The sequence below is a fragment of the Lepeophtheirus salmonis genome, chromosome 13 (assembly GCF_016086655.4).
Source record: "Lepeophtheirus salmonis chromosome 13, UVic_Lsal_1.4, whole genome shotgun sequence".
Lineage (NCBI taxonomy): Eukaryota > Metazoa > Arthropoda > Copepoda > Siphonostomatoida > Caligidae > Lepeophtheirus > Lepeophtheirus salmonis.
The window spans coordinates 43136374-43208462 of record NC_052143.2 but is presented as its reverse complement, the minus strand read 5'-3'; the positions used below and the strand labels follow the sequence as shown (position 1 = coordinate 43208462).

General features: G+C 32.8%; 7 protein-coding genes across 9 annotated transcripts in view; 5 read left to right on the top strand and 2 right to left on the bottom strand.

Annotated features, from left to right (window-relative positions):
• The window catches only part of LOC121128395 (beta,beta-carotene 15,15'-dioxygenase-like), a 972-nt gene extending 447 nt beyond the window's left edge, over nucleotides 1-525 (bottom strand). Inside the window, exon 1 of the mRNA XM_040723974.1 lies at nucleotides 1-525. This exon is cut by the window's left edge and continues 447 nt beyond it. Within this exon, the coding sequence (XP_040579908.1) occupies nucleotides 1-525 (525 nt within the window).
• A 3667-nt stretch (nucleotides 526-4192) lies between these two features.
• On the top strand, nucleotides 4193-5601 carry LOC121128394 (beta,beta-carotene 15,15'-dioxygenase-like). Its single transcript, XM_040723973.1, has 2 exons — nucleotides 4193-4532; nucleotides 4685-5601. The coding sequence occupies exons 1-2, from the start codon at nucleotides 4193-4195 to the stop codon at nucleotides 5599-5601; spliced, it is 1257 nt and encodes a 418-aa protein (XP_040579907.1).
• Nucleotides 5602-14302: 8701 nt separating this feature from the next.
• On the bottom strand, nucleotides 14303-15629 carry LOC121128393 (beta,beta-carotene 15,15'-dioxygenase-like). The gene is made up of 2 exons (XM_040723972.1): nucleotides 15401-15629; nucleotides 14303-15342 (listed from the first exon to the last, which is right to left on the bottom strand). Exons 1-2 carry the CDS (start codon nucleotides 15627-15629, stop codon nucleotides 14303-14305), a joined length of 1269 nt encoding a protein of 422 aa, XP_040579906.1.
• Nucleotides 15630-19417: 3788 nt separating this feature from the next.
• LOC139907099 (beta,beta-carotene 15,15'-dioxygenase-like) lies at nucleotides 19418-20827 on the top strand. Its single transcript, XM_071893119.1, has one exon. The coding sequence runs from the start codon at nucleotides 19418-19420 to the stop codon at nucleotides 20825-20827; it is 1410 nt and encodes a 469-aa protein (XP_071749220.1).
• A 10971-nt stretch (nucleotides 20828-31798) lies between these two features.
• On the top strand, nucleotides 31799-33205 carry LOC139907098 (beta,beta-carotene 15,15'-dioxygenase-like). The gene has a single exon (XM_071893117.1). It carries the CDS (start codon nucleotides 31799-31801, stop codon nucleotides 33203-33205), a length of 1407 nt encoding a protein of 468 aa, XP_071749218.1.
• Nucleotides 33206-55082: 21877 nt separating this feature from the next.
• Nucleotides 55083-63053, top strand: LOC121128674 (uncharacterized). The gene is made up of 9 exons (XM_071892961.1): nucleotides 55083-55323; nucleotides 56731-56767; nucleotides 56830-56995; nucleotides 57061-57130; nucleotides 57913-57967; nucleotides 59884-60167; nucleotides 60229-60354; nucleotides 61284-61474; nucleotides 62914-63053. The coding sequence occupies exons 1-9, from the start codon at nucleotides 55168-55170 to the stop codon at nucleotides 62924-62926; spliced, it is 1098 nt and encodes a 365-aa protein (XP_071749062.1). The 5' UTR covers nucleotides 55083-55167; the 3' UTR covers nucleotides 62927-63053.
• On the top strand, nucleotides 62974-67022 carry LOC139904749 (uncharacterized). Of its 3 annotated transcripts, XM_071892963.1 has the most exons (8): nucleotides 62980-63112; nucleotides 63183-63262; nucleotides 63594-63604; nucleotides 64476-64626; nucleotides 65360-65388; nucleotides 65452-65724; nucleotides 66730-66791; nucleotides 66864-67022. In XM_071892963.1, the coding sequence occupies exons 1-8, from the start codon at nucleotides 63060-63062 to the stop codon at nucleotides 66910-66912; spliced, it is 708 nt and encodes a 235-aa protein (XP_071749064.1). In that variant the 5' UTR covers nucleotides 62980-63059; the 3' UTR covers nucleotides 66913-67022. The 3 variants fall into 3 exon arrangements, with proteins under 3 accessions (XP_071749065.1, XP_071749064.1, XP_071749063.1); XM_071892964.1 differs by lacking the exon at nucleotides 63594-63604 and having other exon boundaries at nucleotides 62974-63112; XM_071892962.1 differs by lacking the exon at nucleotides 63594-63604 and having other exon boundaries at nucleotides 63183-63426.
• The last annotated feature ends 5067 nt before the right edge of the window (nucleotides 67023-72089 follow it).

Genomic DNA, 72089 nt, shown 5'->3' with positions numbered 1-72089 from the left:
TGTCAATTCCATTCCTCTGTAGGAGGTGCTTAGAGGAATACGGAATCTCATGATTTTGGATGAGGAGTATCTCTCCCGGAAGAATCGAGAGGGAGAAGATCTCATGGATGAAGAGAAATCAGTCCCCTCAAAGCCCATGACATCAATAACAACGTGGTTATCATACTCGTAGCAGTTAACAAAGTTGTAGAAGAAGTATGGTTTATCCGTCATGTAGCTCAGTTCCAGGCGTCTACCAGTTCTTTTGTCCATGATGTAGAAGTAATTGCTTTCTCCTTGCATATACTCCATGCCATAATCTCCTGATAATCTTTGGTTGTTACCAAAGTGTCTCACATCAAATCCACAGGGTTGTTCACAAAAGATCAAATAGTTTTCCGTCATTCCATAGGCATGAAAGAATCCAATATGATTGGGGAATCGTGATGGAATGGTTCCAATAACTTTAAGGTTGTTCATTTCAAAGGATCCTGGATATTTTAGGAAATGATAATTATTGTTTCCATCAGAAAAGGAAGCTCCCATGTTAAAAAAGTCTCCATTGAGGTCTCTCAAGGGAATCCTGTTTGAATTCGGATGAATTGGGATATGTCTCTGATGTTGAAGGATGGACTCTAGTTACCAAAGCGATAAAATGGGAAATGTCCATTACTTTGTTGATCATTGAAGGATTCGTATCTAGGTATAGAAGAGGTAGATTCTTCTTTTTTTTCACCGTAGGTATAGTTGTGACTTCCTTGAGTGGCTCTCAAGCCTCTTTCGGTTCTCATGAACTGAGTCATGAAATTACCTGGATCTTCCATTCTGATGGAGCTCATCATGGATTGAGTTTCAAAAGGTCTCATATCATAAGTTGAGGAACTTCTTCGTCCAGACATCATGTTTCTAAACCATTCAGGGAGTCTTTGACCTCTGAAAGAGTCTCTCATTTCCGTAAAATTGTTACTCCTTTCTCTATTCATGTTGAAGCTTTTGTTTTGTTTTGTTGCTCTTTTGGAGATGAACTGATGATCATTTCATGGAGTGAAGCTTCTTTATATACAATAGACTGGATCACACTTCATTTAATTAGTATGGTTGAATTATCGTACAGAGGGCGACAGACAACACTTCTGTATCGATAGCATTATCCTTTGAAGGTGCTTCCTTACTTTTGATTCAGTATTATTATTCAAATTGATTTTTCCTATGTGTGAAAAGTACCAAGTTGTCTGAATATATCTATAGATATGTAATAATTCCCACATTGAAAGTTAATCTTCATTCGGAGTAGCAATTTGTTATTTATTAGTTACATGACATATAATTGTACAAAAGTGCAAAAATCTGAGTAAATTTTTACACATTTGAATTATTTTTAGATTGTCAATTTATCAATAGAATAGCAATATCCATACTTTTTGGCTATAAATGAGTATTGATTTTATTTTTTTTCAAAATTCCATAAAGAAAATTAAACTTTATTTTACGTGTATAATTATCAGTTTTTGTACATATACTAGTTTTACATTAGACTTAAATTTTTTACATTTCTAGAATGAAAAATGGTGATAATTTCTAATACCTTATTTGTCATGACATCATTTTTTTTTTTTACTTCAAATTGAATTAAAATATGAAATCGCATATATAATTATATAAAATATCCTTTTCGGCCAAATGCCCATATGGATCTTAGTCAAAATAGTGTGTATTGGCAAATTATCATTGGCAAATAGACAATTGCAAATAAAATGTCTTTCGGCAATTGTTTTTTCTGGCAATAGTCAATAGAACAGATTAAAACATATAAAATTTGTTCAAACAAACATTAAAACTATTTTTCTGAAATTAAAACAAGTTTTAATTTGTATAATAATATCTATTGGAAAAACGATTTGGCAATCACTATGATTCTATCGTAAATGGACACAAATAACACCACTCACTTCACAAAATGATCATGGAATTAAAACAAGTTGATGAAAATTAGATTACTAATTAATGAATATTTAAAACTTTTCCAAAATATAATTAAACTTAAAAATATATTTTAATTAGATAATATTTTTTTAGAAAAAACACTACTTTGTAAAAATAAGTTATAATTATTATTTCATATAATTTATTTTATTTTTTTAAGCATGGTCAGCATAAAAGGATTAAAAATATCGTTACTAAAATATTATTATCTTATTTTTCCATAAAAAAAAATCCATCGACTTTTGGTCAAAACAAAATTAAAGAATAATTTTGATAAAAATTCACTGGACAGGCAAATTTTGTACAAAAATGAAATCTGTTTAAAACCACTGTTACGTGATACAATTTTCGGTGGGAGATGGTTCGGAATTTTATTAAGTTTTTATTAATTATCTACAACTAAACACGTTATTATATAGTATTGTTTTTTAAAGAAACGAAATTCAGTCGTGTTTTTTAAAACAATAATTTATTTCATCACTTATAAAAAATATGTAATTTTTGAAGAGGTGAAATTAAATTATTGTTGATTAAAAAAATAATATATATATAAAGATGAGATGAAGCAACAAGGACCACCAATAAGTTCTTAGGATTGAAACTGAACGGATGGAGTTGGTATTTAGTCAAGGTTGCCTTAGTTTACAATTGACCCAAAATTGGAATCTTCAGAGCTTCAACAAGAACAATTGTGGATGGATCGAGAAAGAAAATTGTCTATCTTAATAAGATTTCATTTATTGAAAATACAAAATTAAATAGCAATGCCTGTATCAAGTTACTACATTTTATCAAGCCTAAAACGGAATGACTCGTTTTAATAATTATTTAATTACAGTTTTTGGATTAGTTAATTTACCAAAACTATAATTATGAATTTTCCAATCTACATGTAAAATTTATTAAATCAATTTTTGTTTATCTGTCGTTTAAAGTACTTAACTTAATATTTTATATAAAAAATAAGTGTATAAATTATTTACTGGGGCGCTGCATTACTCAAGAGTCAAGCGTCTAGCTTGAGTCTAGGACTGTTGTTCATATGAAAATTATGAAAGGCATATATCTCGTAAAGGATAAGTACATATTGAAATTCCATTGGAAATTTTTTGTGATCATAATCAATTTTTAATATATTTTCATTTATTTTTTATATTTTTATTACATTTTGTAGGTGAGTGGTTAAAAAATTAGGGTCTCGCCAGTAGGATAAGCATAGTGATTTATAAGAATACATTGTTTTACATAAGGAAATATCTTACTTTTAGAAAATGTACTATCTTTGAAACTGTCTTTAAAATTTCAAAAATTCGAGTTTTGTGTCCGTTAGTTTATTCTTGAAAAATGTATTATAAACTATTATAAATTGATATTTTCCTATTTAAATATGCTATTCAATAATATTTTATTTTATTTGCATTCAAATATTTCAATGTTAATTTAAAAATTATAAATCTGACCTATTCAGAGGTGTATCAGATACTTCATAGAGAGTTAAAGTGGGTTTTTCAAGTTAGCAATATGAACCAAATTATTGATTTTCCAAAACTATTATATAACATTATTATTTTGTCCAGTCTTGAAGAAAAAAAATCCAAGTAAAAAGTAAAAACATTTTTGACAGAGAGTAACCCATTAGATCCTATCATTATTATTTCATTCTAGAAGACAGAACATTTAAGTCTAAAGTAATGCTAAGTATTGTACTCGTTAAAAAATTTATAATTATACACGTAAAATAAAGTTTTTATTCTTCTTTATGGAACTTGAATAAAAATAAAATCAATACTCATTTATAGCCAAAAAGTATGGATATTGCTATTCTATTGATAAATTGACAATCTAAAAATAATTCAAATGTGTAAAAATTTACTCAGATTTTTGCACTTTTGTACAATTATATGTCATGTAACTAATAAATAACAAATTGCTATTCCGAATGAAGATTAACTTTCAATGTGGGAATTATTACATATCTAAGTATATTCAGACAACTTCGTAATTTTCACACATAGGAAAAATCAATTTGAATAATAATATTGAATCAAAAAGTAAGGAAGCACCTTCAAAGGATAATGCTATCGATACAGAAGTGTTGTCTTTCACCCTCTGTACGATAATTCAACCATACTAATTAAATGAAGTGTGATCCAGTCTATTGTATATAAAGAAGCTTCACTCCATGAAATGATCATCAGTTCATCTCCAAAAGAGCAACAAAAGCTTCAACATGAATAGAGAAATGAGTAACAATTTCACGGAAATGAGAGACTCTTTCAGAGGTCAAAGACTCCCTGAATGGTTTAGAAACATGATGTCTGGACGAAGAAGTTCCTCAACTTATGATATGAGACCTTTTGAAACTCAATCCATGATGAGCTCCATCAGAATGGAGGATCCAGGTAATTTCATGACTCAGTTCATGAGAACCGAAAGAGGCTTGAGAGCCACTCAAGGAAGTCACAACTATACCTACGGTGAAAAAAAAGAAGAATCTACCTCTTCTATACCTAGATACGAATCCTTCAATGATCAACAAAGTAATGGACATTTCCCATTTTATCGCTTTGGTAACTGGAGTCCATCCTTCAACATCAGAGACATGTCCCAATTCATCCGAATTCAAACAGGATTCCCCTTGAGAGACCTCAATGGAGACTTTTTAACATGGGAGCTTCCTTTTTTGATGGAAACAATAATTATCATTTCCTAAAATATCCAGGATCCTTTGAAATGAACAACCTTAAAGTTATTGGAACCATTCCATCACGATTCCCCAATCATATTGGATTCTTTCATGCCTATGGAATGACGGAAAACTATTTGATCTTTTGTGAACAACCCTGTGGATTTGATGTGAGACACTTTGGTAACAACCAAAGATTATCAGGAGATTATGGCATGGAGTATATGCAAGGAGAAAGCAATTACTTCTACATCATGGACAAAAGAACTGGTAGACGCCTGGAACTGAGCTACATGACGGATAAACCATACTTCTTCTACAACTTTGTTAACTGCTACGAGTATGATAACCACGTTGTTATTGATGTCATGGGCTTTGAGGGGACTGATTTCTCTTCATCCATGAGATCTTCTCCCTCTCGATTCTTCCGGGAGAGATACTCCTCATCCAAAATCATGAGATTCCGTATTCCTCTAAGCACCTCCTACAGAGGAATGGAATTGACATATTCCTCCTCCTCCTGCAGAGATTCCTCCATTATGAGTCATGGAAGTAACAGAAACATTCTTCGTCCTCAGTACTTGTTCTGTGAGTCTGAACTGATGTATCCCTGTATCAACCCCAATTACAATTCCAGAAAGTATCAATATACCTATGGTCAGAGTGGAAATTCAATCATTAAATTTGATGTTGAGAAAGGACACACTCTAATATGGAGAGGAGAGAACGAGTTTTGGAGACCATTTAGAAGTATGTTTGTTCCTAATCCATCTGGGCGATATGAGGATGATGGTATTCTCATTACTTGTGTCTCTACTTCTAGAGGAGACTGTACCAAAAACTACATGATTTTCATCGATGCTCATAGTATGAAGGAGGTGTCTTGTGTTCATTTGGACTCCCCATTTCCAATGGGATCCTCTGACTCGTTCTACTCTCCCTATTGTATGTAATTTTTTTAATAATCTGAACGAACCTCAGGTATAAGCATTTTTGTACTTTTAATTATTGCATTGCTCAGATTTTTATTGTCTATAGATATAATTAGAATAAATGAAGCATTGGGTAAACACTTTCAAAAAAGTTATTATTAAACTCCAAACTACTTTATATCTGAAATAATTCAGGAAATTGGAGTGAGGCCTGAAAACATGTCTATCCTTGTTAAGGAGTAGTTTCAACTTAAAACTATTTATACCTAAATAATATGACGAGATGGTATAAATGACGTCATGAGTCAGAGGGGAAGACAAAATATTGAAAAAATACAAAAGTTTCAATCAAGAATAAACTTTTTGAGCCAAAAGTAGTTTGTCAAAAAATACCTCACTTGACGAATATAGTATCATGAAGGGGCCTGCATTTTATTTTATACATTTTTTTAAGCACATATAACCACATAAGTCCATAGAGGGGACTGTGAACGTAGATATACAAATCTATAATAAAAAAACCCGTGGTGTATGAATTGCAATTCCAAATGATTCTTCCGATAATATGTACATAACATATTATTATATCAAATCCTCTGTCAATGATAAATTCCGCGTGAATTTCGACGCTTAGGTGCTAAATCACGCAAAGAGTGGGGCTGTTAAATGAATATAAGATTAAAATAAGATTTTACGTATTTATTAATATATTATATATGATAAATATATTGCAATTATGAACTGATTATTAAACAAATCTAAACCGTAAATTAATAACTATGAGGATATACATAATAGTGCATGAGCAAACTAAAAAAATATATTTTCCGCAAGGAGGTATAAATAAATAAAAAATTATTTTCCTTTTTAATTTTCAATTAAAATAATAATTCATAACTAAATGTGTTATATAATATTAAAGTTTTTTTTGTCATATGGGGAGTTTTATTGTTTGGCCGCAAGATGGAGTCACTCTCGGTCACTTTGTTTATAAATGAATATACATAAGTAAACAAAGCTCACAGCATGCAAAGCATTCATTACCAATAAAGAAAAGGGTCTCTTCTTTCGAAAATCTCTCTTTTAAAATATTCTTTAGTCTACTTTTATTAAACATCTCTGGGTCATGAGCACTACGCGCATGCCTACATGAGAAATATCAGATTATTTTTTGTGTTCACAAATATTGACCAAATTCATTGAAAAATAATGTTTGCGGTTTGATGAACCACTCAGAAATAGGTGACTTTATCTGTGGTTTCTTTTTATCTGAATATGAGTGCCATCTACTATACCACAAGTTCCTGGCATACCTGTGTTGAAAAATAACTATTGGGAAATATTTTGGGGTCCTTCAATACTCGGAGATTTGACGAATTCAGATTTCCTTTCCGAGAGGACCCTTATTACTTCATTGAAAAACTGATTAACAACGGCACAATGATATCCACTTGTACGAAGATTTGAAGGAAAATTACCAGACAATGAATGGCGGGGATTACAACCAGATTATTTCCTTCCTGTTGTCTCTAAAGTTGAGCCAGTAGAATATCAAGGATCATGCGAAAATATTCCTTCCTAACCCGAACGTTACTCTGAAATAGACTTGTAGATGAATACTATGAATGTTCATACATAATGGATTTTCTATCAGTTTTCTGAAATTTAATGACACTCCTGGTGATTTGTCCAGGAGTTACCCCACTTAAAATTAAGTTGAGCTTAAATTTAAATGTAGTGATGTTATAAGTTTAAAAGAGAGCCGGGTTGGTGTAACCGAGGCTTAAACTTTTATGTGTTTTCTACATGAGTTCCTTTAATTATATTTGTTATATACAAATGACAGGAATATTAAATAAACATACCTAAATTCAGTTGGTCAAAGAAATTCAATTGGATTTAATAGATCCTTAAGTAATTGACAAGGTCATGATGCCTCTCCAAATGAAGCTCCAAGTTCATGTGTGTAACACATAAATTCTCTGAAGGCTTGAGCTTCTAGCTTTGAATTCGAAGTATTTTTTTTATTTGAATAAAAACTCATAATTAAACCTTTCCGTAATATTTTTGTTTTGAGTCGTCCACACCAAATTACAATCAAAGTTATCAGTAAAAAGTATAAAATATTTACTATTTTCGAAATGGAACTCTGAATTTTATACCATCTAACAGTAAGTATTCATTTTTTTAAATCTAATCATAAAATGTGATTCTATTTTAGCTAAAAATATCAAGAATTTTGATACACAACTCATTAAATGGCACGAACAAGTGCTTAAATGGTCACAACAACGTGGGTAGTAGCTTTGGATAGTTTACATTTAGTTTGTCTGACAATACTTTCTTCATGTATAGACTTGGGTATGATCTTTAGGATTTCCACTGTTACATAGTCAATAAATATAACTTTTTTATCACTTAAGGATTAGCAATATGGTTGATAAGCTCCAAGAAATGGTGTTCAGAAAACTCATAAAAGGCCTAAACAAATTTTTATGATGGATTTAATTCTAATATTTTTTTTATTAGTATATTTATTGTCTAATTTTATGATTTTGACATTTACTTTATTATTAATAATTATTTGGATCTCATCGGTAGAGATATACCTATCCTGTGTACAATTGTATATAGCAAATTCCATATGAAGAAAAAGGGGTGATGATCTTTTTCATTAATCTCCACGTCTGGCTTGTATTTTGCAAACTAAAGTGATGACATATTTAACTGGATTCCTATGTCAGAACAGGAAAATATTATTTGGATCAATCTATTATTTCAATATTCTGTATTTAAAATGTATTGTTATTACTAGTTATATTATTCTATTTGTTATATTTTGTATATTTAACATAAATGTATGATGGTTTATTTTTTAGTATGTATATTATTTTTAATTTAAACCTGCTTTTTTAAACTCGGAACTTTAAATATATTTCGAAATACTCTACTTTGTCGTTTCATTAGTTATTATTCTGAGAATATGGTTCATAATAAATTACAATTTTCATGGAGTGGGACGTTTTCAAATCTACTGTAATGGATAAAAAGCGTCTAAGTAAATTATACATAGAATATCTTCATTAAACATTATGCTAATAAATACATTCGTTATACCCTCAAAAATCATATGAAAGCAGGCAGCTGATAATCACATCAGTTTTTTAGACAATGATACCATAAGTATTTCCCCCTCCCCTTCTCCTAGCACTCGTTTTTCTCTACAGGATTATCAACTTTAGTTATGGTTATGGTTGTGGGAATCGTGTTTTGCGCAAGCCAAAGGATGAATAGATAACTTATGCACGAAATCTTAAGAATAGAAATGAGGCAATAAAGTAACAAATTATTTAAAAAATATTGTTAATATTTACGTATTGGCAATTAAATGATAACAAAACATTAATTTCATTTGGTGATCAATAATTCCCTCAATTCCTTAGTACTTAGTTTGGACCTCCTTTTCGTATTGATGATATTCATCATACTAAACAAATTGACAATTCGAGTATTTTTGTCAGGTTTTCACTTGTTGAGAGTTGCTTTAGTTTTGTGTAGCCAGGATTCTTTTGAATCACTTCTCTTAACTTGGTCTTGAATGGCTCTTCCATGAGTCAGATTTTCTACTATGGTTAGGCTGGTAAGAAGAGACAATCTTTCCTCACGCCATTATGAACCATATTCTCAGAATAATAGTTAATGAAACGACAAAGTAGAGTATTTCAAAATATATTTGAAGTTTCAAATTTAAAAAATATGCTTAAATTCAATATAATATACGTACTAAAAAATAAACCATCATACATTTATTTTAAATATACAAAACCAACAATTTTAATCATATAACTAATAATAACCATCAATTATAAATATAGAATATTGAAATAATAGAATGATCCAAATAATATTTTCTTGTTCTGATATGAATTCAGTTAGATATGTCATAACTTCAAGTTGCCAAACACAAACCAGACGTTGAGTTTAATCAAAAAGATAATCTCTTCATGTTGAAGTTGCTATATACAATTGTGCACAGGATATATATATCTATACCGATGAGATCTAAATAATTATTAATTATAAAGTAAATGTCAAAATCATTAAATTTAGACAATATACTAAATATGCTAATAAAAGCTAATTATGTAGTAATGTCTGGCGATATTACTCCTTTATTAAGGGCACCAAAAAGAGCCCCCCTTATTTATACTTGTATAACAGCACACTATTATCATGAAGGGTACGCACAATTGCTAATTATAATGCTACACCCAATGTAACTACCACCGCTGTTGTGACCATTTAAGCAGTTGTTTTTGTCTTTTATGAGTTTTCTGAACACCTTTTCTTGGATCTTATCAACCATAGCGAATCCTTGAGTGATAAAAAAGTAATATTTATTGACTATGTAATAGTGGAAAGCCTAATGATCATACCCAAGTCTTTAAGTGAAGAAACTAATGTCAGACAAATTAGTTGCGAACCATCCAAAGTTACTACCCCCGTTGTAGTGACCATTTAAGCACTTGTTCGTGCAATTTATTGAGTTGTGTATCAAAATTCTTGATATTTTTAGCTAAAATGGAATCATATTTTATGATTAGATTTTAAAACTTACTGTTAGATGGCACAAAATTCAGAGAGCCATTTCGTAATTTGGTGTGGTTGACTCTAAACATGCTGAAAATTATCTTAACTTCACAATTTAAAATGGGGTATTTCTATAAATGACATCATTACCAACATCCTCCATTTAATAATAATGGTTCTTCGGCGAGGGAAGAATTTACCCGTGTATTTTTCCATATTTTTTTTGAACGTAGGATGATTAGTAATGGATAAGGTTATATACATGCAATAAACATCTTTGTGATATCAAAGTTAAAGTCTGACTTGATGCATTCATAGTTAACTTGATTTTATAGATGAATATTCTTACTCTTGATATGAGATGAGGATAATGATTATAATTAATAATATAACGTTTTATAAGTTTATAGGCAAAAAAATTGTTGGACATTTAATATCTCTAATAAATTAACACAGAATTTATAAATTTGCATAATATATGATTTTATTAATTATCAAATTACTTAGAGTTCAGACAGCTGAATTAAAATATTTAAGGTCTAACAATAGATAATTATGACAAACATTAGAGAAAATAATGGATCATCTTGAAAGATTCAGAGTTTCCACAGAGATATAAATACATAGAGGCGACTAGGTTGAATGATTAAGCAAAGGTATCACTTGGCAAAAGGGGTATCTGATGACGTCACATTTGTTTGTTTTTCTTACATTCATAATCAGCAATTCCAACTAGAAAAATATGTTCAACTTTGATTGATTTATCTGATGCTGTAATAAAAAGTACAGGAATCAACTTATTTCCTTTAGCTGACGTTGAAATTATTGAACATCATTCTACCCCAGAGATAAAATAATGCCGTAATACCTTGAACTATAAGTTGCATTCCTTCCAGGACCGGAGTTCAAAAGTCAAAGTAATTTATTCCATAAGAAATTTAAAAAAAATCGCCAACTCTGGACTAGCACGTGTTTTAATAAAAATTGTATTCTATGACACTTGTATCTTTGTTCCTTCCCTTTGGTATAGATGAAGTTCATTGCTGCTAACTGAAGTTTATAATTTACTTCACCCTTACTATGCCAAACTCCCAAATCCCTTTGTCGTCAATTTGGGGTTTTCTTCCTTATCCAAGTTTAGATCGTTCAGAATTTGGTAGGGATTTCTCTGTGTTGCAGATTTAAAAAGATAGTTGATCCTCTGTGAAGCTATATTCACGAGTCTTTTGAAATATTTAGCGTTCATGGTATCTGTCTTGTACGACACGCTTCCTCAATCTGTTCAAACAACAGATGCAGCGTGGATATTTATAGGTAATTAATTGTTGTCTAACAACTCATTTTTTTCTATTTCAATCTTCTTTTCACCGAGGGAAATGGAAAACGGTGTTAAGTTATCTTTTAGCGTCTTTGAATTTTTTGTAACAACTGTAAATTGAGCATTTGAGTGTTGAAATCAATAACATGATTATACAGTAAAATTTCTAGTAAATTAATCACCTGCAAAATTCCTCTTGTGACATTTTATTCTCATTTTGAAGAGGAAGAGCAATGACTCAAAGACTTACGGGTAGACCAGTCTTTAATAAGTCTTAAATTTAAGAGCTGAAGATTTCATTTATTATATAGCATACTGTTTTCTTCAAATAATTCTCAAATTATTTGGGTAAAAAGGAGAAAAAAATGCGCCTTATATACGATACATAATTTTTTTTTCTTTTTAAACATCTGTCCATTATAACAGCATAATGAAATTTCAAGGGAAATACGTTTTGATATTTTTTTAAGTTTATTTTTTCAACTCAAAAAGTTAAATATATATATAAAAAATCTATTCCAATGTATTTGAGGATTACGAAAGAAGAAAACATTTTCCATAAAAAAAATTGTCAAATTATTGACGTTGAGTGACCTCTAAATATATATTCGTTTCTGTAATATATTGATTTACGTAATGAAATAAACAAATTTAAGGGGTAAGACTAACAAAAATTTAAATCATTTTGTTCAGTATAGATTTAAATTGTTACTTTATAGTACCTATCATTTTATAAGTAACAATCTGTAGTACATGACATTACTAGGAGTAATTAATCGTCATATAACACAGAGGTTCTCAGCCTGTTTTTAGTGCTGTACCCCTATTAAAATATTTATTTAAACCAAAAACCAGCACAAAGCATTTTTAGGTTCAGTGACAGGCGTATCCGCAAGATTATATTTTGGAGGAGGGGTGAATTTTTATTTGAAAAAGTCCATAAATTGAGATGCAACAACTAAATTTTGGAAAAAAATTTCAAAAATCCGCATCTATTCACAAAAATTTAATATTTTGCGAAAAAAATTCTATAAAATTCAAATATTCAATTTTATAAGAATAATTTAAAAATTCATAGCTATTCACAGAAAATTAAATTATTCCTTAATTAGGGGGGGGGCTACAGTCCGCCCAGCCCACACCCTGCACAAGCCCCTGAGTTATGTACCACTTGTAAAATTATCTTTCAAAATCTCAAGTACCCTCTGGAATGCCTCCAAGTATCCCAAGGGATATGCCTACCCCATTTGAGAACCACTTGACTAATAGACACACTTTGATTTAATATCAAAGATAACTCTTCAACAAAAATTCAGAATTTATATAGTGTATCCACAAGTGTGTGTGTTCATGAAATCCTAAGAGTAAAGCTGAGGATTTGTAGGCGAGTCCCTATTGGACTCAAGGTATAATTGAGGATCAAAAATGGAGTAATTAATCCCTTTTTCCATCCTTGAACAAAGTGTAACTTGCGTATAATTCTTCAATCTCAATGTTGCTTGTATTTAAATTATTGAAGCATCATGTCAGCTAAGAGTCTTTCTTCCTAAAAATTCTTCAAATTGTGAGATTACCATGTTAATTTTCGGTCTCTTTCATTTTATAAACCAAAAATGCTAACGAAATAAAACCTATGAATCATTATTTCTCAAGGAACGACCGAGAATCAAACATACACACATTGAATTCAAAATAAAAAGTAACCCTGATCTTGTTGCCTACTGAACTACGTCCTCCATTTTGTAATTTAAATTAATTGGGCATGAGCTTTGTTTACTTATGTATATTCGTTTTTAAACAAAGTGACAGAGAGTCTTGCGCCAAACAATAAAACTCCCTATAATGCAAAATGAAATTTAATGTTATATAATCTAGTGATGAAATATTATTATTATAGAAAATTATAAAAGAAAGCAATTTTTCATTTATTTATACCTCCTTGCAGAAAATATATATTTTTTTAGTTTGCTCCTGCACTATTATGTATATCCTCATAGTTATTAATTTATGGTTTAGATTTGTTTAATAATCAGTTCATATTTATAATACATAATATATTAATAAATACGTAAATTCTTATTTTAATCTTATATTCATTTAACAGCCCCACTCTCTGAGTGATTTAGCACCTAAGCGTCGAAATTCACGCGGAATTCATCAAATAGTTTCTCATTGACAGAGGATTTGATTTAACAATATGTTATGTACATATTATCGAAAGAATCATTTGGAATGTATTTGAGTATAAATATGGTTATACTGTATATTGAAATATCTTAACAACATATATTAAGACACTTTTGCAGTATATGAAAAGACACATTAAAATACCATATTCAAAGTCTATTTGTTTTTCCAAAGTCTTGATAGAGGCAATTCATACACCACGTGGTTCTTTTTTATTATAGATTTTTATATCTCCGTTTCTCAGTCACCAATTATGGAATTATGTGGTTTTTTTCGTTTAAACCATGTACTTAAAACAATGTCTAAAATAAAATGCAACCCCCTTCATGATACTATATTCGTCAAAAGTAGCATTATTTGATGAAGCTACTTTTGGCTCAGAAAAGTTCATTCTTGATTGAGCCTTTTTTCTATTTTTTCAAATTTATGTCTTAGACTACTTAGAGTGCTTATCTGAATTATTTCAGATATAAAGTAGTTTGGAGTTTAATAATAACTTTTTTGAAAGTGTTACCAATTGCTTCATTTATTCTAATTATATCTATAGACAATAAAAATCTGAGCAATGCAATAATTAAAAGTACAAAAAATGCTTATACCTGAGGTTCGTTCAGATTATTAAAAAAATTACATACAATAGGGAGAGTAGAAAGAGTCAGAGGATCCCATTGGAAATGGGGAGTCCAAATGAACACAAGACACCTCCTTCATACTATGAGCATCGATGAAAATCATGTAGCTTTTGGTACAGTCTCCTCTAGAAGTAGAGACACAAGTAATGAGAATACCATCATCCTCATATCGCCCAGATGGATTAGGAACAAACATACTTCTAAATGGTCTCCAAAACTCGTTCTCTCCTCTCCATATTAGAGTGTGTCCTTTCTCAACATCAAATTTAATGATTGAATTTCCACTCTGACCATAGGTATATTGATACTTTCTGGAATTGTAATTGGGGTTGATACAGGGATACATCAGTTCAGACTCACAGAACAAGTACTGAGGACGAAGAATGTTTCTGTTACTTCCATGACTCATAATGGAGGAATCTCTGCAGGAGGAGGAGGAATATGTCAATTCCATTCCTCTGTAGGAGGTGCTTAGAGGAATACGGAATCTCATGATTTTGGATGAGGAGTATCTCTCCCGGAAGAATCGAGAGGGAGAAGATCTCATGGATGAAGATAAATCAGTCCCCTCAAAGCCCATGACATCAATAACAACGTGGTTATCATACTCGTAGCAGTTAACAAAGTTGTAGAAGAAGTATGGTTTATCCGTCATGTAGCTCAGTTCCAGGCGTCTACCAGTTCTTTTGTCCATGATGTAGAAGTAATTGCTTTCTCCTTGCATATACTCCATGCCATAATCTCCTGATAATCTTTGGTTGTTACCAAAGTGTCTTACATCAAATCCACAGGGTTGTTCACAAAAGATCAAATAGTTTTCCGTCATTCCATAGGCATGAAAGAATCCAATATGATTGGGGAATCGTGATGGAATGGTTCCAATAACTTTAAGGTTGTTCATTTCAAAGGATCCTGGATATTTTAGGAAATGATAATTATTGTTTCCATCAGAAAGGGAAGCTCCCATGTTAAAAAAGTCTCCATTGAGGTCTCTCAAGGAATCCTGTTTGAATTCGGATGAATTGGGATATGTCTCTGATGTTGAAGGATGGACTCCAGTTACCAAAGCGATAAAATGGGAAATGTCCATTACCTTGTTGATCATTGAAGGATTCGTATCTAGGTATAGAAGAGGTAGATTCTTCTTTCCTTTCATCGTAGGTATAGTTGTGACTTCCTTGAGTGGCTCTCAAGCCTCTTTCGTTTCTCATGAACTGAGTCATGAAATTACCTGGATCTTCCATTCTGATGGAGCTCATCATGGATTGAGTTTCAAAAGGTCTCATATCATAAGTTGAGGAACTTCTTCGTCCAGACATCATGTTTCTAAACCATTCAGGGAGTCTTTGACCTCTGAAAGAGTCTCATTTCCGTAAAATTGTTACTCCTTTCTCTATTCATGTTGAAGCTTTTGTTTTGTTTTGTTGCTCTTTTGGAGATGAACTGATGATCATTTCATGGAGTGAAGCTTCTTTATATACAATAGACTGGATCACACTTCATTTAGTTAGTATGGTTGAATGATCGTACAGAGGGCGACAGCACTTCTGTATCGATAGCATTATCCTTTGAAGGTGCTTCCTTACTTTTGATTCAGTATTATTATTCAAATTGATTTTTCCTATGTGTGAAAATTACGAAGTTGTCTGAATATACTTAGATATGTAATAATTCCCACATTGAAAGTTAATCTTCATTCGGAATAGCAATTTGTTATTTATTAGTTACATGACATATAATTGTACAAAAGTGCAAAAATCTGAGTAAATTTTTACACATTTGAATTATTTTTAGATAGTCAATTTATCAATAGAATAGCAATATCCATACTTTTTGGCTATAAATGAGTATTGATTTTATTTTTAATCAAGTTCCATAAAGAAGAATAAAAACTATATTTTACGTGTATTTCCATAAGGTACATGGACAAAACTTGCACCAATGTATAGTACAATGTCAGGACATCATAAAAAACCAAGACTGACAAAAAAATCGGGCGGAAATTGAGGTCAGACCCCCCCCCCCAAAGTCGCCTCAAAAGACTTTGAATTTACGGTTTATTTTAACCTATAAAGTACATGGACAAAACTCGCATCAATGTATAATACTATCTCAGGCCATTATAAAAAACAAGTATGTTAACCCATTTCTGTCTAGGAAAATTAAGTCCGACCCCCAAAAAGTACCCCCCCCCCACACACACACAACCACACATAAATTCAATCAGTATGTTGATAACGCCTTATCAGGGCATTATAACAATCCCAATTTCCTCATATTTTCATTAACACATTGTATTATAAACTTTATAGATACATATTTAAATAAAACAATTTTTTTTTAACACTGAAAAAATTCATATTTAAAAAAAAATATTAATCAACAGTTTTTCAAAATAAATTATTTTTTTTGTAAAAATTTTCAAAAAATTACATTTTTACCCTTATTTTGGCGTAAATCTTTGTGATATAATTTTGCATTGAGCTTACATTTTTTACATTTAATAAAAATGGTACCTAATAATAATACCTATTTGTCATGACATCATTTTAAATTGAATTAAAATATGAAATCGCATATATAGTTATATAAAATATCCTTTTTCGGCCAAATGCCCATAATGGATCTTAGTCAAAAAGTGTGTTTGGCAAATTATCCTTCGGCAAATAGTCAATTGGTGAAATGTCTTTCGGCAATTGTTTTTTCTGGCAATAGTCCTAGAACCGATTAAAACATATGCAAAATTTGTTCATAACAAGAATTAAAACTATTTTCTGATAATTAAAACAACTTTTAATTTGTATAATAATATCTATTGGAAAAACGATTTGGCAATAACTTTGATTCTGTCGTGAATGGACACAAATAACATTTCGCTTCACAAGTGATCATGGAATTAGAAACAAGTTGATGAATTTAGATTACTAATTAATGAATATTTAACAACTTTTAAAAATATAATTAAACTTAAAAATATATTTTAATTAAATAATATTTTTTTTTAGAAAAAAATACTTTGTAAATAAGTTATAATTATTATTTCAGAAGCTTTATTTTATTTTTTCATAAGCTTGGTCAGCATAAAAAGGATTCACAAAATATCGTTACTAAAATATTATTATCTTCTTTCTCATCCATAAAAAAAAAATGCTAAGTATCGACTTTTGGTCATCAAAATTAAAGAATAATTTTGCAAGGCTCACTGGACACAAATTTAACAAAAACTGTTTAAAACCACTGTTACGTGATACAATTTTCGGTGGGAGATGGTTCGGAGGTTTTATTAAGTTTTTATTAATTATCTACAACTAAACACGTTATTATATAGTATTGTTTTTTAAAGAAACGAAATTCAGTCGTGTGTTTTTAAAACAATAATTTATTTCATCACTTATAAAAAAATATGTAATTTTTGAAGAGGTGAAATAAATTATTGTTGATTAAAAAAAATACATATATATAAAGATGAGTGAAGCAACAAGGACCGACCTTTATAAGTTCTTAGGATTGAAACTGAACGGATGGAGCTGTAGTATTTAGTCAAGGTTGCCGTAGTTTACAATTGACCCAAATTGGAATAGAGCTTCAACAAGAACAATTGTGGATGGATCGAGAGAAAATTGTCTGTCTTAATATAGATTTCATTTATTGAAAGTACAAAATTAAATAGCAATGCCTGTATCAAGTTACTACATTTTATCAAGCCTAAAACGGAATGTCTCGTTTTAACCCATTACAGTCGATGGATTAGTTAATTTACCCAAACCATAATTATGAATTTTACAATCTACATGTAAAATTTATTAATCAATTTTTGTTTATCTGTCGTTTAAAGTACTTAACTTAATATTATATAAAAAATAAGTGTATAAATTATTTACTGGGGCGCTGCATTACTCAAGAGTAAAGTGTCTAGCTTGAGTCGAGAGTGTTGTTCATATGAAAATTATGACTTCAAGGCATATATCTCGTAAAGGATAAGTACATATTGAAATTCCATTGGAAATGTTTTTGTGATCATACTCAATTTTTAATTATTTTCATTTATTTTTTATATTTTTATTACATTTTGTAGGTGAGTGGTTAAAAAAATTAGGGTCTCGCCAGTAGGATAAACATAGTGATTTATAAGAATACATTGTTTTCGTAGGAAATATCTTAGTTTTAGAAAATGTACTATCTATGAAACTGTCTTTAAAATTTCAAAAATTCGAGTTTTGTGTCCGTTAGTTTGTATTATAAACTATTATAAATTGATATTTTCCTACAAATATGCTATTCAGAACATATTTCATTTTATTTGCATTCAAATATTTCAATGTTAATTTAAAATTATACATCTGACCTATTCAGAGGTGTATCAGATACTTCATAGAGAGTTAAAGTGGGTTTTTCAAGTTAGCAATATGAACCAAATTATTGATTTTCCAAAACGATTACCATTATTATCAAAGTCTTGAAGAAAAAAACATCCAAGTGTGTAAACATGACAGAGAGTAACCCATTAGATCCTATCATTATTATTTCATTCTAGAAGACAGAACATCTAAGTCTAAAGTAAAAACTAGTATGTGTACTCGTTAAAAACTGATAATTATACACGTAAAATAAAGTTTTTATTCTTCTTTATGAAACTTGATTAAAAATAAAATCAATACTCATTTATAGCCAAAAAGTATGGATATTGCTATTCTATTGAAAAATTGACAATCTAAAAATAATTCAAATGTGTAAAAATTTACTCAGATTTTTGCACTTTTGTACAATTATATGTCATGTAACTAATAAATAACAAATTGCTACTCCGAATGAAGATTAACTTTCAATGTGGGAATTATTACATATCTACATAGATATATTCAGACAACTTGGTAATTTTCCCCACATAAGAAAAATCAATTTGAATAATAATATTGAATCAAAAAGTAAGGAAGCACCTTCAAAGGATAATGCTATCGATACAGAAGTGTTGTCGCCCTCTGTACGATAATTCAACCATACTAATTAAATGAAGTGTGATCCAGTCTATTGTATATAAAGAAGCTTCACTCCATGAAATGATCATCAGTTCATCTCCAAAAGAGCAACAAAACAAAACAAAAGCTTCAACATGAATAGAGAAAGGAGTAACAATTTTACGGAAATGAGAGACTCTTTCAGAGGTCAAAGACTCCCTGAATGGTTTAGAAACATGATGTCTGGACGAAGAAGTTCCTCAACTTATGATATGAGACCTTTTGAAACTCAATCCATGATGAGCTCCATCAGAATGGAAGATCCAGGTAATTTCATGACTCAGTTCATGAGAAACGAAAGAGGCTTGAGAGCCACTCAAGGAAGTCACAACTACAGCTACGATGAAAGGAAAGAAGAATCTACCTCTTCTATACCTAGATACGAATCCTTCAATGATCAACAAGGTAATGGACATTTCCCATTTTATCGCTTTGGTAACTGGAGTCCATCCTTCAACATCAGAGACATATCCCAATTCATCCGAATTCAAACAGGATTCCCCTTGAGAGACCTCAATGGAGACTTTTTTAACATGGGAGCTTCCTTTTCTGATGGAAACAATAATTATCATTTCCTAAAATATCCAGGATCCTTTGAAATGAACAACCTTAAAGTTATTGGAACCATTCCATCACGATTCCCCAATCATATTGGATTCTTTCATGCCTATGGAATGACGGAAAACTATTTGATCTTTTGTGAACAACCCTGTGGATTTGATGTGAGACACTTTGGTAACAACCAAAGATTATCAGGAGATTATGGCATGGAGTATATGCAAGGAGAAAGCAATTACTTCTACATCATGGACAAAAGAACTGGTAGACGCCTGGAACTGAGCTACATGACGGATAAACCATACTTCTTCTACAACTTTGTTAACTGCTACGAGTATGATAACCACGTTGTTATTGATGTCATGGGCTTTGAGGGGACTGATTTCTCTTCATCCATGAGATCTTCTCCCTCTCGATTCTTCCGGGAGAGATACTCCTCATCCAAAATCATGAGATTCCGTATTCCTCTAAGCACCTCCTACAGAGGAATGGAATTGACATATTCCTCCTCCTCCTGCAGAGATTCCTCCATTATGAGTCATGGAAGTAACAGAAACATTCTTCGTCCTCAGTACTTGTTCTGTGAGTCTGAACTGATGTATCCCTGTATCAACCCCAATTACAATTCCAGAAAGTATCAATATACCTATGGTCAGAGTGGAAATTCAATCATTAAATTTGATGTTGAGAAAGGACACACTCTAATATGGAGAGGAGAGAACGAGTTTTGGAGACCATTTAGAAGTATGTTTGTTCCTAATCCATCTGGGCGATATGAGGATGATGGTATTCTCATTACTTGTGTCTCTACTTCTAGAGGAGACTGTACCAAAAGCTACATGATTTTCATCGATGCTCATAGTATGAAGGAGGTGTCTTGTGTTCATTTGGACTCCCCATTTCCAATGGGATCCTCTGACTCTTTCTACTCTCCCTATTGTATGTAATTTTTTTAATAATCTGAACGAACCTCAGGTATAAGCATTTTTTGTACTCATAATTATTGCATTGCTCAGATTTTTATTGTCTATAGATATAATTAGAATAAATGAAGCAATTGGTAAACACTTTCAAAAAAGTTATTATTAAACTCCAAACTACTTTATATCTGAAATTCAGGAAATTGGAGTGAGGCCTGAAAACATGTCTATCCTTGTTAAGGAGTAGTTTCAACTTAAAACTATTTATACCTAAATAATATGACGAGATGGTATAAATGACGTCATGAGTCAGAGGGGAAGACAAAATATTGAAAAAATACAAAAAGTTTCAATCAAGAATAAACTTTTTGAGCCAAAAGTAGTTTGTCAAAAAATACCTCACTTGACGAATATAGTATCATGAAGGGGCCTGCATTTTATTTTATACATTTTTTTTAAGCACATGGTTTTGAAGTAAAATAACCACATAAGTCTATAGAGGGTGACTGTGAACGTAGATATACAAATCTATAATAAAAAAACCCGTGGTGTATGAATTGCAATTCCAAATGATTCTTCCGATAATATGTACATAACATATTATTATATCAAATCCTCTGTCAATGATAAATTCCGCGTGAATTTCGACGCTTAGGTGCTAAATCACGCAAAGAGTGGGGCTGTTAAATGAATATAAGATTAAAATAAGATTTTACGTATTTATTAATATATTATATATGATAAATATATTGCAATTATGAACTGATTATTAAACAAATCTAAACCGTAAATTAATAACTATGAGGATATACATAATAGTGCATGAGCAAACTAAAAAAAATATATTTTCCGCAAGGAGCTATAAATAAATAAAAAATTGTTTTCCTTTTTAATTTTCAATTAAAATAATAATTCATAACTATATGTATTATATAATATTAAAGTTTTTTTTGTCATATGGGGAGTTTTATTGTTTGGCCGCAAGACGGAGTCACTCTCTGTCACTTTGTTTATAAACGAATATACATAAGTAAACAAAGGATGCAAAGCATTCATTACCAATAAAGAAAAGGGTCTCTTCTTTCGAAAATCTCTCTTTTAAAATATTCTTTAGTCTACTTTTATTAAACATCTTTGGGTCATGAGCACTACGTGCATGCCTACATGAGAAATATCAGATTATTTTTCTGTGTTCACAAATGATGACCAAATTCATTGAAAAATAATGTTTGCGGTTTGATGAACCACTCAGAAATAGGTGACTTTATCTGTGGTTTCTTTTTATCTGAATATGAGTGCCATCTACTGTACTACAAGTTCCTTGCATACCTGTGCTTAAAAATAACTATTAGGCAATGTGTTGGGGTCCTTCAACAATCGGAGATTTGACTAATTCAGATATCCTTTCCGAAAGGACCCTTATTACTTCATTGAAAAACTGATTAACAACGGCACAATGATATCCACTTGTACGAAGATTTGAAGGAAAATTACCAGACAATGAATGGCGGGGATTACAACCAGATTATTTCCTTCCTGTTGTCTCTAAAGTTGAGCCAGTAGAATATCAAGGATCATGCGAAAATATTCCTTCCTAACCCGAACGTTACTCTGAAATAGACTTGTAGATGAATACTATGAATGTTCATACATAATGGATTTTCTATCAGTTTTCTGAAATTTAATGACACTCCTGGTGATTTGTCCAGGAGTTACCCCACTTAAAATTAAGTTGAGCTTAAATTTAAATGTAGTGATGTTATAAGTTTAAAAGAGAGCCGGGTTGGTGTAACCGAGGCTTAAACTTTTATGTGTTTTCTACATGAGTTACTTTAATTATATTTGTTATACACAAATGACAGGAATATTAAATAAACATACCTAAATTCAGTTGGTCAAAGAAATTCAATTGGATTTAATAGATCCTTAAGTAATTGACAAGGTCATGATGCCTGTCCAAATGAAGCTCCAAGTTCATGTGTGTAACACATAAATTCTCTGAAGGCTTGAGCTTCTTGCTCTGAATTTGAAGTTTCTTTTTTTTTTAATAATAAAAAGTCATAATTAAACCTTTCTGTTATATTTTTGACTTACAATTTAGTTATTATTTTGTTTTTGAACTGAACCCAAGACTTTATAAAAGGGGATTTTCATACTATACATTAAGGTTAATAGAAATACAAAGTTAGACTATCATGTAATCGGCTTGATATAATTGTCAATCTGATGTATTGTACCGACTGCTAGGGCAAACAGCGAGATTTTGACAAAATACGCAACCACTCATCTACTATGACGTCAATATTAAAAGTATGGTAGAAGTCAAACATCAGTTGTACACATGTTATGGTTAAAGTTGATAATTTTGTTAAAGATACAAAAGCGTGCGAGGAGAAGGGAATTAATACTTATGGCATCATTGATTAAATAATAAACATCTTCCTCTATCAAAAACGTTATCAATTCCTGCCTTTATTATTCAATATTAATAAAATATTAGATGTTGATAGTTGACAGAGAACTGAATAAAATGCCTAAAATAACGTCGCCTTCTGTCTAGATTTCTGGAAATGGAGGCCAGGAGATTGGAAAATACTTACCGGACGAGAAACAGTCGGCTTGTCGGATTTGTCGATATAAGTGTGCCTTTAGTCCCCCATATAGAATTAAACGCCACTCATTATCCTCATCTCATATCAAGAGCATAGATATTCTTCTATAAAATCAAGTTAATGATGAGTACATCGGATCTCACAAAGATATTTATTGCATGTAATATTCATGATCCCTTATCCACTGCTAATCATCCTACGTTCAAAAAATTTATGGAGAAATACACTGGTAAACCCGTTCCTTCCCGCGAAACCATAATTAAAGTAATGGAGGATGTTGGTAATGATGTCATTTATAGAAATATCCATATTGTAAATTGCGAAGTTAAGATAATTTTCAACATGTTTATAGTCGTCCACATTAAATTACGATCAAAGTTATCAGTAAAAAGTATAAAATATTTACTAATTTCGAAACGGAACTCTGAATTTTGTACAATCTAACAGTAAGTATTCATTTTTTTAAATCTAATCATAAAATGTGATTCTATTTTAGCTAAAAATAACAAGAATTTTGATACAGAACTCATTAAATGGCAAGAACAAGTCCTTAAATGGTCACAAAAACGGGGGTAGTAGCTTTGGATAGTTCACATTTAGTTTGTCTGACACCACTTTCTTCACTTTTAAAGACTTGGGTATGATCATTAGGCTTTCTACTATTACATAGTCATTAAATATTACTTTTTTATCACTTAAGGATTCGCTATGGTTGATAAGCTACAAGAAATGGTGTTCAAAAAACTCATAAAAGGCCTTGTTATGTATTGTCTTTTATATCATTTTAGCTCATGACGTAGGGATCTGTTTTAAATAGAAAGTAATGTACCTTTTGTTTTACAAATTGATATATTTTAATAGTTATGTTTATGTACATCCTTTTTAAGTGTAATCCCTTATAGAATATATATTTAGTGTATGATTGTACCCCCATTCAAAAGGTCTTCTTTTTTGGCTTTACTCCGGTCCATTACTTCCGTCTGTTGGTGGTGTTCGTAGAACACTACAAGTGGCGACGAAGATGGTTAAACTACTACCGAGGCTCACGCTCACGGAGCTGAGATGCGAATTTTCAAGGTTGGAACTTGGAAGTGAGGACAAATTGAGGGGTAAAAAGAAATTGGAACTCGTGGCATTGGTGAGAGAGTACATCGAGGGTTGTGGCTGTGATCCCAAGTTCTTTGACTTCAACGATGGGGCTCAAGCCTCTGGAGATGGTTCTTCAGGCACGACGGGACAGCTAGGGGTACGGCAGCCCTATCAATTCGTGATGGAGGGCCCACGAAGGGGCCATAGATGGTCGTCATGGTGGGACGAATTCGAAATTTACATGTCCTTGTTTGGGGAATTGTCCCCGGAACGTAAAAAGTCTCTCCTGCTTCACTGTGCTAGGACAGAGGTCCAACAATGGTTCAACACCATACGGATTGTTGCTTTGCCTGAGGAGGACGTCTTCACCTCGACGGTAATGGTAATTCGGGATGCTTTCTCCCCAACAGAAAGTCTGTTGCTTGAACGCTTCCAGCTGTCTGAGATGAAGCAGGGAGTCGGGGAGCCTGTGGATGATTACGTGACTTGGTTGCATGGCCAGGCAAAGTTTGGTCACTTTGCGTGTGGGAGCTGCAAAGTTTCGTTCGAAGACGAAATTATTCTCAACGTGGTGGTTAAGAACACGTCGTCCCCACGGCTCCACCAAACTGTCTTCGAGAGAGGTAGCACAAAATTGACAGACGTGTTGCCATTAGCCAGATCATTGGAAACCTCCATCAGCCACGCCAAAGAAATGGGATCGAGTGAAACTGAAAAGGCATCCGAGTATAAGGGGCTAAAAGGTCTCTGTTGCTCCAAAGGGACGTGGTCGACGCAAAAGGCTAATCCAAAGATGGACAGAGGGAACTGCAAGTTTTGTGGAAGAAGCCATGTTTTCCAGAAGTCAAAATGCCCTGCGTTTGGCAAGGAGTGTTCCCAGTGTGGGAAGATGGGCCATTTATAGTATGTTGTCCGTCATCTGCGCTTACTAGTTCTTCCATCTCTTTCCAGTTGAATGATGGAGTAGGGGATAGGGCATATGCCTTCCTGAGGATAAATGGGAGAAGAGTTAAACTGTTACTCGACCTTGGATCGAACGTCAATATCTTACCGAATCATCTGGTTGATATGCCAAAGGTGATCAAGAATATGGGTCCAATAGAGGGTTTTGGTGAGGGAAAGGTCAAGTCTCTGGGCTCTATCAGGTTATTGGTTGCATTAAATGGTTCTGACCCGGTGCTTCGTGAGTTTATTGTATCTCCTATTGGGCAGCCAATCCTTGGTTTTCGTGATTGCCTAGATTTCGGGTTGGTGAAGTCGAGCAATTCCACCAACGCATGTATGGCTGGGGCTTCTACGGAATCCCGTGTGTAAATTCTAAAGAAGAAGCATAATATTATATTCGACGACTCCAAAGGAAGTTCAATAAAACATACACAAGCAGTGATATACCTGTAAGATAATGCTCGTCCCGTTACATCAGAGCACGTTCAGTGCCACTCGTACTCCGTGAGAAGGTCGCTGTGGAGGTCCGAGAGATGGAGAAGCGTGATACCATTTCCAAGATTGATTCGTCAGAATGGGCCTCTCCAATCGTTTCAGTCCTCAAACCAGATGGAAGTGTTGGGGTTTGTGCCGACTTTACTCAAACCATCTCTCCAGTAGTGAACAAGATGTTGCACCCACTCCCTCATCCCGATGAATTGTTTGCAGACCTTGCTCAGGCCCGGTTCTTCTCCAAATTGGACTTTTCGAGGTGTTATGAACAATATGAATTGAAAGAAAAATCAAAAAAGTTTTTGGTTATAAATACATAGTTTGGACTTTATAGATATCACGTCTTACCTTATGGTCTGGCCTCAGCTCCTGCTATTGTACAGGCAGCTCAAGAGAGGATATTGTGTGGTATTCGGGGTGTCAAGATTTATATAGATGATGTCCTCATATTCTCCAGAAGTAAGGAGGAACACTTTCGTATTTTAAATGAAATGTTCAGTCGAATCTGGAATGCTGGAGGTCGTATGAAGCCCGGTAAGTGTATCCTGATGGGGGAGGAGTTAACTTATTAAGGGGTTCGATACCCCAGGGGATAGGCCACCCAAGGTGGCCTATCCCTGGATCCAGAGTTGAATCGACCCAAGTGTCGCCTCTGCCCGTCTCGCTAGATTTTCGATGTTGTTGTCGACGTTTGATTACTCAATCGAACATGTGAGAGGCATTGACCATTCCCACGCGGATACTTTTTCCTGCGTACTAGTCGACGATCCTCCGTGTCTGGATGATCCCACAGAATTATTACAATGTAGAGCTATATCTAGCTCATGCTCTTCTGAATCGTCCCTCCTGTCCGCGTTACAGGAGGATCAAGAGCTTTGCAGCGCTGTGGAGGCTGCTAGAACGAGTTTATGGGGCAGTACCACTCTCAAGGCCTACTCACAAAGGAAGAACTGTTTGCCCCTCAAGAATGGCTTCTTGTTTTGGGGTGTCTGCCTCATCGTCCCTCTTCCCTTGACAAGAAAGTTTATGGAAGAGTTGCATTTGACACATCGGGCCGTTGTAAAGATGAAGTCTGTGGCTCGAAGTGTAATTTGGTGGCCCAGCTTCGATAATGATTTTGAGGATTTTGTATCAGCGTGTCGCACATGTCAGGAGAGTGCTCCGGCCCAGGCGTCACAATTTACTCCCTACACGTCTGCGAATGTATGGGAAAGATCCCACATGGATTATAGAAAGATAAAGGGCAGATATTTTTTAATACTAATGGAGGCTAGGTTCAAGTGGATAGAAGTGGCGTACATGACGAATATATCGTCAGAGGCTACGCTTAGGCAACTTTTTCCTTGGTTTTCGCGTTTTGGATTCCTGAACAAAATACATTCAGACAATGGCTCACAATACACAAGTGATTTTTTCAAAGCAAATATGTCCGAATTGGGGGTACCCCATTCCTTCTCTCCCCCATATCATCCGCAGTCCAATGAGTAAGCTAAAAGAGGAGTAAGGACTATTAAAAATAGGATAAAGAAAAGTATAGGACTTTATAAATGTAAATTATATTCTGTAAATTTATGCAAGACAAAATATATTCTTAGTTAGAAAACATCAAACCAATCATTACAGGAAGTTTACTTATAACTTCTTAGTGACAACCAAAGGATAAATAGATAACTTTGGCACGAAATCTAATTAATAGAAATGAGGTAATAAAGTAACAAATTATTAAAAAGGTATTCTTAATATTTACGCGTTGACAATGAAATGATAACAAAACATTAATTTCATTTGGTGATCAATAATTCCCTCAATTTCTTAGTACTTATTTTGGACCTCCTTTTCGTATTGATGATATTCATCATACTAAACACTCTCTCAGCATCACAATTGACAATTGGAGTATTTTTGTATACAAGGTTTTCACTTGTTGAGAGTTGCTTTAGTTCTGTGTAGCAAGGATTCTTTTGAAACACTTCTTTTAACTTGATCTTGAATGGCTCTTCCATGAGTTAGATTTTCTACTATGGTTAGGCTGGTAAGAAGAGGCAATCTTTCCTCAAGCCATTATGGACCATATTCTCAGAATAATAACTAATGAAACGACAAAGTAGAGTATTTCGAAATATATTTGAAGTTCCAAATTTAAAAAGAAGGCTTAAATTAAATATAATCTACGTACTAAAAAATAAACCATCATACATTTATGTTAAATATCCAAAATTAAACCATTATAATCATATAACTAATAATAACCATAAATTATAAATATAGAATATTGAAATAATAGATTGATCCAAATAATATTTTCTTGTTCTGATATGAATTCAGTTAGATATGTTATAACTTTAAGTTACTAAACACAAGCCAGACGTAGAGTTTAATCAAAAAGATAATCTGTTCATGTTGAAGTTGCTATATACAATTGTGCACAGGATAGATATATCTCTACCGATGAGATCTAAATAATTATTAATAAGAAAATAAATGTCAAAATCATAACATTAAGAATAATATACTAATAAAAGCTAATTATGTAGTAAACTCCTTTATTAAGGGCACCAAAAAAGAGCCCCCCCCCCTTATTTATGCTTGTATAACAGCAAACTGTTATCATGAAGGATACGCACAATTGCTAATTATAATGCTACACCCAATGTAACTACCACCGCTGTTGTGACCATTTAAGCAGTTGTTTTTGTCTTTTATGATATTTCTGGACACCTTTTCTTGGAGCTTATCAACCATAGCTAATCTTTAAGTGATAAAAAAGTAATATTTATTGACTATGTAATAGTGGAAAGCCTAATTATCATAACCAAGTCTTCAAGTGAAGAAACTAATGTCAGACAAACTAGTTGCGAACCATCCAAAGCTACTACCCCCGTTGTTGTAACCATTTAAGCACTTGTTTTAGCCATTTAATGAGTTGTGTATCATAATTCTTGATAATTTTAGCTAAAATAGAATCATATTTTATAATTAGATTTAAAGAAAAAAAGGAATACTTACTTTTAGGGCGTACACAATTCAGAGTTCCATTTCGTAATTTGGTGTGGATGACTCTAAACATGCTGAAAGTTACCTTAGCTTCACAATTTACAATGGGGTATTTCTATAAATGACATCATTACCAACATCCTCCATTAATTAATAATGGTTCCTCGGGAAGGGTAGAATTTACCCGTGTATTTTTCCACAATTTTTTTGGAACGTAGGATAATTAGCAATGGATAAAGTTATATTACATGCAATAAACATCTTTGTGATATCATAGTTAAAGTCTGACTTGATGTATTCATCGTTAACTTGATTTTATAGATGAATATCCATACCCTTGTTATGAGATGAGGATAATGAGTGGCGTGCAATTCTAAACAGGGACTAAACGCACATTTATACCGACAAATCCGACAAGCCATCTGTTTCTCGTCCGGTAAGTATTTTCGAATTGCTGGGCCTCCATTTTCAGAAATCCAAACAGAAGGCGACGTTATTTTAGGCATTTAATTCAGTTCTCTATCGACTATCAGCATCTAATATTATGTTAATTTTGAATAATAAAGGCGGGAATGATAACATTCTTGATAGAAGAAGATTTATATTATTTAATCAATGATCCCATAAATATTTCTTTCCTACTCCTCGCACACTTTTGTATTCTTACCCAAATTATCAACCGTAGGTATAATTAATGACTTATGTGCTCTAATCAGAAACAAAGGTAAGTAATAATATTTACATAAATAAAAGATTAAGGAAAAATAAAAAAATAGGAAAACAATTCGAAAGGAAGAAGTGTTAACCACTTGATTATCCATTATCATTAGTATGTAGACATGATGGATGATTCATATTGGAAAAGACGTATGGATGGACAAAGAAGCATAACATCAAATTAGGCAAGATCAGTGATTTCCTCTTTGTTATGAGTTAGGATGTATCTGTAGAAGATGTGGTTGGATCTAGTGTGGCAAATAACTTTAAGGATTCGAGGAGTCACTCGAAGGTCGGGTCGTAGGAAAGTAGAAGTAAATGAGAGATGTAAGCGAGGAAAACTGTATAGCTCAATACATTTGGGGCATCCTAGAAATGGAATAGAGAGATGAAAACGATGTTTTTCGTCTCTTCTTAATCATCCATTGGTTCAAATACACATCCGCCTCTCTGTATCTTGTATGGAATCGTTGTATACGTCAATAATAACTTAGGATATGTTTAATCAAGACGAGTAATACTGGAATGAAATGTATAGTGAGGAACAAATAGACTTAGAATCACCTTTCATCTGCATCTCTACCACTGAAACTCCTTCCAAAGTCTACTCTATTGCGTCTCCTAATATTCCTAGAAAATGAGTCCTTAAATGTCATTGATGTACATAACAAACAAACAACTCATAACTATGAAACCAAGTACATTTATAAGGCTGTATTACTAATAAAGTATTGGTGATAATATATCTTAAGAAGAGTTATATTGGAAAATATGAATTTCATTTAAAATATATTTTAAAAGTTAGTGAGTCAGGAGTCAATTTCTGAATTACTAAATAACTTGTCATTAAATTTAAATATCACTGAATCGTGAGGATTTAGGATCTCCGCCTCAATATTCGATAAATAAATTGCATATTACACTAAATGCATACAATGTTACAAAACTGTATATAAGAACGATTATTTCAGCATTCATGGCACTAATTATTTGATTATGTTACTTGAAAATTGTAAAGCATATTAATATGACCTTAACAATTAAAATTATTTTATTGTTTATCAATTGTAAATAATGGTGCAATGCAAATATGTATTTATTTATGTGTTTCATGGATTTAAGTTTATATTTTTATTTTGTATTAATTGTTTAGCTTTATTATATATTTGGTAATTGATTAATTTACAAGGATTTACACTTATTACAATTATGCACATATAAATATCTAGGTAGGTAGTAACGACTAAAAACTAAAACTACTAAAAGTATTAATATTTTCCTACAAATATGCTATTCAGAACATATTTCATTTTATTTGCATTCAAATATTTCAATGTTAATTTAAAATTATACATCTGACCTATTCAGAGGTGTATCAGATACTTCATAGAGAGTTAAAGTGGCTTTTTCAAGTTAGCAATCTGATCCAGATTATTGATTTTCCAAAACGATTACCATTATTATCAAAGTCTTGAAGAAAAAAACATCTAAGTAAAAACTAAAAACTAAGGGTTTAGAGCTCATGAATAACAGAGAGTAACCCATTAGCTCCTATCATTATTATTTCATTCTAGAAGACAGAACATCTAAGTCTAAAGTAATAACTAGTATGTGTACTCGTGAAAAACTGATAATTATACACGTAAAATAAAGTTTTTATTCTTCTTTATGGAACTTGAATAAAAATAAAACCAATACTCATTTATAGCCAAAAAGTATGGATATTGCTATTCTATTGATAAAGTGACAATCTAAAAATAATTCAAATGTGTAAAAATTTACTCAGATTTTTGCACTTTTGTACAATTATATGTCATGTACCTAATGAATAACAAATTGCTACTCCGAATGAAGATTAACTTTCAATGTGGGAATTATTACAAATCTACATAGATATATTCAGACAACCAGGTAATTTCCCCACATAAGAAAAATCAATTTGAATAATAATATTGAATCAAAAAGTAAGGAAGCACCTTCAAAGGATAATGCTATCGATACAGAAGTGTTGTCGCCCTCTTTACGATAATTCAACCATACTAATTAAATGAAGTGTGATCCAGTCTATTGTATATAAAGAAGCTTCACTCCATGAAATGATCATCAGTTTATCTCCAAAAGAACAACAAAATAAAACAAAAGCTTCAACATGAATAGAGAAAGGAGTAACAATTTCACGGAAATGAGAGACTCTTTCAGAGGTCAAAGACTCCCTGAATGGTTTAGAAACATGATGTCTGGACGAAGAAGTTCCTCAACTTATGATATGAGACCTTTTGAAACTCAATCCATGATGAGCTCTATCAGAATGGAGGATCCAGGTAATTTCATGAGAACCGAAAGAGGCTTGAGAGCCACTCAAGAAAGTCATAAAAATAGCTACGATGAAAAGAAAGAAGAATCTACCTCTTCTATACCTAGATACGAATCCTTCAATGATCAACAAGGTAATGGACATTTCCCATTTTATCGCTTTGGTAACTGGAGTCCATCCTTCAACATCAGAGACATGTCCCAATTCATCCGAATTCAAACGGGATTCCCCTTGAGAGACCTCAATGGAGACTTTTTTAACATGGGAGCTTCCTTTTCTGAGGGAAACAATAACTATCATTTCCTAAAATATCCAGGATCCTTTGACTTGAACAACCTTAAAGTTATTGGAACCATTCCATCACGTTTCCCCAATCATATTGGATTCTTTCATGCCTATGGAATGACGGAAAACTATTTGATCTTTTGTGAACAACCCTGTGGATTTGATGTGAGCCACTTTGGTAACAACCAAAGATTATCAGGAGATTATGGCATGGAGTATATTCAAGGAGAAAGCAATTACTTCTACATCATGGACAAAATAACTGGTAGACGCCTGGAACTGAGCTACATGACGGATAACCCATACTTCTTCTACAACTTTGTTAACTGCTACGAGTATGATAACCACGTTGTTATTGATGTCATGGGCTTTGAGGGGACTGATTTCTCTTCCTCCATGAGATCTTCTTCCTCTCGATTCTTCCGGGAGAGATACTCCTCATCCAAAATCATGAGATTCCGTATTCCTCTAAGCACCTCCTACAGAGGAATGGAATTGACATATTCCTCCTCCTCCTGCAGAGATTCCTCCATTATGAGTCATGGAAGTAACAGAAACATTCTTCGTCCTCAGTACTTGTTCTGTGAGTCTGAACTGATGTATCCCTGTATCAACCCCAATTACAATTCCAGAAAGTATCAATATACCTATGGTCAGAGTGGAAATTCAATCATTAAATTTGATGTTGAGAAAGGACACACTCTAATATGGAGAGGAGAGAACGAGTTTTGGAGACCATTTAGAAGTATGTTTGTTCCTAATCCATCTGGGCGATATGAGGATGATGGTATTCTCATTACTTGTGTCTCTACTTCTAGAGGAGACTGTACCGAAAGCTACATGATTTTCCTCGATGCTCATAGTATGAAGGAAGTGTCTTGTGTTCATTTGGACTCCCCATTTCCAATGGGATCCTCTGACTCTTCTACCCTCCCTATTGTATGTAATTTTTTATAACCTGAACCTCAGGTATAAGCACTTTTTATACTTATAATTATTGCATTGCTCAGATTTTTATTGTCTATAGATATTATTAGAATAAATGAAGCAATTGGTAAACACTTTCATTAAAGTTATCATTAAACTCTAAACTACTTTATATCTGAAATAATTCAGGAAATAACTCTAAGTAGTTTTAATCTTTGACAAGAAAATTATAATTTTAGCATACAGGGAAAGCTAAAAAATGGGGTTGAAATTTCCATAGGCTACACTTAAGTATTTTTTATTATAATAATCTGAAGCTTTACAAAATTAAAAAATGAAATCCAATTATATTTCATCATTTTTGTTTAACCAGGACACTGGTTGGACACTATTGAGACTTTGGAAGAACAAATACACTTTGAATATGGTATTTTAATTTGTATTTTCATATACAGCAAAAGTGTCTTAATAGATGGTTCGACTTTTAACATCTCTAATAAATTAGGTTTTGCCATTTAATTTTTAAGCATGAAAAAATACCCTTCCACCTACAGGAGGATAAGTGATTGACCCTTGGTCCTCTCAAGATATTAGTACAACTCATTGGCTAAGTTTATCTCGTCTGACTCAGAGCCCTATAAGTAGAGTTACGTCACCGGGCTATCCCCTCTGATGATAGCTGACTTCCTCATTTGTTTGAGTCACGGCCCAAAACATTCAAAATCTAATACTATATTTTAGGTGAAGAACTCTACAAAGGCGATATATTTTTTTTTAAATACCCCAAGTATGCCCTCTTATCGTACACCGTGGATTACAAGAATCGTTCTTGAGCTGAGGGGATGACACTTTTTTCATTTCCAAGAGACAAATTCCTTGGAAGATAGTGAGTCCTAAAAATGAAATGAAATCTTTGGAAACCATAATATAATTCTTGATTTTGCTCGAAACCTTTTTGAAGAAATAAGGAATTCCAACTCTCAAGCCATTCCAACATTGTTTAAACATCCAATGCCTAAAGTTCCAAGGCTCACCAAAAATTCTAACAAACCCATTTTCATTCGGGGAACAATGCTGATGCCAACAAAATTTAATAATTAAGGAAATCTCAAGCAACTTTTTTATTTTGAATTACAGGTAAAAAAAGACCTTCACAATTTCCGGATCTTACATACTTTACTCCTTATTTGGAGCCTGCTACTTCCGAAAATAGAGAAATAGACTTAGTGGACATGAATCTAATTTCAACAATAGAAGATGGCACTTCTTATAATGATATATATATGTATATACATTTTTTTTCTGCATTAGTTACTTTATCCTTAGAAAATAATAATTGTATGTATTACAGATATTTATCCTCAGATAAAACTTCTAAAGGAAATAAATACCAACCTACGAATCCAACTCGGAGTCTATGAAGCAGAAGTAAAGGAATTAAAGAAGAAGTTGAAGGAGAAAGATGTTAAAATTTGGGACGCAGAATCAAAGTTGAAGTCTTTAAAAATGCGCCTCTCTTCGGTATTTAATTAAAACCATATAAAAATTTTAAGTTGAAAGTCTTCACATTTAAAAATCCGCCTTTGGTTTAATAACACCATCCAGAATTCACTTCAGTTAAGATTCGTTGAGGAACTATATGTTGTCTAATTTATCTATTGCACCAAGAACTGTTTGGATAAATTTGCAAAAATATAGGCTTTATTCAAATCTTATGTAAATCAATTCAAAAAAATTGTAAACTCAATAACTGAAGTAGCGGTTCCATTAATTAAGTCGTCTATAAATATCACCAAATGTCATAACATTTTATTTTTAACTGTATTTAAGTATGTTAATATAAGAATGCACATATATTTACGAATGCAAACTGCGATTATCAAAGAAAATAGAATAGCTTCTTCTACATTCGTAAGACGAAGAATGTGTTATCGAAATTAAGTAAGTTAAAGAAATTATTATTAAAGTAATTATTCCATTTTTTCATAATAATTTAGCTCAATAAAATTATTTTTTTAGTATTCATTTATTGTATTAAGTTCTTTTTGGGCCATTTGATATCTGTCATAAGAGGCGCTGAAATCTCGTGACGTAACTCTTCTTATAGGATTCGACTATAACAGAACCCTATCTGAGTTGTAGAAATGAAATGACCATTGAAACTTTCAAAAGACATAGGTTTTTAGTCTATAGTTACAATTTATATCCATATTTCGACGTGAACAAGCTATATATATCTTATTTAATAAAAAAACATCAAAAATGAAGGTCGGATCATATTTGGAAGCGAATGTTTTTTCATATTTTATTCAATTGCCTTATATTATAGCAAAAGCTAGATAATATATTTTAAACAACAACTTCAAAAGATTTGCTATCAAATTTTATTTTTATTTTGATTGATTTTTTAAACCTTTAATTTTCTTATTGGAATATTTAATAAATAAGTAATAAAAAGGATTACATAAAAAGTTCCGAAATTAAATATAAATAAGTGGATTAGATGACTAAGTTTAGTTTAAAATACTAAACAAATACAATGGTTATGAAACATACTTAAATTGAAGTTAATTTCCATGCCTCTAAAATATTAATTACTTATTTTAGTTTGTCAAATAATCCCCTTGTTTGACTCTTTTATTTCGAGAATTTTTATCACGCAACTTTACATTGCATATTTTTTAAATTTCTATGTAAATTAAAATTAAACTGAAAAAATCAATTAAAAACTTTTTTTTTTTGAGGAAAATATTTTAAGTTGTAATATAAAGTTTATTTTTAGCCATAATATAAAGGAATTGAAAAAAATCTGCTAAAATATAAGTTTCCAAATAAGATTTTCTACGAGTTGTATCTAAGATAATTTAATAAACAATGTGTTTTGTGAATGCTGAAATGTTTTTATCAATTTTTATTTGATTTAATTTTCATTCGAACAGTTACTTTATTTTGAAATATGGTTCTGAATCGAAATTATGCATTAAAAACTTGATTTAAATGAAAGTCTTTAAAGGATAAATCTATTGCAGTTGAATGTTTTTATTGTTATTTTTGTGTTTTATGGCTTAAATAACAATAATTCATGTAAGTTTGAGCAAGATGGAGAAAATACTATTGCATAGAGTAATTAATTAACAAATATAGTCGCAAATACATTAATCTACAAATATATATTTAAAAATAATAATTATATAACATATAAATTTATTGAGAAATCTATTGATTTATTCTGATTAAAAACAAATTTGACCCTACCAATTACTCGAGCCAAATGCCAAAAATTTACTATTTATATGAAATACCACCAGATTTCCAAAGTTTTCTTTGATACCCGTTGCGTCCTTGAGAATAGCTTGCTGAGTGGTCCATTAAAATCTGAACACCTTGAATTTTAAACTTCAACAAAATATAATTTATTAATTATCAATAGAATGCGGCAATGATGTGATCCAGGTGGCGACGGTAGGCTTGGAAACTGATGCGGATGTTTTTTTCTGTCATGGCGTCCCAGTGCTGGTGGATCGTGGTTTTAAGGGCATCAGTGTTTGGATGAAGGACACTTCAGGCCTTTCCCTAGACATGCACCCAAAAGGTGTAGTCGTGTTAGTTGGCATCAGGCCTGTAAGGGGACCAAAAGTGTCAAAAAAGAGTTCAAAGGAGTTTTGTAACGGCGGAGATGGGAAAATACACTCCTGTCGAATCTAGGAGTCGATCCTGGATATTTAATTACTCATCATATTAATAGGTATATATACATAACACTGAACACGTTAATTTTTAGGATTTAGACAAATTTTAAATCCAAAGTCATACGATTCCCGTAAACAGAAATGGCTCCGTTACAGAATCGCCACCTCATTAGTTTTTACTAATAAATCGAATCATAAAGATGGGAGTGTAAATTGGACATTCTGTAGCAAAGAACTGGAAACGTCAGCACACATTTTGGTTTTGATGGCAACAAACGTTGAAAAGAAAAAACAGTTATTTATCTATTTCTAAAAATACAGACTTTGGAACTGACATTTAAACATATAAATTAACAATAAATATAAATGGCTTCGTATTAGATACATAAAGTCACAGGCCTTGCAAAGTTCACCTCTATTTATGTTGTTAAAGGAACTTGGGCCATCACCTTTGGCGATGGCCTATCCAGCCCCAGTGTTTCCGTCTTTGTGTTTAGACTTATCAGTATATATGATCATGTCAGGATTCTAAATATGAATAGTATCGATACGAAGGCGATTACTTTTTATGTAGTCACTTGGTTGATCCATTCTTTCACTTGTATACACTAGAACAGTGGCTCTAAGCCTTATTGGAGGTATTGAACCCTGCAAGATCATCAGTGCATTAGCCAAACCCCTGCATGATTGGAAAAGTAAAATATGATTTCTGCAGAACATAGGTATTTTATAAGTCAACAAAATGAACCATGCAGCAGTTGCTGCAACAAAAAACAACCGTTTTCAAAGAACAAAACTAACAAAACATTAATTTCACACAAAATATGACTTAATGAGGATGTTGCCTTTCGAACACAAGTTCTGAAATGCGTGTCTCTTACATTGTTTTCGCAACAGAGTCTGTTCTTTTTATTCGTTTTTATTTTAACCATCCTCGAAAATGATTTCTTGCAAAGATATGTTGTTGCAAACGGAATATTTTCATCACATAATTTGGGATGTACACCTTTTAGTTTTTTTAAATTTTTTTTCTCTACTAGTAGTAATCCAAAAGAATTAAATAGTTGCTGAAAGTTGATTCTTTCCAGAATCTCCAGGGCTTTTTTTCTTTTTTGTAGTAAGAGAGTATGGTAGGATTTACTGACACCAAAATGTTGACAGTATTGTTGTTCTGAAGAGTTGCTGTTGAAGCTGGCTCTCTTCACTTTGAATTCAGCAATTTTTTTGTATATCCCACCTTCAAACAGCTTTAGGAAGGATTCCTTAAGATTTCCCGGTGCTAGCCTAGAATTGCTCTACATAGCAATGCAAATCATACATTGAACACACTGACTCCCATCACTCCCTTTATAAACATGAATCCATCTTGTACGTATTCCTCCGACAACTTTCTTTTTTTGCTCGACATCGTTAAAGAAGGTTTTAAGAATTATTTAAAGAAAATAAAAAATGACGTACCATCACTATAGCTAAAAGTTGACTACTGAGTGCACCAAGTTCCCTCTTGCACATATATCAAAGCTTAGGAAGGTGGCCTGATCACCTGCAGCCAATGATGAACAAGCAGAGTATTACGTCACAAATAATATGAATGGGCTGTATTTATTTTGTTTAACACATTTTTACCAGGTAACTAAATATCAGTAATCTAACACAGAGAATAAACTTTTTTTAATCTCACAGCGGATCTACCCCATTGCTTTTTCGTGTTAGTATCCTCCCCCCTCTGAGCGATTTAATGCTGGTGAGCCATACTCACACTGAAAGCAGGTCACCCTGGTCGACAATCGCGTCAGTGGATGCATGAGCTTTCCTAACCCCTGGGGTTCGATCGAACCCAGGTTAAGAACCACTACACTAGAAAGTAGATAATACTTAATATTTAATATATATGTATATGTCACAGTAGAGATTGAAATCAAGTAAAATCGTTGATTCTCCTAGTAAAGATCCTGATCGTAATCTATCCTAGGACAGATTACGATCATGATATCTACTAGAAGAATCAATAATTCTACTAGTAGAGATTGCAATCCTATTCTCTCCTAGGACAAATTAAATTTTTACTAAGAGAGATGGTAGCATTGAATATTTGAAGAGGTTACATGTTTCTGAAAATATAAGGCCAAGTCATACCCTCTTTGGTACCGTGACCGGTAATTTCATTCCCTGTAAAATTCATTCTCGTACATTTCATTCCCACTTTGAAGAAGGATATTTAGTGACGCAAAACGGTTTATGTTTCTACACTAGTTATTAGTTTTTGTGTAGGGCTGTAGACGAAGGACTTGGCAGGGGGCAGTCGGTACTCGAGATGAGTGATGGATGGGAGAGAGATACGAATTATTTATGGTGTTTATGGATTAGAAATGACGTCATGATAAATCTTTAATAGTATGTAGAAATTGACTCCCAATCCGTTGATAATATTTATACCTTGGAAAATACAAGTAAATCCCGTCATTGCTCTTACTTGCTCCTACTCCTTATCATCCATCGATAATCATCAATTTCATCATCCCTTTTCTCGTCCCTTCCTCTTTTCAAAATTCAAATCTACGTAAACAATAACTATAAGCAAATTTGATCAAGCCCCTAATTCCCTTCTCCAGGATCACTTACTCGCCCCTGTTTCAAGTTCAACTATGGATTGAATACTGCAAGTTATAACAATCATTATCATTCATAGCATCATGCTGGGACTCGTAATAGATTTGCTAGAATATATCATTAATCTCCTTCACATCCTATCACAACTCTTCAAACTTCAATACGTAGGTTTCAAAGCATTTTGAAGGAATCACGGAATACTACTATTATGATCCGTTGGGAAGAATCATTGACATTCATATGCAGTCCATTTCTTCATAAAGAGGCCATAGAGAGGATTGTACTAGAGTTATAGAATAAGATCAAGATGGGGACCTGTAATGTATTAGTGTTTCCTTCCCCCTTGTTCTTCTCTTCTCTTAATTTCTTGTATATATATATGTATACCTATGTATTAAAGTATAGTGTTTTACCTAGTATAAATAGCCTTGTATTTTATGTATTTATTAGAGTAGTTTTTGTATTAATGAGAATACAGATGTTCTTATAAATAAGCCTTGAATCATTCCTCCACGCCTTTCCTTCGAATCATTTCTCTCGGTCATCCTGGATTCATAGTTATAAACAGTTTATGCCTCCTGCTTATAAACAATTGGAACCTCCTCACGCTCGTCAAGACACAACATTGGCGACGAGGATGGGATCAGGATCACGTGGCCTCCCTGCCGTGGGATCGTCGGCGAAGCTAGCCCTGCTGGAGTTGGGTAGCCCTTTTTCGTCGACAGGGAGAACGCTCGTTCGTCTACAAAAGGCTGAGCAATACGGACTGTGCCTCAATTTGGGCCTCGTGGAGGAAGGAAGAAAACCATGGTCACTTACCAGAAGTGAAGTGTGTGTCCGTGTACGGGACCACATCATTCAAAATGGATTTCATCCTATGAAGTTCTGGTTCTCTGTTGTTCCTACTCTCCCGTTCACCTCATTGGGTAATGAATGTGCAATGGTCTCTTCTCTGGTTCATCCAGAGTTGGATGAGGGTACATCGAGTGAGATCGATATGTCTCCCAGGGACGAGCAGGGTGCTCGTGTCCCTAAAATCTCTATAAGGAGTGATCGATATGTCTCCCAGGGACGAGCTGGGTGCTCGTAGCCCTAAAACTTCTATAAAGGGGATCGATATGTCTCCCAGGGACGAGCATGGAACTCGTGCCCCTAAAACCTCTATACGGGTGATCGATATGTCTCCCAGGGACGAGCAGGGTGCTCACGTTCTTAAAACTTTTATGAGGTGTAGTGTTCTCCTTTCTCCGGTGCGGGTGCTGAGAGCACGGCACGTCTATGAAGATAAATTGTATATATACAAGAGCATATGGTCTGTCCGCCCCTGGTTATGGATAGAGCAGATCAATAAGCTTCTGTTCATGGAACGGAACCTGTTTAAGCACCAGCATGTATTTGGCTTTTGGGGGTGGTGGTGTAATGTATTAGTGTTTCCTTCCCCCTTGTTCTTCTCTTCTCTTAATTTCTTGTATATATATATATATATGAATTAAAGTACAGTGTTTTACCCAGTATATTTTATGTATTTATTAGAGTAGGTTTTGTATTAATGAGAATATAGATGTTCTTATAAATAATCGTTGTCTTATTACTCCACGCCTTTCCTTCTCCTCACTTCTCTCGGTCGTCCTGGATTTCTCCACCTATTAATAGTTTGTGTCTCCTCTCCCTCGTCAAGACACAACAGGACCTCTACCATGAAAGTCTGCATTCATTTCTGAATATGACATATAATATTAAATATATCTAAATATTTCATTTACTTATCACAATCTCAGATTGTGCTGTGCTCAATTCGACCTTTCACATGTGCTTCCCTCTTTGCATCTTGGGAAACAACTCTATTTGCACCTCGGGAAACAACTCTATTCTTTGTAGCAAAGAACCATCTTCATATTACTGGGATGATTTTGGATCTTAACAAATAGAAGGAAAAACATTGTTTCAAGACCCTTCCGAAATAAAACATGATTTTTAGTGGTTGATAAATACAAGAACCCGATTAATCTATTGAGTTGTCGAGCTTTGAGGATTGAATAGGATAAGGAGATCTTAACAGTTTGAGGTTTAAGGTTGAAATATCATTTACTAATATAATAATAATTATAACTTTTATTTCACAGTCAAATTGAAACTCGGAAATTCCATACCTAGGATGGAACATTGGAGATCGTTAACTATGAAATTATGAGGAACTTCCTTCTTAAAGAGCAAATCGAAATATATCATATTCATTCTTGTTTTTGTAAATATAAATGATAAAAATACACTTAAAGTCAAGATTTTATATTAACTATTATTATCTGAACGTGTGTACTAGGGTATGTCATATTGTGGATGATCTGTTGTGTATAGATGAAAAAAGATTTTTGAAAAGTTTCATTCATCAAAAACCGTTTTTGTGACCTATCTAGCCATTTGAAAATTGAATTTACTATTAGTTAAGGAGATGTTTTAATTTTAAAGTTATAATGATGAATTTTAAAAGTTTCACTAAAGTTCCTTCTGCAAGTTGTACAAAAGAATATAATCCTCAATTTACATTTTGAGGAAAAAATTGATCCGCATAGAACTATTTCGGATACATAAGCGATCACAAACATTGTACTGACCTCCAAATCGAATCGAATAAGTATTTGTGTAGGTACTTGGATAGGCTGTCAGAAACCTCCTTCAGTATAATACTGTTAATTGTGATATATTTAACTTTTACTTCTATTAAAAGAAGCTATATTAAATCATCAGAAGTAAATTGCTCAAAATAAACAATTTTATAAAATATAAATAATTTATTATATAAATATAATATGCATTTAAAAAATATGGTGTATCATTGATAAATACTTTATGGTATTCTTTTGCATCAAACTGCATTTAATGCAAATAGATATTAAGGAACACAAGCTGACTTAAGTTGGGCTCAATTCAACATTCCTTATATCCTAAAGCTTCCATATAGCATAAATAATGATATAACATCTTTAACTTGTCCTCTAGTTAGCCCAATATTAATGTAAGCGTTCATTTATTAAATAAATGATTTTTAGCTAAGAAATCCTGCACAATCGGAAGGCCGGTATGTATTTTTGGATAAAAAATGGGATTGATGATGCCCAAAAGCGGCTGTGCAATAATTTTTCCATTCAATAGTGAGAGTAAACTCAAGTGAACTGCTACCTGAACTGCTACCTGAATCTACGAAATGCGAATAATCTGTATAGGATTCAGTTCTTTTGTTGAATAATTTTTTTAAAGATTCAGTTATTTTATTAAAACAGTTCAGTTGTTGGGTTGGGGACTTTGCAGTTGTTCGTGTGACCTGATTATAGTGCACTCAAAGTAGCAAGCTAATAAATTACTCTGCGATACACAAATATATGCTTCTTCACTTGAATATATTCATAATAACTTAACAAAATTGTCAAAAGGGGATATAAATATTTGTTTGAGGTTGAGTTATATGTTCTAAATATGGGAAACTTACGGTATAAACGAACGAATCATTTATGAAACTGAGTACGCTCACACACTAAAAAGAGTCGTTCAAAAGAACAAATGACAAAGGACTAGTCAAGGATCCTCTAGAAGAAATACACTGGTACAAAAATTGAAAGAGGCAAATATGATGTAAAGGATATTACTAGCAGGAAAATGCTATCTTTAAGCTGAAAAATGAAAAAGATTTTATTTATGTTAAAATTCTTAACCTAAACGATTTACTATTAACTATCCTTATATAATTGATAAATTAGATGGTATGACTTGGCGTCATATTATAGAAAACACGCAACCTCTTTAAATATTAAATGCTACTATGTCTCTCTGAGAAATTGTAATTTGTCCTAGGAAAGAATAAGATTGTAATCTCTACTAATATAATTATTGATTCTCCTAGGAGAGATCATGATCATGATTTCTACTAGGAGAATCAACAATTCTTCCAGATTTCAATATCTACTGTTATATATCGATTAATATCTCATTAAGACCGAAAGTTAAAAAATATTACAAAATGAAGGAAATTTTTACAAACTGTTTTTAAAAATTCCTGAGCACTTAATGCTAAACTTTAAGTGAAATCGAATAATAACTTTTCAAAATACTGGCACATAGATATATCTACGCATCGGCCGGATAGACATAAACAAATCATACACCTAATGGGGAAAATGTATTTTCTTACCAAATGTTTAAACTTTCATTTACAGATATATATAAACTAAATACACCAAATATTAAAACCAATTAATATAAGTTTTTTATTTTCTTCAGGCTTGTGAACGGAACGCAAAATTGAACGGTGTTCCATGGAACGTGTGTTCAATTAACGGAACGCTGAACTTATCGGATTTTTTTTTTTCACCCTGAATTTTGAACGCTAAAAATAAGGTCTTAGCGATTCCAATTCTTAAACCGTTAGAATCGGATCCGATGCATTTAGAACCAAGACACCGCTTCATTTTTTTGTCAGTCTAAAGTACAGTCTAATTTAAACTATTTAAGTCTACATTTTTTTTTCATTCTCATAGGAAAAATTATTTATTTCATTCGCACAGATAATCATTTCCTGTTGCCTTTCATTAATGACGACCAAAAAAAATTAAGATACTAAATGTAAGCACATAGTTAGTAACAGGTTTGTACCGGAAGAAAAATGAATAAATCTTAATATTCATGAAGATACGAAGAAGAGAAAAAGTTCATGAGATATTAACAGATAGCAGTTAAAATTGTTTGTATAAGGCCTTTTTTCACTAATAGTACTAGGATATTTATCGAATGCTCGTAAAATGACTTGCACTCGATAGTTTAAATATCAGTTTAGTCTTACATGGTACCTACTCTGGACACTAAACAAGTTTTGGTTCTACTTTTAACACTTAGTCTCCCCCCCCCCCTCCTAAAAAAAATAGCACCATGAGTTACTCACAAGAGTTGTTTATAAGTGAGGATAATAATGAGGCCACTCCTGGATCAAGCAATTTGAACAGTCAAGAGTTATTGACTTAGTTTTGTTCCAACTCAAGAACTTCAAATAAAGCTGAACTAAGTATTCCCAATCTGTGGCCCTATGTTAAGGAATATTTTCTTTTAAGTCAACCAATATTACGGGAAACGTCGGGGAAGGGTAGGCCAACGCTCTGTTTCAATGCCTCCTCTGTATGGGCAAAATGGCATTGGTTAAGGCTCACATATCTTCCAGAGGTAATCTAAGTCGACATATTAACAGGCACCATTCTTCCAGCATGGAACCCTTCAAGAAATTTCTTATTCTTAATAGTAAGAAGAGAAAGAATATAAGGAATGTGGACAAGGAAACCCAACCTTCCGTTCTGTCTTTAATGTCCAGTACAAGCAAAACTCATGGGGTGACACAAATTAGGGTTTGTGGTAGAGACTGGGAAGACCTTCCAATTTGTCGAAGATCCTAGTTTCGTCTATCTAATAAAAACTCTGCAATCTAGAAGGGAAGTTCAATCTCGCTACAAGATCGTAGAAAAAATGGGGATGAAGTTTCCCAAGACAAAGATTTGCACTGAACTAGAAGTGGCGGATTATATATTTTCAATTACGTGATGAATTATGGCAAAAAAAGTAAGGCAGTGTAGAATAACGCCATTACAAGTAACCCTAACCCTATAAATACAAAAATTAAAATGTTGAGTTTCTTATATTGTTGTTCTTTTTGTTTCTTTTGGAGAGAGGAGGGGGGGGGGGCTATAGTGACTTTGCCTCCCAGAGGAGACCCCGGAATGAAATAACAAGAGACATGTGCTGAGATAATGAGTACCTTCTATTATTTAAATAGTATTTCTTGTTTTTGGTTCTCTTTTATATACAGTGTGCGACAGCAAAACGCGACCTTTTACCTTTTAGTGGATATGTAGGGTTGTGGGAATCGTTGAAAAACAACGAATTTGATTGGTTGAAAGAGATTATATATATATATATATAAAGGAATGAATCACGTTGTACCCTTGCATCTTCTTAACAACTTTTCCTCAGTATTGTACTAATCATCATCAAAGCAATCCCCTTATTGCTCTCTCACTTGCATCATCATCAAACCAAAGAAAACGTGCCCTTTTTCATGGGGTTCTTTCTAACAACGGAGGTACTGATGTGTGGAATTATGATTTGGAAAATAAAAGTAGATCATGCTTTTTTACCGTTTCTCGTGCCCATCTTGTTCTTTATGGCAAGTAATCCGTCACTCCAAAACCTACCAATCACATCAAGAACTTAAAAGTCTTCAATAAACACAAGATTCAAGGAGACGAAGGATAATTAAACGGTTCATCTTTCAATTTGGACGTAGCACAGTTATTTGTATCGTGTAACATCCCTTTAAATGTTCCGGATCATCCCAATTTCTCCAAGTGTATTAAAATATATATACTGGAAAAACTTCTCCAGGTCGATGGGTCGTTATCAACTTGGTTGTGGAAGTATGTCAAGGAGTTTTGAATAGGATAAAAGAAGAGGTAGAAGAAAGGGATATTTTCGTTGCACTAGATGAGACAAGAGATCATCAAGGGAGGTCAATGACGGCAATTTTGATTGGCCTTCAGACGGACATTTCTGTGGGAGACCTTACCTTATTTACTTGATTGATATTCAGATTGCAAACGCAAAAAATGTAAAGAACATTGTCATAAGCTCAGTTTATAAGTTATTGTTGATCACAAAATGGGATGAATGTTTTGTTGTCATTTAATTGTTAACTCGTGAATATTAACAATATTTTTTAAATAATTTGTTACTTTATTATCTCATTTCTATTCTTAAGATTTCATGCCAAAGTTATCTATTCATCCTTTGGTTGTCACTAAAAAGATATAAGTACACTTCTTGTAATGATGGGTTTGATGTTCTCTAACTAACAATATATTTTGTTTTGCATAAATTTACAGAATATAATATACATTTATAAAGTTATTTATAGGGAAGTTATATATTAATAATATACAACAATCCCTTTTCCTTCATCTGTAAATAAATAAATAATTTAAGTTAAAGATCTATTCTAAACGATACTCTTTTAATTAGGTTGGAATCGATATTTACTTTGAACTCTTGAACCAGCAACGGATACAATTGTACCACTGTCATATGTAGCTATTATATTTTGGAAGTAATTTCCATGGACATCCCAACTCATCGATGGGTAATTTATTCAGTTAAGATTTTTGAGTAGAGTTGATGATCAAATTAGAGTTTTCTTTTAGACACCAGCATACTCTTGCATAGTGGCCTTTCTTGCCTCATCTTGTGCATTCGACGCTTTTTGCAAGCAAACTTTCCCATTCTTATGAGGAAATTAGAGACCACACTGTCTACACAATCTTTCTTGGTTCTTGTTCCACGATCTCCTACACCTTTGACTTCTTCGATATATATTGAATCCACATGACTTATATATTGCGATAACACTATATGATACTTAATATAGTAGACTATTTTGATTATTCTTTACTGTTTCTACTATTTTCCATTAATATACACTTCAAATATTTTATTTGCACCATCAAAACATCTTAATTGTGCTTCTCTATACTGACGGACTCCAGTCAATTGGTTAGACGTCATCCTTGAATGTTCTTTCAAATAGTAGGTATATACTTGTATATCAGGTCTAAAGATGATTAGATATACTTTTTAAGAACTACCAAATGCACGATGTAATGACGGGTTTGATGTTCTCTAATTATATTTGGTCTCACGAGTCATAAGGAGATTGGGAGTGAGGCTTGATGTAATTGTCCATATGATGTAACATCACGAATTCATTATCTTGCAGGTGGAATCATATTTGTGTATGTTTCATTGTAGTGATTCGTCGTTATAATATTATACACTTTCTTTAGGACTCTTAACAAGGAAAGGGATTCCGTAAAGTAGGAGCCGTACATTGACTTTGATGGAATTGCACAAGAGTTTCACCAACCCTTTTGAAATCTTTTTCGTAAACCCATTTTGTTTTACCAATAGGAGATACAATAAACCTACGAACCACCGGGTCAGAACCATTTAATGAAACCAACAACCTGATAGAGCCCAGAGTCTTGACCTTTCCCCCACCAAAAACCTCTATTGGACCCGTATTCTTGATCAACTTTGACATATCCACCAGATGTTTCGGTAAAATATTTACGTTCGATCCAAGGTCGAGTAACATTTTAACTCTTCTCCCATTTATCCTCAGGAAGGCATAGGCCCTATCCCCTACTCCATCATTCAACTGGAAAGAGATGGAAGAACTAGACAGCGCAGATGACGGACAGCATACTCTAAAATGGCCCATCTTCCCACACCGGGAACACTCCTTGCCAAACGCAGGGCATTTTGCTTCTGGAAAACATGGCTTCTTCCACAAAACTTGCAGTTCCCTCTGTCCATCTTTGGATTCGTAGCCTTTTTGCGTCGACCACGTCCCTTTGGAGCGACGGAGACCTTTTGGCCCCTTATACTTAATTATGCCATTACAGTTTCACTCGATTCCATTTCTTTGGCGTGGCTGATGGAGGTTTCCAATGCTCTGGCTAATGACAACACGTCTGTCAATTTCGTGCTACCTCTCTCGAAGACAGTTTGGCGGAGCCGTGGGGACGACGTGTTCTTAACCACCACGTCTAGAATAATTTCGTCTTCGAACGAAACTTTGCAGCTCCCACACGCAAAGCGAACCAAACTTTGCCTGGCCACGCAACCGAGTCACGTAATCATCCACAGGCTCCCTGACTCCCTGTTTCATCTCAGAGAGCCGGAAGCGTTCAAACAACAGACTTTCCGTTGGGGAGAAAGCATCCCGAATTGCCCTTACCGTCGAGGTGAAGACGTCCTCCTCAGGCAATGCAACAATCTGTATGGTGTTGAACCATTGTTGGACCTCTGTCCCAGCACAGTGAAGCAGGAGAGACTTTTTACGTTCCGGGGACAATTCCCCAAACAAGGACACGTATATTTCAAATTTGTCCCACCATGACGACCATCTATGGCCTCTACGTGGACCCCATCACAAATGGAGAGGGCTGCCGTACCCCAACTGTCCCGTCGTGCCTGAAGCACCATCTCCAGAGGCTTGAGCCCCATCGTTGAAGTCGAAGGACTTGGGATCACAACCCTCGATGTACTTCTCACCAATACCACGAGTTCCAATTTCTTTTTTACCCCTCAATTCGTCCTCACTTCCTAGTTCCAACCTGGAACATTCGCATCTCAGCTCCGCGAGCGTGAGCCTTGGTAGTAGTTTCACCATCTTCGTCGCCACTTGTAATGTTCCACGAACACCACTTACAGACGGAAGCAACGGACCAGAGTAAAGTCAATAAGAACACCTTTAGATTGGGGGTACAATCATACACTAAAACATATATTCTGTAAGGGATTACATTTAAAAGGATGTACATACATTTGACTATTAAAATATACAAACTCGTAAAACACAAGGTACCTACCTATCTATTTAAAAGAAATCCCTACGTCATGATTTAAAAGTAAATAAAAGACAAAACATAACATATTGAAGCTAGAGACAGGACTTTGATATCAAAAGACAAAATGTCTTTTTTAACATAAACTATTAGATAAAATTGGTTTAAAAGGAAAAAATGATTTATTTTTATTTTTATAAAATGGCTACTTTATACGTAGTATACGAAAAATCGACTTCACCAAGAACAATATAGTGTTGAAAGGGTGGGCTATATATTATTCAAAAGAACAATAATTACCAAGTTATTTCTCGAAATGGCTTCCCTCTGCAGCTACATTGGCTTCAGCCTCTGCCTGAAGGCTTCGCACACCTTGACGTGGCCCTTGGACATGGAACCCCACTCCCTCTCGGCAAGGTCTTTAGCATGTAATAGGTGGGACGGGGGATGGCACAAGACCTACTTTCGACATAGGCCCCGATACCATAGTCGAGATAATTCATGTTGGGCGAGGAGAGAGGCCAGAAATCGGAAAAATCCTCCTGGAGCCATTGCTGCATTGTCCTAGCCTTGTGCCCTGGGCAGAGTCCTTCTGAAACACATAGTTTCCCTCTGGTAGTTGTACTTCACCCAGGTCAAGACCACCTCCGATTTTTAGAGGATCCGATTTTCAGGCTTTCGGAAACCAATACGGGGTATCTTATTCCCGTCTGAGGGCCCGATTTCAATCAGTTGTAGCACATTTGAACGCTAATATTCACCGTATAGTTGTGTTAAAAAAATCTTGAAACATAGTTGTCAAATGAGGTATCCCTGAACATCATAGGAACGCTGATATTTATAAAATGATTGGAACGTGAATATTGGAACGGCTAAATGTAAAAAAAAAAAAAAAAAAAAAATGAATGGAAGGCTGAACGGAACGCCAAAATAGCAGAACGCTTACAAGCCTGATTTTATTTTTCTATTGAATCTAATATTTTTAAAGCATTTTAGATGCAGACCAACCTCATATTTATCACAAACAAAGGGAGTTTCCTCATTGTATTCTTTGCAAACCTCTGCGAACTCTATGCGACTTATCCAATAATATTTTCTGTCAAATCTTGAAACGCCAGTCTGTTTTGAGGGTAGATGCTTGTCTTGTAAAACTGTTGTTCCTTAACTTTTGCATTAATAGATGGTTAATAGTTCTATAAATTCATTTAATTATTTCATTTATGTGTCATTTTTATTCCTTTCATTTTCATTAATTGATAAGCCTTATTGACTGTCGATGAGACCATATAAGAAAATTATGGGCACCTTGAATATATTGCTTGGCATAATGCTTTTCAAAATATGGGATCATACTTTCTTCAATTGAGACATATTTTGGGTATTTTTCATATTTTTTTTTTTTTTTTTGCAAAATAATTAAAATTGCAATATTTTATATACTTTTTAACATAATATTATATTTATGTAAATTGTTAGTTTTTATGTAAAAACAGCCGGAGCGTAGATATATCGACATGAAAAATTACATTGGAAATAAACACAAGGAGAAAACAAAAAAAAATATTTCAATGCTGTACCTTAGAATCTCGTCATTATGATTAAAATTTAAAGTGTCAGATTTATTTTATCCTTTTGTTAGAGCCGTTTTCTTTCTGGCCATTATTACAAACTGAAGGAATACATTAAAACATACCTTGATCAATCATAATATGAAAATGTAGTGAAGTTAATGATTGAATGCGCTTATTTAAATAACAAAAGACACTTTGACTATACACAAGTTCTACGTTTATTTCCACTGTGATTCTACGTAGATATGATACCGAGGCATGCAAAATTATTTACCGATGATGTAAATATACTTTTTAAGAGGTTTTGTGGCAACCCATCTGATTGTTTCGTATTTTACTGTTTAAATAAATAAAAATCCTTCCTGTGAGAGCATAACAACTTCCACACGTGAGCCCATGTCCAATCAGGAAACAAAGAGGATCAAATTGCTGCCCTCCTCCGAGCGGGAGTGCCTCATAAAATAAACAAGAAAAAATTACATTGGAAATAAAACAAAGGAGAAAAGAAAAAAAAAAAAAATAATTCAATGTTGTATTGAGGAACAGGTTTATTTTATCCTCGTTGAAGACAGTTTACAACGTTTCCAAGCGCTTGGAGGCTGGGGGTGATCTCAAGCATTCCTCTGGGGCTGGCAGGAAGATCACTGTCTCAACAAGGCAAGTAAATGCAGTGTTCAAGAGGACTACCAATAGGTCCATTGCCGACATGGCCAGAAAGATGGGAACGTCGAGATCAACTGTTTCAAGGGCATTGAAAAGGGCTGGAGGAAAGTCCCTGAGGCGTACTGAACGCCCTCTGCTAACTGAACGTCAGCGGAAGTCAGACTTGAGCGTGCCAAGAAAATTTTAATGATATCAAAGCTCATCTGGACGCATCATCATTTTTCAGATGAGAAAACTTTTACGGTCGATCCTGTTTTCAATCAGGCAAAATGAAAGTGTTGAGCTTTGGAGATGCTTGGAGATCCAACGGGAAGGCCATGAAGCCGGTATGGTGCATCACTGGCTCAGATTAACAGCGGAGGATTATGTGAAGATTCTGGCGTCCAAGGTCCTTCTGTGGATCAAATACATAGTCGGCAACTTTCCTTGGATTTTTCAACAAGATGGAGCACCCGCCCACGCTTCCAAGAAAGCTCAGGAGTGGCTCAAGACAACATGAACTTTTGGCCAAGGACTACTGGCCCCTCAGAGCCCAGATCTGAACCCACTAGACTTCTCTATCTAGGCGCACGTGGGAACCAAGGCCTGCAAAAAACGACACAAGAACATAAATGCCTTAAAGGCTGCTGTCAACAAGGCCTGGGCCTCCATGGACGCCGATTACATCCAGCAAGTTTGTGGCAGCTTCAGACGTCGCCTAACCAGTTTAATTGAGTCAAATGGTGGCTACATTGATTAAATTTGATCACAAACTATTTTATTATTCTCAAAATGTATGAATAAATTGTATCTCGAGTCATTCGAAATGTCATTATTGTCCGCGATATGTTCTGAACAAAAATCGGTAAATAATTCTGCACGGCCCGGTATTGAGGGAAGACAAAGGGATTTTGACGTAATCCATTCCTGATAAAAAGAGGAGATAGCTTTTGCCAATTTGATGAAGTTCTAAGAAGAAATGACGAATAGCGACGATTAATTGGGGGTTTAATTGCCTAAAGGATTTGCTCTATAAAAAAGGATAACTGAAATTGAAGCTTTTCATCATTCATGAAAGATCTATCCTCTAATCAATTTAAAATTGACTTTAGAAGAATATGGTTGGATGGAGGAGCATCTTTCCAAGATTTAAAAAGGAGAAAGAGTATTTAAAGTGCAAGATACTTTACAAAGTTTTCCTTCTTGACATAGGTGTTTGACTTCTTTGTTATTAATTTTGTTTCCTCCATATATACAGAAGAAAAAGTAAGGTCGGATTTAATGTCTAGGTTCGACAGTATTATGAGGAATGTCCAGATCCTCATCTAAATAAATGAAAGTGAAAATGTCCTTATGATTTATAATTATAAATCCTTTGAGAATAACTTCATTTTATTTTTAATCTTTTTAAAACCTTCATCCAGAGTATTGAAATTATCCTGTATAAAAAATTCTTGATTCTGTTTATTTTTAAGTATTTGACTCCTTTGATGTCCTGATGAAGAAGTACTAAATATTGAGAGACGATTTATTTTATGTGATATATATGAAGGAAGATTTGAAAATATGTGGGGATAAGCATCTTTATTTAAAATATTTCGAGATAATGTTGTTGTTTTCACCTTCCTTCGACTATGAGAGTCTCGACTCTCTTTAATAAAATCTTCTTCATTAAAATGCTTAGAGCAAACGACAAAATATATATTTATGGCTCCAAACTTGATTTTCAGTGTTCTTTTGGAATCCATATGTTTTTTTGCCGAGTTTTCGTTTGGAGATTTATGAAACGATATTTTTTTGCAAATATTTTTTTTTACTTCACTATCACATTTTGGCACGCAGAACATTTTCACCTTTTTAGTTATTACATTTTTGTTTATATAATTAGAAATATATGATACACTAAACAGTAAAAAATTTTAAATTATCAGAATAATTCATTTATTATATGAAAATGACGGCATTCTTACTAAAAAGTTCAAACTGAGATTATATCAACCTGTTTGGATTAAATTCTTATTCCCTTTCTTGGTCACGCTCTTGAAAAGATAAGTGTTAGTTGCTGTCCTTCTAGTCGTCCTTGTACTCTCAGTACCCTCTAGCGGGCAAAAATTATTATTGTAGACATTGTAATTTTATCAAAAGTTTTATCGTTGTTTCGTTATGTGGTTTTAGCTTTGGACTTGGATAAAATTTGTACTTGGAAGTACAACATAAAAAAATGAAGCAATGAACTTCTAAATGAACGTCGTTCAAATGTTTTTTTCGTTCAAACTCTCTAAATAGACGTAAAGCATGAACAGTGCTCGTTTTCGCTTAATATCCAAGTCTAATATAAATGGATTTATTGATTGGGATATTTGGTTGTAAAAAACAAATTTTATAATTTAAACACTTTTGGGTTATTTAATAATGAAACGAGTATGATATACGAACTATTATTTATGACTAATATTTCATTAAAGAACACTGTTTTAAGTAACACTAATGAATATGTTTCAATAGTTGAAATTCAAATATCGTAACCTTTTAATACTACCTCAATAACTTTGCAAAGCAAAGAATATATTATTGGAGAAGGAGGATCAAGTATTTTTCTTTTATCTACCATGGAACATTATAGTATATTATTAGGATGAACGTAATATGTATCATGGAGAAAAACTTCTATGCCATCAAATCCATTAACCCCTGAAACAGAAAATTGCCATGAACATAGATTAAAATAAATATATACAGTATAAACTCAAAGAGTTAGGTAGCAAAACGTGGGTTCTTAATTAATGTTAATTTTCTCATTAATGTAGGAAGGTTTAGTGACTATTTTCGACATTCTAGTTCACCCATCCTTTATGCATAAACAAACTATAATAAACATTATTTCATGTCGTCATCATGAGTAAGCAAAAAGGCTGAACTTTTATATTGAGGGGTGAGAATTATGCGCATTGTAAAGTGCTCCAGGAGCATAGTTTTCAGGGAGTTCACGATGAAGAATGATGGATAAGACCTCTCCAGGGAACCAGAATATGGAGGACAAAATTAAGAAAGTTTTACGGAGTACCTGTCCAGCTTGGAGAAAAGAAAATCATGCAAGACCCCATCAAATCGAGGAATCACCTCGCCAACGACGTCACTGTGACTGCTAGTACCATCTAGAGGGCCGTAAGGGGTGACTTTGGATTTTCCTCATACACAAGGATCCCATGCCCCCTTCTGACAGAGGTCTTGAAGGCTAGTAGACTCGAAGGTAAAGAGGTAAAGAAATATGAACCCCTTCATCACTAGATTTGAACCCACTTGACTTTTCTGTGTGGAACACCTTGGAGAGGGAAACCAACAAACCTCCACAAACAAATGTGGACTCACTGAAGGGTGTCATAGTGTCTCCGTGGGACAACTTGCCCGAGGAGTTTGTCATTTTATCTTGCAAGACCTTCCGGCAACTCGTAAAGTCTATGATTGATAATGTAGGTGGTTATATTGATTGAACAAATTTAACAAACTCCTTGTTTCCAAGTTTGGTTAAAGTTGAGTTTTTTTTGTTTTTATTTAAAATAAAAAATATTGAAGTATTTTCAATATTTCAAATATATCAACTTTGTACTTTTAAAAAAAATATTGATTTAAAACAAAAATAATATCATTTGTAATTAAATAAAACACACTAAGCATTAACTACATTTACACGTTGCTACTTGTATCAAAAATGACTTTATACCATCCTAACATCCATACAGAAAAACGTTGCTATAATAATAAATGTAGATATCAAATACGCACAGGTATACAATATTTCTAATTAATGAAATAATATTTATTAATTAGTCAATTACATTTCGCGAATCCTTTTTTATATTCATTAAATGGAACATTTTGATCGATGAGAGTTTCATGAATTATCTTCTCTCTTATTTAATCAATGTATATCATAAGAATTATTCTCTTATCGAATGATTTATTTCATATACCTATATCTAAAAAAAGTACCTTGATCAACGTATATAATGATTAATAAGCATATTAAACTAGTGAAGGAATAAGAAATGAGAGTGATTTATTTATTCTTATTCCCTTGTCTCTTGATTGTAAGTCTTGCAAACATGGAGTATCCAGATATTTGTCAAACAAAAGTCCAAAAATGCACAAAAGTGAAAGGTGCCTTTCGATCACATAAGAAAAAGAAAAAAATTATTTCAACGGTAAGTTTTTTATTGTATATGTATGTACTTAGTAGCGTTGGTTTTCGGTCTCAAAATCCTGGAACGGTTTCATACCGTTTTAATTTGAATTTGTCTTTTAATGAAGTTTGATCTCGATCCGTCTCACACAAAAATTTGGTCTGTACCAGTTTAAAAAAAGTTGTCAATTATATAGATTAGAGTTGATGACGTCATGCATGTCTCAAAAACTGTGAGTATCATTACACTGACGTCATATTAAGTTTAAATTGTTTAATATGTTTACAAGTCGCATAAATGGGATGGGGAAAAAATCGGTACAGAGAATGAGAGCAAGAAACGATCCACGTCCACGATCTGAGACCGTAGTTTTAACCGAACTTTCAGTACCAATCGGTATAGAAAAAAATCACATAAGATTGAGCCGAAAAATAGGACTCGTACCGAGTCTAAACAGTAGTGTTTTGGTACTTTTTGATTCGTTCAAGACTACTAACACAAGATCATATAAATATATTTAAGTATTATAAATAAATGTGTGAATATAACTGTATAAAATTGTATCCCTAATGGATCAACAACTCTTATAGAAATGTTTTCGATTAATGATGTAATAATAAATATCTGCCAAATGACGTCATCATCAATTAATCTTCTATAATTTTAATAAACCCAAATTAGACTTTAATTATGCCTCAGTTAAGAATAATGGATTATATTAATGTGTTTGAAAGATATTTCAAGTTTTACTTAACTAATTCAAATGGTAAACTCAGATACCTTCTATGCTATAAGTGAAAATGAGCCTTGTAAAAGGCTCTTTAAAATTTGGAACGTTTTTCAAGTAACCATAACAGGAATGTTATTCGGAATGGACTGGATTGTATGTATGACATGACATCTTTTAAGTACCACACAACCATACTATTACAAGACTAGTTAAAAATAGTATACCATCGAACTGTCCACAAGGTAGACAAGATTCACATCTATTGTTATGACTGTAGGGATGATATTTATGTAGAGCGCGAGGACAAAGCGGGAGCGAGACTTATGGTACTACTAAATTAAAACCCTTGCTGATATGAGCTGTCTTATATATTTGTATATTTTTTTTTTTTTTTTGGGAGAAAATTAACTAATACAATAGAAAGGAGAATCTACTGCATTAAAAATAGCATTAGAGTAGGGAAAATATTATAATTATATTTAAATAAATCTGTATATTTTTATTTTATTATTCATTTTTTTTTTTTTAAAAATTACATCAAAGACAGGTGGGGATTATTCTTTAAAAGGGGGACGAAATCCCCAAGACGACCCATCAAAGAATGGAAATAATAATAAAAAAAAACAATAATACAAACAGTGTTTCCTTTTCTATTTATTTAATGAACATATATTTTTAATCTTGAGAGTATTTTACAGATCAGTCAATCCGAAGATGTATTCACTGAGGCCCAAGGTAATCAAACCTAAATTTATAGATCCAGTGATTTGTATCCCTTCCTTCTCTTTACAACAAAGTGGGGCAAGTACTCTCTGAGTTCCATGGAAGCATTTCTCACACTGCTTGGCCTTTTTTGGCATATATTGAAGTGTATCGAATTGATATGGAGACAAAGATGCCTGACGCGACTATGATTCAGAGTGTTTGTACAGGAGCATTGGTAAATACACAATTTGTTTTAAGGTTGCTTATATTTCTATATCCATCATCATTTTTCTATAATTAACTTTTTCTTATCGGAACAATAGTGCAGCTCATTGCTTTTGCCTGGTGGATCCACCTCTGACGTGTGCAGATGGGAAAAATTCATTTGTAAATGTAAGAAAAATATCTTCATTCATTCAAACTAAATGGTTCTTAGCTATGATTAATTACGACTCTAAGTTCATGGCAATACAAACAAATGCCCGACCACGTGATCAATTTTTTGGCCACTAGGGGTGTTGAGAGTGCTGTGATTTATTCTATAAATAACTTTGTAAACCCCACAAATTCCCTTTTCCACTTAATTCACAAGGTGAATTCTTCCTAAAGAAGAAAACATTACATACACCATGATGGAAAATGAGAAAGTCCTCTTGAGAGGGGAAGTGTTTTGTAGTAGCCAAGTAAATATATTCAAACTAAAAGGCGCGTTTCATTACTATATTGTATAATTTTGAGTTAATTTATTCCTTGATGAAACATTTGTAAGTTATTTTTTCCTACAGTAATATTTTTTTTTGTATAATCATCAGAGATTAACTTATAAGAACAATTTTAGCATTTCAGCTTATGCAAAAAATAAAGAAAACTTATTATGTACTAGGGTAAGTACCCCGCATTGCTTGATGTTATTAAGTGCCGCTAATAAACCCTAGTTGTTACAGTGTAACTTCTAAAAAATTCTTACAAATTTTGTTTTATTAATATAAATGTGGTTCCTTAGAGTTTCCTTTCAAATGTGTGTAAATAATTTAGTTGTTATATTAATTTTCAATTTCTTTCTATTTGTTTAGAACTTATACATTTTTTTTTCATTTGCATGAACCATAACCAAATTATTTCGAAATCATCTATTTTATCATAAACTTATGTAAATAAACTCTCATTTTATGTAGTATAACTCCTCAAAAAGGATATCAATTTGGATTGGAGCAAACAGTGAATCATTGGGTAACATTTTAATAAAATAATATTTAATTGGGGGTGCATTCAAAATGCAATACCTATAATTATTACGTAGCTACATGACTTCAAGGATAACTGTAAAGCATTTAACAGTTTTTAATAGTTGATACTGTTAAAAAGAAAGGGAATTACAAAGACATCATATATTAGTTAAAACCTGGATACACAATTATTTAACAGGTTGAGATATTCAATAAAAAGTGATGTGATATGAGATGACTCGTAATTTTGCAGCGGTAATTTTCTTGTATACATTTTGACTTCTGGTTATTTTGCACCTTGGAGATTTAGCCTTATAACAGTTTCGCCGCCTTTTTAGAGTGTATTATTGGTTCAAATTTTAGGCTGTAGCACAGCAGCTATAGATCAGAAAAAGAAAGAAGGAAAATGCTGATGAATAAAGGAGAAATAGTGTTTATTAGGGCAAAGATGTAAATAATCACGGATCCAAGATCATGAGTCTATTTTTAAAAAGGTCTTATTGACCAATGCCACCCTATTTATAGTCATTATCTTCAAGGCTTGAATAAATGAATGAAACTCAATCTATAGAAAGAAAGTAACGTTTTAAAAGAACAGACTAATAGTAAAGTTAGAACCTATAACATAAAAAGGCAGTGAATATGTTAAATGACAAATTCTATACAATGGCGTCCACAGAGGGTGGGCTGGAGGGGATGTAGCCCCCTATTTAAGGAACTTTTGGTTTCACAAGAAATTTAATGTTTGAAATTTTATTTAATTTTCCTATTTTTTTCTAAAAATTTAATTCTCTTAAAATATTTATTGATAATTGAAATTTTTTCTGAAAAGCTGTAGATTTTTGAATTTTTTTGAAAAAAAAATTAACGTTCTTGTAAATAGTTATAGGTTTTTAAAATTTTCCTCCAAAAAATTTTCAATTTGAATTTTTTTACCAAAAAAGGTAGTTTTTTGTAAATAGCTGTAGATTTTTGAATTTTTTTTCAAAGAAATTTAACTTTTTTTTAGTAGCTACAGATTTTTGAAATTTTCCTCCTAAAAAATTAATATTTGAAATTTTATTTTTAAATTTTTTTGAGAATAACTATGGATATTATAAAAAAATTTCCAAAATTTTTGTCTTTGAAATTTAATTTGTAGTTTTTTTTTTCAAAAATATTTCTAATAACTAAGCCCCCTTCCAAAAAAATATAATTCTGCCAATACCACTGCAATAGGAGGCAAAAGTATAGGCAGCAAATTGACTGGTGGAAAAAGTTTTAATAAGTAATAAAAGAAAGAAAATTCAAAAAATATTGAGGATGCTTTGAAAATTTGAACAACAAGCTAATGACTGTTTTACCACCTAACAGATTTATATATATATTTTTTTTGGGTTAGTTCATAAACTATTGGCGTGATTCTCGTATTTACACTTAATACCACATTCTCACGCCACACACGGTATTTATCACGCATTTGTAAACTATTATCAGTTATGATAGCTGATTTACAATGATATTACTTCAAATGGGAGCCAACCAATCCCGTCAAAAAGTCCTCAGCTACAGCCCCTCCAGCCCTCTTCCAACGTACGCCCCTGATACAGTATAATAAATAATTTTGTTTGTATGTAATATTATAATATACAACACATAGAAATCGATAAATGTAATGAATTCGTAATCTAGGCAAAATAAATCAAAATCATATTGTGAAATAAATCTCTCTGATTTATTTTTCTTTATTATATAGTCCATACTAATATATGCAATTGGCATATGAATACTTTGGCATTAAAAAACATTTATTTAATGGAAAAAAATAAATAAAAAAAAACGAGGAGAAAAATGAGTTTGATTATTTAAAAAAAAATCATTATTTATCCAAGTGCAATGACTAAATAGGGACTCAATAATACATTTGTTTATAATTAATAGAGCAGCGATACTCAAGTTTTGAGAATGATTTTAAATTTCAAGCCAGCTCTATTATATTATATCCCGACTACCTTCGATTGGAGGGAGGAGACACGCATGATATTGCTTTAGTAAAATTGGATCGGCCAATTTGTGACCCCTCATTGAATGGGAAGAGAAATAGGGCGCCTATTCCTATTGAAATCGCAGAGGATTGGCTATTCAATGAAGTATTGGAGAGTACAAAGTCAGCAGACATAAAAATAATGTATGAGGAGGTCTTTGGAAAGGACTCTAAAACAAAGGTAAAGAATAAATATATGAATTCAATGCCGATAAATATTCTTTTTATCTCCATCCGATTAGTTTAGTCAATTTAAAGTCAATCCAATATTTCGTGCAGGATATGGAATATCACATGAAGTAGGAACTTGTAGAACTCAAATGGGGCCTTCTCCTCTTGAACGATGCAAGTTTCCTTTCAAGGTTAAGGTAAAAATTGAAACCCCTTTATATTCTATGGAGGTCCAATGAACTATTTTGTCGACCTCATTTATTAGTTGTTGTTTAGTTTTCGCTCATTTTGTAAGACAAGAACGAACAACATTTGATCAATTTTTGTCTAAATTTAGATGCCTACAAAAAACTTTTTAACTCGCAAAATGTCATTTTTGGGATACTACAAACTGAAAGTGTATGAACCTTTATTGCATCACGCATCCTTTCCTCGAAAAAGAAGGAAAAATAAAAAGGTCCGAAATCATTTAGTAGCTAGTCAAATAAGACAATCATACCCAAATGCTATTTATCTTTGGCATATCATATATTAAGACTATCATTGAGAGATTATTTATAAAAGGTTTTTAAAACGAATTGCAAATATATATTACATATTATTATAATCCTTCTAAGTATTTTATTCGGTACTGTATTCAAATATTGCCTAGTAATATTTTTAATTATAGCGCAACTATACATTTGTATTCTTCAATAAACGAAAATAAGCAGAGAAACAGAGACCCATAAGTAATATATTGCGATCTCGGTTCCAGTTCTATGAGTTCAAGATCCGAATCTGCGGATCTGCAAGTAACATGAATGGGAAATGGGAAAAATATTTTTGTAGCTCTCTAAAATTGGAACAATAATTGATCACATGTTCATCGTTTCGTCACATGTTTTTAGCTTTGGCCTCGGTATAAAATATATATTACAATTTCTTTGGCTAACCATAAAAAAGGACCTGAGAAATGAACACCGTTCAATGACTTTTTCCATTAATCGCTCAATTTTTCCAGGCTCACCCGTTCAAAACTGAACGTGGAGCATTTATTAATTATTTTTAATAAATTAATAATAAGTAACAAAGCAATGTGGATATTAATAGCTGTTTACAAATAACTATCACCCATAATATGTAGTATGCATCCGGCCTAGAAAATACGGATATTGACAGTTGCAATGTGCATGAAAAAATATTCCATAGTTGTGTCCAAACATCCAAATACTTTCCACCAGGAATGCTTCAAAAGGATTGTCTTAAATTTGAGAAAATTTGGAAAAAGAAGAATAACAAAACAGGTGTACATCTTATTCGACATGGCCACATATCGTGAGTAAGATAGTTCATAAGTAGGGATGTGCAAAACGTAGAGAAAAGCAACATGTACAAGTTGGATTGGTGGAATTCGTCTATTTAAAACTATATTTACTTTTTATAGATCATCGTGGTCTTAACTCTACCTACTTTTGATGTAATATTTTTTAGAAGCATAAAAAAAATATATACGTTTATAAGTTGTGTACAAGTTGCGATTCTGTAATAGTTGGAACTTGTATAAACGAATTGTAAAAATTGCAACCAAAAAATGAGATGAATATTTTTATCTAAAGATTTACTGTTTACAGTACTTGGCAGAGGCGCTCGCATGATCATATTTGTGTGTGTGGGGGGTGGGGGAGGGCGAGTATTGGCTTTGGATTTTTTTTGAAAAAAATTAAAATATTTCAAATAATAAATTTTTTGAAAAAAAGGTCAAATATTAAATTTTCTAGTAAAACGCAAAAAATCCTCAATTTGGTGGGAGTGGGGGGGGGGGCTACAGCCCCATAGGCCTACCTTCTGCGTACTTGGTATAATGATAATACAATAATTGAATGTATGATTGATATGTGACACATTACAAAGTTCAGATTTTCCCAATTATATTACTCATAAATGCATAGTAATAACCATGTAATTTAGTCGATTAAAACAAAATGATAGTATCAGTTAATAGTTGGTAATTAGAAATACCCATGTTGACATTCAATAATGCATTTTAAGACGAATGAATTGCAAATGGTACAATTTGCGTATACAAGTAGCAATCCCTACTTACACCCCAACTCTTACAACACATTTGAATATAATTTTATAATATTTTCTCTGATATAATGCTAATTTTATTATTGAAGATTAACCTCTTTATAGCTATAATATATTTTAATCATATATATAACAAGCAGTTTATGCTTCTAATAAGGGTTTTAATTCATTAGCACCATAAGTGATACTCCTGCCTTCTCCTCAAACTCGACAAAATCTTCACTCCTATTCAAATGTATGGTGTAATTTTTGTAGCGTACAAGGAAAAGGCGGGAGCGAACCTTCTGATATACCTGATTTGAAGATTTTTTCATCACATCAGCTGCCTGTTATATTATTAGGAGGTGAAACAATCTACAAGTGTTCTATGGAATGAATACTTCAAAATTTATAAGAGAATAAGTGCAGGTAGAATATTATAATTATAATCAAATATATATAAACTATGAATCGAAAACAATAAAGTATAATAAAAGTGGGGATAGTTATTTAATTACTGTTTGAGAAGGAGATCTTATTGATAAAATAGTTAACATAAAATGAACATAATTGTAAAAAAGAAACACAATGCCATCCGATTTTTCTTTTTTGATCACAGAACTATATTTTTTCTCTACGAAAACCCCATCCATACTAAAAAGATATACTTAATTTAGCAATAATTTCTCATTTTTAATATACAGCATAGGAAAGTAAGATGGATATTTTTCTTGGATAAACAATCTTTAATTAATTATACATTAGAAAAATCATTACCGAATCTTTTCAACCCAACTACCAAATTCTGGATGTAAAAGGTAACTGCACCAAACAATGTTATCCCATTGACATGCTCTTGGATAATCTCACACGATTTAATGACGCTCCAACAAACTATGGGACGTAAGACAATCTGTATTTGTCAATTAACTATTTTTCTACAATCTAAATGTTTCTATGTCAATTGTCTAAGGCTAAACTATGGATGGTGCGCTACCTGTGATCCAAAAGCAAAGCCTGGAGAAAATAATTATTGTGGAACAGGGTCAACAGGTAATGAGAATGATGAAATAGGAATAGCATGGCCGGAGAAAAACTGGGGTTTTTGCTCAAAAGAGTGCTCCAAGATTAATGAAACTCTCCACTATGAGCCACTATACTCTGGAACGGGATACATGTTTTTCCTAAATGATTCGACTTGTAAATCTCTTATCGAAGTACATATATATGTATTATATTTCGATTACCAGTGGCACAGCTGGGAACTAGTATACTGGAGGGCCATTTTGTGTCTCCAACTTTTTTTTATTTCTTTATAAATAATATACTTAAATTTTTCGATTGACTAATAAATCAATATTTCTCTCTCTGTACCACTTCTCAGCTACGTCATTGGTATGCCCATGTGAACAGTAAAAAATACTGAACTAAGGTTCGCGTAAAATAGTAATATAGATATTTATGTAATGACGTAAATCGTTTGAATTTTGTAGCTAGCTCATTTTTTTGGAATTGGTAATCTGAAAAATAATGAGGATTTGTTGTGGAGTTATAATTGTAAGTCCTTATTGATACTCAGAGTAGAATTGAGGATCGAAATCGGAGTAATTTTTACCTTGTTCTAGTTTGTTTCCTTCTCACCCTCCTCCCTTTTCACTACTGATTGTAGCTCATCTCTTCCACAACATTCTTCAAATTGTCAGGGTTAACATGTTGATTGTCGGGGGTTTTTAAAAGGCCCATTGTTCATACGATTTTCATCAATACATATATATATATATATATATCAGTTCCTTTCATTCCATTGCCCAACTTACAACCAATCAGAGAGCGAAAATGTGTTTAAAGAGAAAGTTTCATGCTAACAGTTGTCTAAAACATTTGCTATGTAATAAATAATGGAGAAGCAAATATCACATGAGTAATATTTTTCCCAGTATACTGCTCAAACTAATCGGGACTTTTCTCCGTTTGGTATATAGCTTTGTGCAAAAGAAAAAAAAAAAAAAAAAAAAAGAAGCAAATAACGTCTTAAATACTAATCTTATGGAACATCATTATGACGTTTTTTCACTTCTTCCTTTATTATCACCTGGAAAGTGTGATGTTCAACTCTCAGCATAACACTTTTTTTGATAAAATATTTTCGTTTCGCGAGTTATCCAGATTGGAAACTGAAATTTTGAAAACTGTTATTATACGTGCATCTTTATTCAGTATTTTTTTAAAAAGAATTATTAAATATAATGAATATTCCAACTTTTAGGAAGCTGGAATGGAAATAAATTTAGTCCACGAGTTTTGTGCCACAGACATTCTTTTAAATCAGCAAAGGCGTTTTAAAGTTAATTTTGAAACAGAGGAGTTTGAAGAAATATCTCAAATTGAAAACACAGAGCATGAAACAATATTAGGAAGTATGTTTGTTCTTGAAAGGAAAATTACCCCGGAGAAAATTGTGAGGGTGGAAAGTTGACATTGCGAGAATTTCTGGTCATTTTCTAACCAAATCAAAGTATCTCATCTCAAAACTTGTTTGGTACAATGGCAGGCCACCAAGAAGGGTAAAAATTATCACAACCCCTTCACAATGCATTTAGGGCCCCTTTGAATACTTTAAAATGAGCCTCAAGTACATGGTTTGCTTAAGACTAAAGCAGGGGACACCCTACAGGTTAAGAACTACCGCCGACACTTCAAAAAGCGTTTAGCCCCTCCTCCAAATACTTAAAAACACTGGACCAATAAGTAGATTAAGGCTACAACAAAGACACCACGCAGGTTAAAGACCACAACCACTACTTCACAAAGCATCTAGGCCTCTTCCGATTGTTTCAAAATGAATTCGGAGCCAATGGGTTGATTAAGGCTACGGCAAAGATATCAAGCAGGTTAAAAACCATGGGCTGAGGTTGATTTTGAAATATTTGGCGGGGACTGATTTAACCTGCTTGGTGGTCCTGCCATTGTATAAAACAAGTTTTTAGCTGATATATTGTCCTTTTCTTAGTAAATTACGGGAAATTTTCCCAATGGTAATTTTCCATTGGTATTTTTCTCCAGGGTATTTTTCCTATAACCATGTTTATTATACATATATGGTTACTACCATGGTATATAATATAAATAAATATCTTTTAAATTTTGTAGCGTTGGATCGGAAGCAAATCATTTGTAACGTAATAACAATGATTCTTTTTTGTTACTATGCATAACTATAGAGTTATTTTGTTATCAAATAGGGAGACTCTGGAGGACCTGTATGGATGATCATGGCTGAAAAATCCATGGAGAACAAATCAAAAGTAAAAGTAGTTCCTTATCTTGTTGGTATTACTCGAAGATCTGATGGTTGTGGACTTCGAAACAGACCAGCTATTTTTGGCAAGATATCATTCTATCGGAAATGGATATTAAGTACGATTTCAGAAGCTAAACCCAAAGAGAAATGTCCAGATGAAGTCCTTCAACGAATAAATGAATACCGAATGCTTCGTATGAACAATGTAGACCAGGTAAAGAGTAAAAGTTTTATGGGTGTATTTCTGTGATTCTTAATTCATCCAAAAACTATCTTCGTTATAAAAAGAAAGCCTTTAATGGTTAAACCCATTAGAAAGAAAGGCCAGGAGAGGGTAGGGAAGAGGCCATACAGTTATATTAAACAATCAAATATTGTCTATCTACTAGATATGCAACGATAAGTAATTGATTATAATCTATTAATCGACATTTCTTAATAGACCGATTATTTATTCATTTCAAGTAAATCCTCTTACAAAATACAATTAAAACAAGACCAGTAAATATAAATAATACGTATAACAATGTTAAATCTCTCTGGTAGCACGTATCTAGCCTTGCACTGTCTTTCACTTAGTCAATACCACTCTTTCGGAAAAGAACGATGCATTTCAATTAAATTAAATTATTCACAATGTTTCATATAATCTTAATATCTTATGTAAACAGATTATCCTGAAAGCAAAAATCCTGAACCAGTACTATCTAAACCCCAAAAATATCTTAATTTTAGCATTTAACGATTAATTTGCAAAGTGACCGATTGGGCGGATTACCTATTAATCATTGTATCCATATTAATGAAAATAAATCGAAGACTACTAAAAAGAAGGCCTGATTTTTAGATATATTTCTTTAAAAATATATTTTGAATTTAATTATTATTTTTAAATATTTCAGATTAAAAAAATAAATTCTTCTTAAGTCGATTTTAAAAAAGTGTCATTTATCCCTCTCTTAAAATCCGAAATTTTATGAATTTATAAAAAGTCTCCGGACAAGATGTAAAAGAGTATACGTCCGGGAAAAGAGGACAATTCTTCACCTTACTTAGTATACCTTTAATATCATATTTGATCTTAAATATTACTGAGTAATGGAGTTGAAGGCATCTTTAGTCTGCAGTGAAAAACTCAATCTATTCTGTCCTTCTCTCTAGTAGTTGTTGGAATGATATGTAAGGGAAAAATAATTCAAAGTAATTTTTTGTTTGTTAGTATGATTACTACTCAGATGAAGATAATGGTTCAATATCTAAAAATCCTGGTCATGCAAATAAGTAATTATAAAATATATATATGTTATTTTTAATGAAAAAAATTTGCCCTTCTAAATATATTTATGTTAATAGAAAACCCATCCGAATAGATCTCCACATCAAAGTTCCAACCCAAAAATGAGACCCAAAGTCTTAATTATATTCAAATATACGACCATATTAAAGGCATTTAACAATTTATGTAATGTATTTCATAATTTCTCAAATATTAATGTATATTTAGGAAACAAAGTTTGTCTATTTATTTGATTGTCTAATAGGACTCATTTTTTTGAGAGATTGTTAGGAGCTATAGCTCAGCGCGTCATACGAGATGGGTTCAAAAAGTAAAATGACTTGGTATTTTTATGAAAAAATATTTATTTATTCATCAATATGTATGTTGTCTCCTTCAAAGTAATTCCTTCATATATATACATCAATGGGGAAGAAAAGTACACGTGTTGGTACTAAGTATCAGCAATCTACAAGATAGGTGTTTTCTCATATTCCTTCAGTTTTTATGACATTAGTTATCTGTTCTTTAAATGTAAATTCTCTGATAGCAGAGCCAAGGAAAACAGAGCTGATAAAGTACTTGTTATTTCTAGATTGGCCAGATATAGTTGTCTTTATTGATACTAGAACAGGTATCAAAAGTTTTTATGATATATTCGAATCAAATTCAAATGAAAATAGTCGAAGAGTAGCCATATTAGTAAGAAAATGTTTGAGTTCTCTGTTGAAATATTCTCACACAAGCGGTAATCTATGTTACATTCAAATAAAACAAGTTGGTGCTTTCGTCGACATTTTTGGGATTTATGGACCAAATGAGAATAATCCTTAATTTTATTCTAATGAACTAAATATATTAATTGGTAATTGTTGTACTATAGTAATCGGAGATCTAAATGTAAGACTGAAAAAAACAAGATTCTACTGCGGCAGGAAAGGTTAATTATTAAAGTCTCTAGGAGTCTGAGGAGAATTATGGAGAAAAAAAAATTGTAGACTGTGTTGAACTGTTAGGAATGGACTCAAACCCCTTTTCCACTAAAAAACGGAACAATAAGCCTGTATCTTCACGTCTCGACATTTCTTTTTGTAGAACAGGGAATGGATTTAGACCTGAATTTGAAATTGAATTGACCCTTATTCCAAATAATATTTCTGACCATCAGTCTATTCTAGCTAAGTTTGAACCAATACATAACGTAAAGCCAAAAGGGAGAATGATATTCAATTCATCCGTCCTATACGATGAGGAATGCCATGAGGAAATAAGTGCAGTGATCTCCAATGCTAGATTTCGTATAGAGATGGGGAAAGAAGTGTCGGAAGAAGTTCTGAATATGAAGTTGGTATGGAAAAAAATTGCTATAAAATACAGCTGTAGGAATGAAGTAAAAAAAAGCTAAACTCAGAAATCCTATCAAGCTAGGAGAAGATAATGGGAGTAGGAAATTGATTAATGGTCTCTTGAATCACAATTATCGTGATACTAAATCAGAAGTTAAGAAAAGATCAATAGAGCAATTTAGAAAAGGATGCAATCCGGAGATAAAGTTCCCTCATCATAAACACAGTTCAAGATATGAGACGAGTGAATTTGACACTGATGAAGTGGCTAAGTACTACCAAGAATTGTACAGATTCCGAGACTGTATATTAGCTATTAAGTGCAAAAAGTGTGTATAGAATAATGCCAGCCTTGCCGATTATATTCGTGTTGAACCTCTAGAATGCATACCATTGTAATTTCAGGAAACTGAGAAACACTTCTTACAGGAAGAAATTGTAGATGCAATAAGAAGGTACGACAAAAAAGGTAAATCTCCTGGCTTATCAGACTTTGGTTTTGAAATATATCAACTTAACGCTGATGAACTTGCGCCGATTCTAAAGGAACCATTTCAGTGGATACTGATGATGGGTTACTGTCCATTATATATGGTCTACTTATTACAATACCCAAAAAAGGAAAATATATAAGAATCATTAAGAATTTGAGCCCAATCACACTTCAAAACACTTTGTACAAAGTATTTTCACATGTAACTGTTGAAAGACTTAGGAAGACACTGCAAGATTCAGTACATAATTCCCAGAGAGGATTTATAGCTGGTCAGAAGATGGAAGATATTGTTGCAAGCCTACAGACTGCTTTCGATAATTTTGCCAATTGTACTATATTCAACATTGACTTAGAAAAGGCTTTTGACTGTGTCTCGCATACCTACATTATAAGAACACTGTAAGGCAAAGGATTTGGAGAATTCACTAAAAGAGCTGTCGCTACAATGCTTGTAAACACCAATACAAGTTATGGGTCAGAACACATATTAAGATCTTTCCAGGGAGAACGTGGATGCAAGCAAGGAGATCCCATAGGAGCAATTCTTTTTATAATTGCTGTGGATCCCTTATTGTTACAAATAAGGTATAAGGAAGTATTGAAAAAAAACAAAGATTAGTGGTTGTGAATGCATTTATGCTTATGCAGATGATACATCAGCAATCATAGCGGCTGGAAGAGTTTTAACGATGGGATCCATCTTTGAAATATATAGGCTTCTGTCATGGTTCGAGATTTTGTCAGGTATGAAAATTAATATAGAAAAACCCGAGCTAATACCAAATAGTAATGCCATAAACTCAATATATTCCTCAATGGATCAAGGTGATTGGAGCTGTTATTGGGAAGGATTCAATGGACTACAATAAGCAGGAGATTATTTCCCGAATAAAGAAAAATACAAATCAAATTAAATCTCTTAGCTTTTAATGATGGGAGCAAGTTAAAATTTGGAACTTATAAGCATTGATGAACTTCCTAGACCTTCAACGCAAACGGAATATCTCTGTAAAAAAAAACCACTACTCCCAAAAGCCTAGCCGGGCTTGGAGCAATAGGTTGAAAAAGCTTTTGGAAATCTCTTTAAGCTGAATTGATTCTGAAATGTTTGAGAAGAGAGGACTTTTGGAACTCTACAGTATCCCCTGATTGTTTTGATCTCCAATATTCCAACTATGGGGTACGTTCAATTGTAAGTAAATTAAAATATTGGTGCTCCCTCCTAAACACAGTAAAGAATACTTTTGATACTCTTGAACTAGTCATGGGTGTGTACGCTCCATTAAAAGGTGCCTTGATAGAAATTCCCACTTCTCTCCAGAGAATGTTGGTTTTTTTTTTTTTTGGATTATCTCCTGAATTAAAAGGATAATCTTTTAGCTATGATGACGCATAAAAAAATATTCTAAAATGCAGAAGATACGACATGGGCATACTTATGATTTTACTAAGGAGCCTTGTTTAAGAAAGCAGCTCGCTATGATAAAAGTTGTATCAATAAACAAAAATGTGGTGTGAATTATCACTACCACAGATTAAAAATTTTTAAAGAGGAGAAACATACAGTTAACTTAAAGACAAGCCTGTAATAGTTTTCAGAACCCATTGCTGACTCCTTCTGAATAATGGTTTTTTTACGTGTGATAATGGAATCCTGGAAGTGTCAGCTTTTTTAAGCAACGACAAACTTTGCTACTTTTGTAGGGAAGAGGAAAAACAACATCTCACATTCTATATGAATGTAAAACACTGAGCCAATATATGACACATTGGCAGAAGAACTAGAAGTGGTTTTCGGAAGGTCAATAAAACGACAGGATTTTGTTGTTCTAATATCAAAAAGTGACGTAAGCCTGCATGCAGTAATCGTAAAATTACAGTACTGTTTATATGCAATCAAAGCAAAGAAAATAGAAATGTGTCTATGTATTTTAAATGTTGCAAGAAATTATTTAAAAAATTTCATGAATTACAGTTTTTTTCAATTTTGTGTGTCGTTTTATTGTTCTTGGAAAATTTATATGGTCTTTATATTTTTCTAGGTACTTAGATAGCTTTACTGTTTTTGTAATGTTATTCATTGAGCACCAGAATAAATTAATACTAGTTAAAAAAACAAAAAATCCCTCATATACTTGTGCCAACGCATTTTCCAATCCTACAAACATTTCTCATAAGCACTTTTCGGTAAAGCCTTGATCTCTTCCAGCTATGCAGTCTTTATCTCCTGCAAATTGGCATCCTTGCAAAGGTCTCTTCAGTTTTGCGAACGAGAAAAAGTCACATGGGGCAAAATCCGGTGAAAATGGTGGCTGAGGCATGATTTTGGTGGGGTTTTTTTTTTTTTTGGGCGGGGGGATAAAAAAGGTATCACAAAACAAAAATGAATGAACAGGGGCATTATCGTGATTCAACCGCCATTAATTGTTTTTCCACAATTTCAAAAGTTTTTTCCTATTGCTTCTTGCAAGTGTTTGCATAATTTCAAGATAATACTCATTATTGACCATACGACCATTTGGTAAAAGGTCTTAATGTACAACTCCACGTTAGTAAAAAAAACAACAGTGATCAAAAACGTCTAAAAGGGTAACTCGTCATTGGCATATTCCCGGGCCCCTTGGAAGAGTTTGTACTACTTGTAAGCATTTTAAAAAAAAAATTAAACAGTTTCACGGTATGTCACTGTCAACTTTTCAAGTGTTTTAAAGCACTTAATGTCATTTTTTGCACAAAATTTGATACAAATTCTTTGATTCATGTTTTTCAATAGCAAAAAATCGCCAAACACCCAAATGACTTCTAACTGACATGGCCCACACAAACAAAACTAAACATATCATATAGCTTAAATAGTAAATATATGTTCGTGGCGAGTCTATTAACATAAAAAAATCCATATGAAATGTACGTTGCCCGCAAATTTGAAAATTAACCTTATTTTTTGAACACATCTTGTATTAACCCTAAAATTTTTTTGTTCTACATATGTAACATACCAAAAAAACGTTAATTAAATATATTATTAAAAAAAAGTGTTAATCTGAAACTATTTTCAGATCTACAACGAAGCTGTTCATAAGAGTGAGTAGGTATTATTATTATTATATTACATCAACAGACCGGCTGAAAAGATTATCAATGTCTTCGATACCACAAGCGAGCTGAGAGTGTGATATTTGATTCGTTTTAGTCTAAACTTTTAAATTTGTTGATCATAATGGCAATAAAAAACAATATTATAATTCTCTATTAGATTATTATTTATTTAAATGTAAATATTTTAGTACTTTGTTATAGATATAATATTTTATGTCCTTTATTTTCTTATGTAACAAATGTGCAACACAATTAAGTAGATGAATTTTCGAGGAACTAGGATTTTGTTGCACACGTTTAAATAGCTCAATTCCATATACTGTTATTAACCACATACATTTATGATGAATTAATTTATAAAA

What these genes read in the sequence shown, in the direction of transcription:
- LOC121128394 (XM_040723973.1), top strand. Translation starts at nt 4,193, where the DNA reads ATGAATAGAGAAATGAGTAACAATTTCACGGAAATGAGAGACTCTTTC. An exon ending in TTTCCCATTTTATCGCTTTG is followed by an intron (nt 4,533 to 4,684) that starts GTAACTGGAGTC and finishes TAAAATATCCAG; the next exon opens with GATCCTTTGAAATGAACAAC.
- LOC121128393 (XM_040723972.1), bottom strand. Translation starts at nt 15,629, where the DNA reads ATGATGTCTGGACGAAGAAGTTCCTCAACTTATGATATGAGACCTTTT. An exon ending in ATCCTTCAATGATCAACAAG is followed by an intron (nt 15,343 to 15,400) that starts GTAATGGACATT and finishes CTTCAACATCAG; the next exon opens with AGACATATCCCAATTCATCC.
- LOC139907099 (XM_071893119.1), top strand. Translation starts at nt 19,418, where the DNA reads ATGAATAGAGAAAGGAGTAACAATTTTACGGAAATGAGAGACTCTTTC.
- LOC139907098 (XM_071893117.1), top strand. Translation starts at nt 31,799, where the DNA reads ATGAATAGAGAAAGGAGTAACAATTTCACGGAAATGAGAGACTCTTTC.
- LOC121128674 (XM_071892961.1), top strand. Translation starts at nt 55,168, where the DNA reads ATGAGAGTGATTTATTTATTCTTATTCCCTTGTCTCTTGATTGTAAGT. An exon ending in TGTATTCACTGAGGCCCAAG is followed by an intron (nt 56,768 to 56,829) that starts GTAATCAAACCT and finishes TTTACAACAAAG; the next exon opens with TGGGGCAAGTACTCTCTGAG. An exon ending in AGCAAACAGTGAATCATTGG is followed by an intron (nt 57,968 to 59,883) that starts GTAACATTTTAA and finishes TATAATTAATAG; the next exon opens with AGCAGCGATACTCAAGTTTT.
- LOC139904749 (XM_071892962.1), top strand. Translation starts at nt 63,060, where the DNA reads ATGCTCTTGGATAATCTCACACGATTTAATGACGCTCCAACAAACTAT. An exon ending in GGAAGCAAATCATTTGTAAC is followed by an intron (nt 65,389 to 65,451) that starts GTAATAACAATG and finishes GTTATCAAATAG; the next exon opens with GGAGACTCTGGAGGACCTGT. An exon ending in GTATGAACAATGTAGACCAG is followed by an intron (nt 65,725 to 66,729) that starts GTAAAGAGTAAA and finishes TTTGTTTGTTAG; the next exon opens with TATGATTACTACTCAGATGA.